Source organism: Myotis nattereri (assembly GCF_964212035.1).
Source record: "Myotis nattereri genome assembly, chromosome: 10".
Lineage (NCBI taxonomy): Eukaryota > Metazoa > Chordata > Mammalia > Chiroptera > Vespertilionidae > Myotis > Myotis nattereri.
In genome coordinates, this window is record NC_138085.1 from 28032395 (window position 1) to 28103540 (window position 71146).

At 49.5% G+C, this 71146-nt stretch overlaps 2 protein-coding genes across 2 annotated transcripts in view; both read left to right on the forward strand.

Moving 5' to 3' along the window:
- The window catches only part of IL1F10 (interleukin 1 family member 10), a gene marked incomplete at both ends in the record, with an annotated part of 2654 nt that extends 870 nt beyond the window's left edge, over positions 1-1784 (forward strand). Inside the window, 3 exons of the mRNA XM_081100503.1 lie at positions 851-936; positions 1180-1307; positions 1572-1784. Of these exons, the coding sequence (XP_080956629.1) occupies positions 851-936; positions 1180-1307; positions 1572-1784 (427 nt within the window). The remainder of the gene's footprint in view (positions 1-850; positions 937-1179; positions 1308-1571) is intronic.
- Positions 1785-36258: 34474 nt separating this feature from the next.
- On the forward strand, positions 36259-41323 carry IL1RN (interleukin 1 receptor antagonist). Its single transcript, XM_081101194.1, has 4 exons — positions 36259-36454; positions 38032-38120; positions 39083-39195; positions 40110-41323. The coding sequence occupies exons 1-4, from the start codon at positions 36339-36341 to the stop codon at positions 40320-40322; spliced, it is 531 nt and encodes a 176-aa protein (XP_080957320.1). The 5' UTR covers positions 36259-36338; the 3' UTR covers positions 40323-41323.
- Positions 41324-71146: the final 29823 nt, after the last annotated feature.

Genomic DNA, 71146 nt, shown 5'->3' on the forward strand with positions numbered 1-71146 from the left:
AGCTAAGGGTGTTGTGATGAGCTGTTATTGAGAAAGGAAGCTCTCCTGGAGGCAGGGGCGTTGGCCCTGAGCCTCTGCCCTGGAAAGTAAGGAGGTTGCTCCAGCCTGAGAATGGCTGACAAACGTCTCTGAAACCAGCCAGGCGACTGAGCTAATGGCCGCACGGCTTTGAGGTTGCACACACTCGCTCAGCGCAGTTTCTCAGCCCCAGGCACAGTCACCCGCCCAGGCCCAGCATCGCCACCACGGCCAAGCCCAGTGGCTGTCATCAGGCCGCTCCAGCTTTCTGCCGACCTCCTTACTTGGCCCCTGTAACATGGGTGCCCCAGAGTTCACCTGCTTGGTACAGGGTACCTTACTTACCAACACATAGAAAATTATTTCCCCAATTTATGGATTTTCTTCTATTAAAAAGTATTTAAATATTTGAAAAGCAAATCACACTTCAATATACACTCAATTGATTCCTTCAATAAGAGTATAAACCTCTGTGAAGAACTGGGGCAGGCCCAGAAAACCCAGGAGAAGACTCACTGTATCCCAGAGACACCTGAGGAGATTTCTCCAGAAGGCAGGGGAAAAGGGCTACATCGTCCAGAAACTTCTCTATCCCCACAGTGAGATGGCACCCGCCCCCCTCAATGCCCTGAAGGCCTGACAGAGCCCAAGCCTTGTAAAGGGAGGAGGTGCAGCCTCTTACGAGATCCAGAAGGCCTTTCTGCCTTAAGATGACCTGGTCCTTATCTGCCCCTTCTCACCTGTAGGAGGAGAAAAACCCCAGATACTTAGTATGTAATCAGATTGTAGGGTTGGGGCTCAGCGGTGCCATCAGCATTGCCATCTGTTCCAGAATTAAGGATGCCGACCAGAAGGCTCTGTACATAAGAGGCGACCAGCTCCTGGTGGGAGACCCTGATGCGGACAACTGCTGTGCAGGTGAGCCCTGAGCCTCCGCTGCTGGAACCCGCCCAGGCTCCATCTGCCACATGTTCTCCCTGCCCTCCTGCCTCTGGAGACAGTGAGAAGAGACAGGGAACAACTGAGACCCCTCCTAGTAAGAGGGCATAACCCTGAAGTCATCCTGCTGGGCCCTGGTCCAGTTCCTGCCCAAACGCAGCTCGTCCAAGCTTGTGATGTGGGTCTGCTCAAGCCCTGGCGCTCTCCTCTCTTCCTTCCCAGAGAAGATCTGCATACTTCCCAACAGAGGCCTGGACCGCACCCAACTTCCCATCTTCCTGGGGATCCAGGGAGGCAGGCGCTGCCTGGCCTGTGTGGAGACAGGGGAGGGGCCTGCCCTGAAGCTGGAGGTGAGACACGTCCTGTTCTAGGGGACCCTGCAGAGCCGCCTGTCCTCCAGGCCACTCTGGCATCTCTGCTCCCACCTGTGGGTGCCCTGCCAGGTCCACATGACCCTCTCCGGCAGGTTTCTGCCATCTCCCTCTGCACCCAGTGCCAAGACCCTTAACCCCCATAGCCCTCAGGAGGCCGTTCCCAGTAAAGACCCTCCCTGCCCAGTCCTGCCCTGGCCTCCTCCACAGCCTCACCCTGCAGCCGGCTGCTTTCCCCCACAGGATGTGAGCATCGAGGACCTGTACAAGGCCGGCGAGCAGGCCACACACTTCACCTTCTTCCAGAGAAGCCTGGGCTCCGCCTTCAGGCTCGAGGCTGCAGCCTGGCCGGGCTGGTTTCTCTGTGGCCCGGCTGAGCCCCAGCAGCCGGTTCGACTGGCCGAGGAGACTGAACCCTCCGCCCGCACTGAGTTCTACTTTGAACAGAGTCGGTAGGGAGGCAGCAGGCAGAGGTCCAGGCTCATCTGCTCGGGGCCAGTGGTAGGCAGAGCGATGCCCTTCAGCGATGTCACCTCCTGACCCCCAGCACCTGGGAATATGTTACCTTACAAGGCAAAGCGACTTGGAGTAAGTTAAAGGTCTTGAGATGGGGAGACCATCCTGGATTATGGGACGGGGGGGGATGGGCATTGTCTCACGGGGTCCTCATAAGAGGGAGACAGGAGGGCAAGAGTCAGAGAGAGATGGGAAGAGGCGGTGCTGCTAACTTTAAAGATGGAAAGGGGCTGTGGCAGGCGTGCAGGTGGTCCAGAAGCTGGACGAGGCAAGGGAACGATTCTCCCCTAAAACCTCCAGAAGGAGACAGCCCCATGACTACCTGATTTCAATCCCATGACACCATTTCCCGCACCTGCCATCCAGAGCTGCGAAATATTAAATGTGTGTTGTTTTCAGCACCACGTGTATGGCGGTTTGTTACAGCAGCCGCAGGAAACTGATACAGGGCCTCAGGCCCCGGTGCTGTGTCCAATGCCAGGGGAACCTTGAGGAGTCTCCAGAAGGCTGGCCACGGCTGCTCCTCTAGTCCCTCTGCTCCAGAGCTTCCAGAACAGCCAAGACGCTCCAGGGAGAACCCAGCTGTCCTCCTCTGTTCACGGACAACGCCTTGGGCAGCTAACGGTTTCAGCTTTAGTTCAAGTCTTACAACTTTCATATGAGATACTTCGCAATGTATCACTCCTTCAACCTCCGTCTGCTGGTTCTGATGAGCGAGGAGCAAGGAGGGGCAGCGAAGGATGGGCAGTGGGTTTCTACGGGATGGGATGAGTTTAAGGTTCCAGTGGAACTGATAGGTTGAGGTGACTTGTTACAGCTGGGATACAGGCTAGAGAGTTTGCAGCCAGAACTGACACTCATTCTCAGAGCTCGGTCTCTCTCCACTCATAGAGGATGTGTGGTAGGGCGCCAGCCAGAGCCCAGGGAGCCGGGCTCAGAGCAGGTGGGCTGCTGGCACCATTCCTCTCTTGTAAAACCTCTCCACATCTGTGCAACAGGTGCGGTGGGCCATAGTTTCAGAGCACTATGATTTCACCCAGAGAGACCCACAGGGGAGGCTCCTGACCTCCTTCTGACAGGCGAGGAGCCTGTACCGAGAGGAGTGAAATAACGTGCTGCACATGGAGCATCTGACACCAATGGCCGTCCACAGTGTATTCCACTCTTATTTCAGGAGCTGGGGTAGAATGGGGAACAGAGCCAAGGTCCTTGGAGCTGATAATTGAGTGTGAGAAACACTAAACAAACAAATAAACAAACAAATAAGAAAACAAACAAGGACAACTGATAGAGGGTAGTAACAGTGAGGTGGACAGGGAGGTGACTGACTTTTTTGAGAAGGTGACACATGAGCTGAGACTGAGGGACAGGAAGGAGTGGGAAAGGAGTGATCCCGGGGAGGAGGAGCCAACACAGAGGCCCTGGGACCCAGGGGGCGTGGTGTTCATTTAGCAGCAGAAGGCCAGGGGGCTGCAGCATGGAGAGCGATGCGGAGGGTCAGGAGGTGAGCAAGACCACAGGGCTGATCAGAGGGCCTCGAAGGCAGAGTAAGAGCTTTGGTTCATTTTCAGATGCAAAGGGAAGCCAGAGGATAGTCATGCCGGGCTCCATGGCTCTGACCAGTCTAGGTTCTTCCCTTGCCTCTCCATGGCCTGGTGTTTCTGGTTGGGACTACCCTGTGCCTTTTGAGGGCTTGTTCTGTTTAAGTTTGGTTCACCGGTGCCCAGAGCAGCTGCTGGTACAGTGGGAGGTGCTGAGCAAATGCAAAATCTCCAACAACTTGGTAGATGATCACTTGGTTCCTGTCGGGTCAGCCTGAGGAGCTGGGGCAGCAAGGGGATGGCGCCGCTGCAGCTGGAGCTGGAGCCGGAGCCGGAGCTGGAGCCGGAGCTGGAGCTGGAGCTGGAGCTGGTGGCGGTGGGGGCAGGCTTCGCGAGGGCAGGGCCTTTAACCTGCGCCTCTGAGAAAATGGACTTTTCCCAACAGGGAATGTGGGGAGGGGCACTGCAGGCTGAGAGAATGACTCAGGGAGGTGATGATGGAGCCCCCACCCCGTGCGTGGAGTCACCTGTGGGCTGGGGCTCAGGGCTTGTGGCTGAGGAGACAGGTGGGGCCTGACTGTGAGCGCCTTGGAGGGAGGTTAGACTTCATGTAGGAGGCCTGGAGAAGTAAGACCTGGGTCTTAAGCCTGGGCCCTGGAGGTCCACACCAAACCCACCTGCTGCTGCCCCTTCAGCTCAGCTCGGTTTCCTGCTCTCCCCTCTGCACCCACAGGCCTTCTGCTGGGCACTGCCCTGGGGTCAGTGTGGCACTCTGGCTTGACCCATCTCTGGCCACAGCCCCTCATCTCCTTCACTCACGGTAACTCACCTGACCCAACCTGAGCAGAGCCCACGCATGGCAGGGGACGTGGCATGCCTGGTGGCCGCGGGCACAGCCCAGAAGAGAAGGGCCAGCCAAGTGAATTGGATCAAGTTCTCTACTCACGTGAAACACCATTTGCGCACCTGACGTATGCTGGTTCTGTGTTCATGCTCAGGAGAGTGAGAGGCTCCGTGAGAGTTAGAAGACACAGTGCCAATGGGAGCCTGCAGGGCTCTGGGGAAACGATGGAGGCTCTGGTCCTGGGGGTTTCAGAGGGAGACCTGAAGTGCCTTCTGATAGGTGCAGTTCAGAGCTGCCACCTTCTGAGCTGTCCCTTAAACGCCTTCTCCTCCCCGGTGACCACACCAGAGGCTTCATCCCACAACCAGCCCTTCAGCACTATCCTCACAGACATTCCTGTGAAAGGCTCACTGGGGGTCTTACCCACTATTCACGTCTCAGAGTGAACCGGAGGGTCAGAGCTGAGACAATAAGCTGGTGCTCAGAGCGCATGGTGACCGCTCCTGAGGTTCTGGGAGGCGTGAGCAGGGCAGGATGGTCCTGGTGGAGGAGACGTCCCAAAACAGGCCTGAAGGAGGTGCTGTGTGTGGCTATGTGTGTGTTAGTGCATGCAGGTATGTGTGCACATGTGTGTATGGTGTGTGTGTGTGTATGCATGAACTTACCTGTGTGCAAGTGTACTGTGTGTGTGCATGAGTGTCTGGGTGTGGGTATATGTGTTCATGAACTTGTGTCCACTTGTGTGCACATGAACTGTGTGTGTGCATGAGTGTCTGGTGTGTGTGTACGTATTGTGGGTTCTGCACATGGGCAGTGGTTGATACATAAAAGCCCATGTTTTTATTCCAGGAAGCTCTGGAGCAACGTCATACAGAGGGTGATGTGTTCAGGGTCTCCTGTAACCCGGGTGTCACTCCAACCTTCCCTTTGAGCACATTTTTATCTCGTGATCCCTCCACCCGTACTGCAGGCCCTACATACAACTGCTCAAAACGTTGGCCACTGTCTGCACAACTTAGGGCAGCTCCAGGCAGGTCCACACTCAGATTTAGGGAGGAAAAGTGAAAGTGAGAAAGAAAACTTAATGGAACCCAACTTTTCCTGGATACCATTCTGCTAAAACATACAACCATTTCCAAAAGGAACATGACAGCAATGAACGAAATGGGCACCAACAGAGAAGTTTGTCTTGGTCAGAAGCACTGGTGTTTGAGTTACTTGAGCTCAATTCCTGTTGGATTTTACATTTGTGTAACTAAATAAAGGGTTTGCTAGTATTTGACCAAAACAGAGTCTATTTACCCCCAAGCAAATTCCACTCTCTGCCTCTAAAAGACTATTCTGAGGCCAGGAACCTGCAGCTCCGCTTCCAGTCTGCAGGTGGCGACAAAGATCAACTTCTGCAGCATTTTGGGGAGCAATTTCGATGAAGTCCTCTGTACTTAGTGTCACGGGGGTCAGCCCGTGCCCTATATCTCCACCTCACTCACAGTAGCAGCATCTATCTCACGCTGTGCGGATCCGAATCCCACGACAACTCCTCCCTTCCCACTGCAGCAGATTCCTAGCAACCCCTCACAGGAGGAGCAGACCTCCGAGCCTGGGAGGGAAGAGAAATGTAAACACACTCTCTTACATTCCTGCCTGTATGTGGAGGAGCAAACCTGCCTGACCCCTCCTCCTGTGACCGTGAGTCTGCAGTACATCCTCTGCAGTGAGTCCTCCCACCCTTGTCCCCTCCGACGCGTTTGGGACATGGGTCCAGGGCCTGTGATAGCAGGTGAGGGCAAGGAGGCTCTGCACTGGAACTCTCCCATGACGTTTTCTGGAGCTCCAGAGAGCAGTGCTGGTCACATGACCCATGTGCTCAGAGGACCCCAGACTCGGTTTCTCCTAATCAAGCACTTCCCACACTGACGCCAGGGAACAGGGTTCCAGGGAATGCTCCTGGGTTAATGGGGAAAATGAGTCATTGTGGTGGTTAATTTTTATGCAGCAACTTGACAGCTAAGTGATACCCAGGTGGCTGCCAGACACTGTCTCTAGGTGTGTCTGTCAGGGTGTCTCCGGAAGAGCTTACACTTGACTCAGTGACTGAGTGAAGCAGACACCTTTCCAGTGTGGGTGGGCACCATCCAGTCCATCGAGGGCCCCAGCAGAACAAAAAGCCAGAGAAAGGGCTAGGTTGGTCTCTTTTCTTGAGCTGGGATGTCCATTTGTTCCCGTCCTCAGACTTCAAAGCCCCTGGTTCCAGGGCGTTCAGACTCAGACTGAGTTCTACCACTGCTTTCCCGGCCCTTCAGCTTTGAGACAGCAGACCATGCGACTTCTGGCTTCCATAACCTTGTAACAGTGAGCAACTTCTTATACTCTATCTGTCCATCATCTATCTATCTATCTATCTATCTATCTATCTATCTATCTACCTACCTATCAATCTTAGCGCACACGCGCGCGCGCGCACACACACACACACACACACACACCTGTTGCTGATTCTTGGGGGGACCCTCATACCTGTTTACTTTGCTTCAGCCACACCAGGCTCCTAACTTTTCCCCAGAGATTGCAGGCATGGCGCTACCCAAGGCCTTTACATGAGCCTTCTGTCTGGAAGTCTCACTTCCTCCATGAGGCTGCTCTGATCACTTAACATGTCCCACACCCCCCCTCTCCGCGTCTCTGCACCCCTGGGTGCCCTATGGCACGATCACGTGCTAACACACTCTGACCGCAGTGTGCGCTGAGCTCCACCTCCTCCAGGTCAGCCGATGGCAAAGAGAGCCCAGTCAGTGTATGTGACGCTGGGATGCCTGTTTCCATGACACAAAGGGAATCACTAAAACAGGAAGCTGACAATCAAAACATAACCCTCCTACAGAAGGCATGTGCTGCAAATGTGACCAGCGTGTCACCTCTGCTGGGCCTGTTAGTCACCGAAGATCATGGAACATCACCCTCATTCACAGGCTGCTTGTCAGCGGTACCTCCCCACACCCTGAGGGGGCACAGGGGTCACTGCATGGAAAACCAGGGGCGCCGTTTTTGGAATCCCCTGGAGCAGACTCCAGTGGGCAGGAGGGCTTTGCCGGGGCTGGCTGGTGGGCAGCAGGGTCATGGCGTAGGTGAGGTGACCTCTGTCCTGTTCTGGAGGTTGGGTGTCTCTCTATGGTGTTGACCTTGTTTCGGGGGCACTTCCCAGGCTGGCCAGTCACTAAGCCAAAGGGATGGGAGCTCTAAAGGGACCCTGAGGAGAGAACATGGGGTGGCCAAGCCCCCATTCACACAGACTCTGCCGGCAGAGACGGCGCTGGCCTTTTATCAGCGTCCCATTCATGGCGTTATGAGGGGCAGACCGGCTGCTCACACATGAGCACAGCGCTGCCAGGATCCACGTGTGAACGTGCAGGTCCCACTGCCGGGTTCTGGGGCCACCATGTCTTGATTCAGACTTGAATGTGTATTATGGCAACATATGACAGGCAGCTGGCAACAAGGGCCCTGTGCTAACAAGCCAGTACGTCTAATGACTTTTGTGACTCACTCCCAGGGGCCACAGGTGGCTGGAGCAAAGTGAACAAGGAAAGGGGGTGAGGGAGAGACGTGGCTCCGAGGAAGATTCGAGCGTGTTAGCGGCCTGGTCCTTGGCAGGAGGGCAACGTGGGGGCCCTGGGTGATTTCAAGCAGGGCAGTGACAGGTCCAATAAGCCTCCTACCAGCGGCAACGGCTGCTGCCCAGAGAAGGCGTGTCAGCGCGGCCTCTGGCGGCTCCCTGCTCCCGGTCTGCTCGCCTCCAGCGCAGGTGGAACTGAGTGTCTAGTGGCCGCTGAAGGGGAGCTGGGAGAGGCAGGTGGACACGAGGCACAGGACGAAGACAGAGTTGGCAGATTTGGGTGATTATATGCAGAATGGGGTTGACGACCAGTGTTGGAGTTTTCAGCATGGGGCTTGTGGGGTGGATGAAATGGGGAGGCCGAGTTGTTTGAAAGAGCAGATGGCCCAGGATGGAGCGGTATTTGAGAGTCGGGCAGAGGATGCTGGGCCTTCAGTGGAGGCTGAAAGGCAGAGCCATAGAAGGACGACCAGCAGACGTGGAGTGTGGACGTCTAGGGAGGCAAGGGCTTCAAAGTGAGTCAGCGTGCGGACACCGCAGTGCCAGTCAGGCCAAGTTCAGAGTGTCCGTGGGATCCAGGAGCTGAGAGGCCCTGGAGCGTTTCCAGGGGAGCAGCTGGGCCAGATGAAGGGTGTTCAGGAGTGTGTGGAAGGCGAGGACATGGAACACTGAGTGCAGATCATTTTCCAATAAATTTGGTTGTAAGGTCGGGGGAGAGACATGGGTGTAGCTAGAGGGAGACACAAGGCTAGGGGAGAATTTTTCAATATGTAACCGGTTTAAACATGTGTAAAGTTGATGGGAAGGAAGCAGTGGAGGGAAGGTTGGGATAAAGGGGGGGTTCCCTAGGGGTCTGAAGTTAAGTGCATGGGCTGTGGAGAAAAGTTATCTGAGCTTAAGTTTCCACTCTGCCATTTCTTATTTGAGTAAATAGAATGAAATAGACACACTCTAGTTACCTTTAGAATTCTAGCTGGTTTGGCTCAGTGGATAGAGTGTCAGCCTGCGGACTGAAGGGTCCTGGGTTTATTCTGGTCAAGGGCTCATGCCTGGGTTGTGGGCTTGATACCCAGTGTGGGGAGTGCAGGAGGCAACCAATCAATGGTTCCCTCTCATCACTAATGTTTCTCTCCCTCTCTCCCCCTTCCTCTCTGAAATCAATTAATACTAATATATATATATATATTTAAAAATTAGCCCAGCCAGCTTGGCTCAGTGGCTGAGCATCAACTGACCTATGAACCAGGAGGTCATGGTTCCATCATTGATGTTTCTATCTCTCTCTCCCTCTCCCTCTCCTTTCCTCTTTGAAATCAATAATAATAAATAATAATAATACTAAAGAATTCTAGGTGTAGCAGAGTCTTAAGCTTTTATCTTTCCATGATGCACTTGGGGAAAAAGAGCCAATGGCCTTCTTTAGACTTAGTGCCAGTACCATGTAAGGATATGAAAGTGCTGGCTCAGCATTATTTCCAAGGAAATGGTTTCATTCATCTATTATTGTGAAGTAAACCATCCTGAAACCTCTCGGCTTTAAAAAGAAGACTATATTCTGTTTGTGAGTCTGCAGTTGACCGGGGCTCAGTGGGGTCACCTCATCTCTTAGCCACCCGTGTCTCACAGGCCTGCAGGTGACACTGGCTCTGCGCTGGGACCTCAAGGGGGCTGTCGGTCCCAACACCGTCGCTCGTCCTCTCCAGGAAGCTGGGCTTCCCCGCAGCGCAGGGGCTGGCTTCCCAGAGTGTGTGTCTGCAGGGAGAGAGCCAGTTGGATTTTGATGACCTGACTTGGGAAGTGATTCAGCATCGCCTTCTCCTCACTCCGTTCATTGGAAGCGCGTCACTAATTCAGTCACCTTCAAAAGGGGCGAAATCAGACTCCACCTCTCAGTGAGAAAGCCTCAAAGAATGTGTGGGCTTGTTTTAAAGCCACAATAGCAACATATTGCCAATGCAGACAAAAAAATCACAATGACAGGCTTCCTCAGGGTGTTCTCCCGAAGCCGTCAGTGTTCTATGACTTTCTTGTTTAAACAATACTTGCAAGGGCATGTTTATCTTATCTAAGAGCAGAAACGCTGGGGATAGAAATGAATATCCATACAGGTTTTCATAAGGCACAGGGGAAAAACGATAGTCTTGTGGTCGTTCTCAATTTATTGCTTCTCAAAACGTCTGTGTGAACTAGTGTCTGATCCAGTTTGTGAGGCAGGCCCGTATCTCTCCCGCTGGAGCGGAGAGGGGAGGGAACGGCTTCTGCATCGCCGAGACTGCTTGTCCCTCGTTATGAAGACTAGCACGACAGGCAATGGCATGCCTATGATAAGCAAACGGCTGGCCTTTACATGTAATGTTTCCCCCAGGAATGAGAAGAAGATGAAATTACATTTTATCTCAGGGGAGAGGGTAAGGCACATAGAGTGTACTTCTCCCACCGGGTATAAACTTGGGCCAGTGGAGGGGGTGTGCTGACAGCTATCATCACATCACAGCTTTATGGGGAGGACAGAGAAAGCTGAAGCTGGCAGAGTCCTGAGCGGGGCCCAGGCACAAAGGATGCTTACTAAGAACTGATAATGACCCAGGACGTGCGAACCTCAAAGAGGCTGAACAAGATGGGACCTTGGATAAGAGTGTGCTACTGCTTCTGCTGGGTGAGAGGGAAGAAGGAAAAAGTTTAAGAGGTTTCAGTGTGGGTTGATGAGGACTTGAGGATGTCTCCTTCTACTAGTTACGTTATTTTGCTGTAAGTGAGGGGAGAGGGGAGGGGACAGGAGACTGAACAAAGTTGGGAACATTTGAAATATTTTCTATGAAGATGGGACAGCCAGGAAATCAAAGATACATGGAAGAGCCCAGCCAGTGTGGCTCAGTGGTTGAGCATCAACCTATGAACCAAGGGGTCGTGGTTGTATTCCTGGTCAGGGCACATGCCTTGGTTTCAGACTCTATACCCAGTGTGGGGTGTGCAGGAGGTATTGATGTTTCTATCTCTCTCTCCCTCTCCCTTCCTCTCTGAAATCAATAAAAAGATATTTTTTAAAAAAGATACATGAAAGGATTGCTAAGCAATATCAAGGCCGGGTAGGACATTGGAAGAGCGGAGGGGCCAAGCAGTGGATACTGACCAAAGGATGGCCCCAGTGAGGGGATGGAAGGAAGTGAGACAGCGGGAGATGGTAGAGCAAAGTTGATTAAGTCAAAGGACTGGGTCCCTGGTGGTGCAGGACACAGCCACATGGGGAAATGCAGAAAGAGTGAGGAACGGAGGGAGGGAGGAGAGAGGGGGTGTGGGCCATAAAGATGGGCTGTTATGATCAGAGGGTAGGATTTTGAACTTTTAGAAAATGTTTCTTTCAATTCTTACCCGAGGATATATTTATTATTGAATTTTTTTTTTGAGAGAGAGATACATCCATGTGAGAGAGAAACATGGATCATTTGCCTCCAGCACATGACCCAACCTCCTGACCGGGGATGGAACCCGCAACCTGGGTATGTGGCCCACCTGGAATCAAACGTGCCATCTTTTGGTGTATGGGATGCTCCAACCAACTGAGCCACATGGGCCAGGCTAGGATTTTGAAATTTTTAGAGCAAAAGAAGTTCTGAGTGATGACAAAGTGCAGGGTGTGGCTGTGGGAGTGGATAGAAAAAAGCTGGTAGGAGTGGAAGTCCCTGGAGGTGAGAAAGACAAGCGACTGAGAGGTCCTTCAGGGTTTAGGACAAAGGAAGCCGTGGTTCCCGTTACCAAATACTAATTCATGGAGGGGGCGACAGAGGGCCGGGAGGCAAAAGCTTCAAAGAGAGGTGTAAACGTCAAAGGGCTGGGCCTCTGTTGGTTTGTTTTAATGGGCTGTTCATTTTTATGGGGGTCATAGTCTGATGCCAGGGGGCAGGTGACCCAGTGTTGGCCCCAGCTTCCTGTCCTGAAATGTCTGGGCAGGAGGTCTTTGTCCCTGAGGAAGCTGCAGGGAAAGCATATCCCCAGAGGAGGGCCCGGAGTCAGCCAGGGCAAGAACCTGAGAATCAGGGGTGGGGGGCGGGGGCATATTTGGGAAAGGGAATGGAAAGATAGATTCATTCATTTATGAAATAACCATTGTGCACTGCTGTGTGTATGATGCTGTTTTGTGCTTTGGGTATATTTGTAAATAAGAGTAAAGGAATTGATATTCTGGTGCAGGAGACAGAGCATAAACACCCAGGTAAATATACACACAACATAATTTTGGATAGTGATACAGCCTGGGAAGGAAAAGCAATGGGGCTCTCAGATGGAGAGCGATGGGTGTGAGGAGGAAGTGAGGATTCGTTTGTCACAAGGGTGTCCCCACAGGAGCGGGGGCGCAGTGGGAGGAAAGCACGTTGGGGGTTGCGAACCATTGCTGTGGGACAGGTGATTTTTTCAAAGTAACGGCCAGGGTTTTTAAAGCAGCCCTTGCCCAGCGTGGGCCCCAGGGAAGCTGCCCGTGCATGACCCCGCTTGACCCCAAGGGCAGTGACAGATGTTTGCCACCCCAGCCACTACTGTCCCACGCTGGAAAGCAGAGGAGACGCTGCTGCCTCGTGTAGGCAGCTTGCATGCAGTGCAGGAAGCAGTGGTTCTCGAAGTTGAGCAAAGGGAAGTGGCTAGCACTTCAGACATGACACTCCTTGAGGCTTAGAGGAGACCTTTTTAGGGCAAAGAAAAGGAAGTTTTACTTTACCAGATGTTGGTAAGCATAGGAAATTTACTTTCTTAGTAGAACTCGAGCTAAGGTTAGTGGGAGACCAGCAATAATACTGGGGACAGAGCTGTCACTGTCCGGTAATGAGAACTGGGGACTTTGGAGGGGTCCTCACCTTGGGTGACCCTGATAGCAGCAGCTTGGGCTCCTGTGATGCTGCCTGGTGCTGTGATGGCCAGGGCATCGGAGATGCCACTAAGGCAGGACCCAGGACCCCAGCCCAGTCCTCCTGCATCTTGCATTCTGCAGTCCTATTCCCTCATTCTCTCCTCACCTGTGCTACTCCCAGTGATCATGAGGAAGATACAGTTTTTTGGCTGCAGTGAAAGCCCTTTCCTTTTAAATGACTAAACTAAGTCATTATTGATTGATTTACTCCAACTTTCTGAGCTCTTACCTTTATTCATGATACTGTTGTAGAAAATAAACTCAAAGATTAAAATGTGATAGTTCATAGTCCAGCGGGGAGAACTGATGGTTTTTATAAATGACACTGGAGGCCTGGTGCACAAAATTTGTGCACTTGTGGGGGAAGTCTCTCAGCCCAGCCTGCACCATCTCACAGTCTGGAAGCCCTTGGGAGATGTCCGACTGATGGCTTATACTGGTTCTGCCACCACTGCTATACTCACCAGCCGTGAGCCTGGCTCAGGGCTTCTGATTGAGCAGCGCTCCCCCTGTGGGAGCACACTGACCACCAGGGCCCAGCTTCTGCATTGAGCATCTGCCCCTGGTGGTCAGTGCATGTCATAGCTACTGGTCTTTCTGCCATTCAGTCAATTTGCATATTAGCCTTTTATTATATAGGATTATAAAACAGCACAAACTAAAATGTCACCCATGCCCTCTCTCCCTCAGGCTTCACCCATCACATACAGAGCTTTCATCTTCTGAACCATGTTCTCTTCTAGATTCCAGGTGTGTAGGTTCAGCAGCCACCTGGACTGGGTATCCCATCCACACCTCAAGTAACACGTGACTTGAATTGAATGAACTGTCTTCCTCCACTGCCCTCAGAGCAACCTTGCCCTTCTGTGTCTTCTTTCTCAATAAATGCTGCCACCCCTCATTTATCTAAGCCATAAACAAGAATACCCTTGATCTCCACCTTCAGTCCTCACTAAGTCCTGTTGAATTTACCTCCTAAATACTTCTAGGGCCTCCTGTCCCTCCTGATGGTCATCTCCATAGTTCAGACCTTTTCTTCTCATCTGTGGGTTACCTAGGCAACCCCCAACTAGCCTCCTTACCGCATTTGCCTTGTTAAAAACCTTGGTCCACTGCTATCAGGGCGGTCCTCTACCTTTTCTTCTTCCATGGTTCCCACTTGCTTTTGGCAGACAAGATCTTTCATATTCTGGACCCTGTGGCTCCCTGTACCCACAACATGCCACAGTCACTGCCAGTCTCCTGCGGGTGCCTCAGGACGCTGTCCTCTCGCCCAAGCTCAGTGATGGCACGTGCTGTTCCTGGCAAGAAATCACTCTTCAGGGCTCAGCTCCTCAGGGAAACAACATGTGTCTGATTTTCACAGGAAAGCCACCCAGGTAAGTGGCCAGGGGTTAGGACATGTGCTCAAGCTTACTCAGCTAGCAACAGACAGAAGCGAGGTTCACATCTTGTCCAATCTGGTTTTAGACTGATTTTTTATCATTTCATGATGTTATCATTCCACTGCAGTTCTGAGGAAGGAAATCAACACAGTTCCTGACAGATGTCCTGATTCTTCTCAGGAACACAGATGAGGTCCCCCTGACACAGTTAATGTCAGGGTTAAGGGGTCACTTCGAGAAGTTAGAGGTGAGTAAAGCTCAGAGCAATGGCCGTAGGAGAGGAGACTAATCTTTGGTAATCCGGAGGAAATGCTTCTCAGAAGGAAAGTTTCTTCATGCTATGAGGTCATAGGCTCCCAGACCAGTGGGTGTCACAGTGATGATAGCAGTGACTCACCCACCTTCTGCTGTTTCAGAAGAGGGAGGGAGTGGGAGGCTGGGCAGTAGTTAGGGGACCTGACTCCTGCCCCTGCATGGATCTATTCCTGGGCCTCCTCAACGTGGGCACAGGAGGAAGTGTGTGAAGGGGTTTCCCCAACATCTGAGGGCTCCAAGGGGACAGGAGAAACAACTGCTAATTTCCAGACTCAGAGTTGGACACTTGTTGTCAGGGAGCTGGGGTGTCTGCACTTCATACACCTCCCCCAACACACTTGGTGTGGCACTGAGTTGGGAGCAAAGAACCTGGTCTTGGCCCTCTCCCCTGACCCATAGCCTGCATGCATAACTAACATTTATTGGGCACTTAGCATATGCTAATAGCTTTATGAAACAGGTTTTCCTTGACCTTTTTTGAACTAATAAAGAAACAGAAGTTCAAGGAAGCACAATAACTTGTCCAACGTCACAAAGAGAGTCAGTGGTGTGGCCCAAATTAAAACAACAACAACAACAACAAAAACCAGGTTTATCCAACTTGAGATCTCATATTTGATCAATTTTTCTATGAATTAAAGAAGGTTCTGATTTCAAGAAACTCATAGTAGCCGTGAGGAAACAGATGAAGCTCAAATGTATCCTAGCACATTCAGCCACGTGGAAAGAAGGGGAAGAGCATGGAAGCCCTGGGGAAGCTCTATCACTGATGGGGAATGTATGGGCATAACTCTCAGAGGAATTGGCCTTAGAGTTCAGGATAAATGGGTTTCTGGCTGGAAGTAAGGTCTTCTAAGTAAGGAGAAATGGGCAAAGGCATGAAGATAGTGGACGTGTTTGGGAAGAGTGAGTAGATTAGTGACCATCATGATGAGTCAAGAACTCGTGACTTCAGGGGACACTATTGGCATGATGATGACTGAAGATCCTGTGAAAAGAAAACCCTTAACTCTTTCAGATGAGCCCTCCTCAGAACCAAGAAGGCGAACATTTGGGGATTCTGCTTCGTGATCACTATGTTGTAGCATTTTTGGTGGGATTTGTTTGCCCAGAACTGTAAAGTCTATGCATGTAGCCACAGGCTTCTTGGTTTGTTACTCATACAATGTCAGTGATGAGGCACAGCCATTTGCTCAAAGTTTTTAAGTGGAGGAAAATTTGCATCCTCATTCCATCTCCTCTGAGAACTGTGCACCTCAGCGACCGCCTTCTCCTTCTGAGCCCCAGAGGATGACATGGCACAGTGCGTAATAAGCACTTCTCAAGTGGGCTACCCAGTCTTCACAATTAAACATTTTATATACCTGCCTAGTTTTCTAATACAACATTATTAATTAATATTCCTTTTCTTGAATGCTGAGGTTTCTCTTGGTCTTTTGTTGTTTTCATCTTTGCTGAAACAATGGTGTGCCTTTTATACTTTGTGTTATCTTCTGTTGAAAGGTTCTCTGAAGTGGGATGATTGGGTCAAAGATTCATCATATTTTTATGGGTTTGGATACATGTCACACAATCACCTTCTGAAAAGCTGGAACTGTAGCCTGTCGCTGGCATCAACTTTCACTGCAGCCTCACCAATGTTGGGAAATGTGCTTTTCCTCATTTTTGCTAATTTATTAGGCGCAAATGCTTATTCTAACTGTGATTTCCTTGTTAATTACAGAAGTTAAGCATTTTCTGTATTTGTTTTCCACCTGATTTCAACTTTTGGCAAATTTCCCTTTGCTCACTGATCTAATAGAATTTTAATATTTTTCTTTTCAAATTGTATGAGTTCAAAATCCCATGTGGGAAAATAGGCAAAAGGCCCTCATAGAAGCTACATAAAGATGGACCAGGAGCCAGAACAGCAAAGGGGTAGTGAAGAAACATACAAAGTAAGAGCTAAGAGTTTGTTTTCATTTTTGAAGTAGCTCCAGAGTAGTGATTCTGAACCTTTTATGAGTCTACACATCCTTTTTAGATATGGCTCCTTATCCCCAAAATGAACCTAACCTAGTGCATAGAATTTAAGTGAGTTCATGGACCCCCCCCCCCCACCTTCCCGAGGCCTGTCCACAGATCCCTTTCAGTCAAGGTCCTTTGTTCTATAACTGCTTTAATGAAAATGTTCATTTAATTATGCTTATTTTTTTAAAAAAATATTTTTATTGATTTCAGAGAGGAAGGGAGAGGGAGAGAGAGATAGAAAAATCAATGATGAGAGAGAATCATTGATCAGCTGCCTCCTGCAAACCACTGACTGGGGATCAAGCCCACAACCCAGGCATGTGCCCTGACCGGGAATGGAACCGTGACCTCCTCGTTCATGAGTTGATGCTCAACCACTGAGCCACATCAGCCAAGCTAATTATGCTTATTTTTTACAAGTCTGAGCAAAGATCTTAGTTGTTACGTTTTGTTAGAAGGTTAATGTTATAAATAATTCAATGTAGTCTTTATTTCTTTATACATGTGTATACACACACGCACATATATGATTGTGGTTTCTTTTTTTTTCATATCAGAGAGGAAGGATGAGGAAGAGAGAAATAGAAACATCAATGATGAGAGAGAATCATTGATTGGCTGCCTTCTTCAGGCCCCACACTAGGGGTTGAACCCAAAAGCCAGGCATGTACCCTTGACCGGTATCAAACCAGGAACCCTTTAGTCTACAGGCCGACGCTCTATCCATTGAACAAAACTGGCTAGGGCTAGTCTTTATTTCTTTTTCCTTTTTCTTTCTTTCTTTATTATTTTTTTTCCTGAGAGTTTTGAGGTTATTGCTGGGTGGACTTCAATGTCCCAGATGGGAACTTGCCTCACCACTCAGACTTTCAACTCCAGGTGTGATAAGGTCTCAATGATGTGGAATCCAAGTCCCTCCAACTCCTGTTGTGACAAGGGCTCAGTGATATGGGAACCTCTGAGTCTGAAACAAAAATAACAGATTGAGGCCCCAAAGACCTAAGATTTACCAGATTCAAAATTTTAAATTACTGTGTTTGAAAAACTAAAAGTGGGGGAAAAAAAACAATAAAAAAGTAAGCAAGAGAAAAGTATAACAAATGAGCAGGCAGTTTTGAGGAAGAATTAAACTGAGCTTTTATAAATAATAAATACAGTTTCTGAAATAAAAAGCTCAGTGGATGGGTTTCAACAGTAGAGGGAATGCATTGCTACAAAAGGAATTATTGCCCTGGGAGAGTCCAAAAACATTACTCAGCATGAAGAACAAAGAAACAGGGCAAGTCAGTATGGGGCAGACGTGTTAAGACACTGTGAGGACAGAGTGAGAAGGTCTAGCATAATCTAGTCACAGCCTCTTTAGCGGGAAGAAGAGAGCAGAGAGAAAACAATGTTCGAAGAGTTAGCATCTTAGGATATTCCAGAACTGGCAAATAAATGAATCCACAGCTCCAGGAAACGTAGCTCATCCCCAGAAAGATAAAGAGAAATCTGTGCACAGATGGACTGCAATGAATGTGTAAGTGAAGTTGAAGAGATTATTTTGGAAGTGACTGATGGCTGACGTCACGATAGAAATGGAAGCCACCTTCAAAGTGCTGAGAAAATTAACTGTTGATACAGAATTGTGAACCTACCAAAACTATCTGTCTAGAGAAGGGACATAATAAAGATGTTTCCAGATAAATTATAAATGACTTTGCTATCAACAAGCCTTTCTTAAAAGAATGTCTAAAGGGTTTTTTAGCCAAAACCTGTTTGGCTCAGTGGATAGAGCGTCAGCCTGCGGACTGAGGGGTCCTGGGTTCTATTCCAGTCAAGGGCATATACCTGGGTTGCGGGCACATCCCCAGTGGGAGATGTGCAGGAGGCAGCTGATCGATGTTTCTCTCTCATCGATGTTTCTAGCTCTCTGTCTCTCTCCCTTCCTCTCTGTAAAAAATCAATAAAATATATTTAAAAAATAAAAAATAAAAAAATAAAGGGTTTTTTAAAAAGAAGAAAATTATCCTAGAATGAAAGTATATTCCTTTTTTATTAGCTGCTATAACATACTGCCACAAGCTTAGTGGCTCAGAATAAGACAAAATTATCATCTTTCCTTTCTGCAGGTCAGATTCTGACACAAGGCTCACAGACTGGAATGGGGTGCCAACGGGGCTGCCGGGGGCTCTGGGGAGAAGCTTTTTCTACCATCTGGCGGCTCCCTCCTGTCATCACTGGGCCTTCGTCTTCAGAGTCAGCAGCTGGGGTAGGTCCTCCTCCACGCACATCACTCTGACTCCTCTCCTGTCCTCCTCCACTTTGAAGGGTCCTGTGATTCCACTGGGCCCATCTGATGACACAGAACAACACCACTGTTTTAAGTCATCTGATTAGCAAAGTCATTCCATCTGTAACCTTAATTGCCCCTTTCCCATGTAACCTGACACATTAACAGATCTGGGGATTAGGAAGTAGATGGGTTTGGGAGCTATTCTTCGGCCTATCACACACGATCTGGGATGAAAGCAAGAACGGTGAGCCAAGAAATCAGTAAACATGTAGGAAAATCTAAACAAACCCCGTAAAAATAAAAATCTAAATGTGGAATCAGCAAAAGGACAGACCTAAAATGCCATCAACAAGCCTTACAGGTTAAGCGGGAGATGATTGAGGTTAAAAATGCAAATAGATCCATGAATCTTTGGGGAAAGAAAGTTAAATATTTATTACCTTTAGTAATATGAAAAGTAAAATATTCCTGGTAAAATTTCAATAGTAACCACTAAAAAAGCAGAAACAGATTATGTAACTTCTAAACCAGTAGGGGAAATAAAAAGACAATAACATCTGCCCCCCTCCCCACCAAATGAGGCAAGAAAGGAGAAATAGAAACATCGAAAAGGGTTAAAAAAAAATGTAAGTAGTATAGCAAGTCCAAATATAGTAAAGATTATAACAGGTGGACGTGAACTAAGCTTCCTACTTAGGGGTCAGAGTATCAGGTTGGATTTTAAAATCCAGCTCAATGCTGTTTACAAGAGACATGCCCAAAATATTAAACAGGAAAGTTGAAAGTGTAAGGATGAAAGAACACAGTCAAGCACTGATTAGCAGGGGGCGGGGCCTATCCATTCCTTCAGAGCAGAATTTCTTTGAGAACAGGAAGGAGATGGCCACCTCGTAGTGACCAAGTATTTAACTCACCACAATAGATGGCACTGAACTTGTACAACTGTGAACAAAACAAAACATCCCAAAACTTCAACATATATAGACTTTGGAAAAGCCATAGCCACCAGGGGGCACGTGCTTACTATGTTCACGTGACTCTACTAAAAGCTTTGCGGGTTCATCAAAGTGCTAGCATCATTCCCACTTTACAGATGGGAAGCCTTCCCCACAGAGGATGGGGTTAGACCTGGGCCATGGTTTCTTCTGGGCTCTGTTCCCTCCTCACTGAGCCCACAGCTCTCTTGAAGAACTTGGCACTGTCCATAGGGCCGCAGTCACCGTGGAACAGGTTTAGATAGATCTGGGTGGACCTTCCCTGGTTGCAAATGAATAAAGAGGCTCCGGGGTACACCTACCCAGGTCAGTCACGGCATGCACACGGTACACGCACACGGGCATACCCAGCCTTCTCCAGGCCTGACGGTGGTCCTCCTCGGAATCTCTTTAAGGAACCACTGCCATGCTGGGGCCATAGGAAAGCCTCCTCTCTGTGCCCTTGCCCTGGCCCAGAGCTTTCTTCCTGAGCGTGGGGGCTCCAGACCTCACCTCAGCAGCCTGCTACTTGCTCTATCACCCACATCAGGCCCCTGCATATTAACCCCAGAACGGGCCTCAGACCAATCCCCAAATTAAAGAACAGGTCTTCCTGCAAGAGCTGAAGGCTCTCTCTCTCTCCCACAGCTTGATCTTGTATAGAAACAGTTCACACGCCGGCCAGCCCACGAAGCTCCTAACATCCCCTCAACTGCAGCACTGAAGCTAGCATCTCGCCTGGCAGGTGGCAGCCAGGGGTGCTGCAGAAGGCCAAGGCCCTGCCCCTTCCCGGCTCTGGGCCCTTAGTAAGTCACCTCCACGTCCAAACCTCTGATTGCTGGTCCACAGTGCCTTTGGCTGTTGAAGAGGGGCAAACATCACACACATAAAGCACCTGGCAGGGTGCCGAGCACAGGTAGGCATCAACAAAGGCTGCCTCTTTCCCACCTTGCGCAGGAGGTCCGCGTGCTCTGGGATGGGCTAGCCCTTATTTCCATAGTGGCTTCGGAGCCATAGCAAGGCCATGTTGGACATGGAATCTGGAAAGAGATTCTTAGCCTAAGTTCTGTCCACAGGCTTCCCTGTCTCTTGCCTCCATGTCTCCATTTGCCAAGTGGAAGCATTTGCATTTGGCCTCTGCCACTTGGCGTTTCCAGAAGGTCTAGGCCCAGGACCATCCTCAGAGGTCTGGGGTGGGCTTATGCTGCCACCTTTTAGGTCACGTGTTGCCCTTCTTGTGGAATAAGGATTCCATCTTGTACGTGTATAGGGTTAGCCATTCACCAAGCACTCCCACCTCATGGCCCTGTTTTAATTGGTCCTGGCAATGATGCTGCAAGGGAGATAAAAGGCAGGTGAGGTGTTCTGTTCCCCATTTCAGAGCTTGGGGGGCTGAATGTCAGAGAGGAATAGGGCTTTTCTGAGACACTGTTGGTGAGTAACTGGAAAAGCTAGGTGTCCTGACTGCTAGCGCTTCATTCTGAAGGAGTCGACATGGTGGTGACAAGGGCTCTGAGTCAAACAGCCCCGTGCCTCGGTTTCCCCAACTGTAAAAGGGAGATAATAAAAATACATCTGAAGGTTGTTGTGAGATTCAGTGAGTGTGTGCATGACAGCATGACGGCTGCTGTGGTCATTGTTACTGTGGATGCTGAGCGTGCCGCCCGGACCTCCTCCCTGGCCATGGGCACGGGCCACTGCTGGGAACGTGCCTCCAAGGGAATCTGCATCCAATGACCAGTCAGTGTGGGGATGGAAAGGCCTGACCCCCTCGCCAGGGCCACCCTTCCTCCAGATGGACGGAGGTCTATGTCTGGGCTGCATCACAGCTCAACCTCACTATCTGCTCTGTCCTTCCTTCTTCACATCCCAAAATAGCCCCCCGAGTAAGTGCCCGGCATGCTAATCTCCACGGCATGGTAGGCTTGCGCTCCTATTGAAAGCATCCTCTGCCGGTCAGGCAGGAACCACAAAGCAGGTGAGTTTGCATAGAACCATCACACAGAGTCCCGTCCTGTGAAAAGCATCTATGTTCTTGCAACAGACCAAGATGGGAAGGCCCTCCCCCATCTAAGTCCATGACCCCGCACCGCCCTGGGACCCAGCAGCTGGGGCAGCCTCCTGGCCTGGGCAAGCCCGACCCAGGCTGTTCTGTTCCGGACACAGCCTCCTATCCCCAGTGATGCAACCCTGCCACCCAGCACAGAGTGTTCCTGTCACCCGGCACAGACAGGCTTGTAGCTAGCCATCTGCCCAGGAATCTGAAGCACCGCAAGGCCCTGTGGTGGGAACGTTTCGACGTTCCCCTTGAAAGCCCCTGGCCTCAGAAAAGGAAGCATTCCCAGGTGACCGACATCTGGGGCAGGGCTTCCCACGCGCATCCCCCTGTGACACGAAACAGCCAACAGAGACACCTGATGGCTCCAGTTGCTCTTGGGGGGATAAGACGCCATAATCATGACCAGCTCCCCAGAGCAGCGTACGACGTAAGCAGGAAAACGCAAACTGAAGAGCTGCTAAACTTGTTCCTACACCTTCCCTGTAGGAAGTCCTGGTACCCCTATTCTGCCCCAAGTCCAGGGCTCTTGAAGGGGTAACTGGATAAGGGTGAGCAGGCCAGGCCCCTCACCCCGTGGGCTCCTCAAGTTGCCTTCCGCTCTGACCACTGCCCTTGGTGCTGAGGACTCAGGCCTGCCTGAACCCCAGGCATGCTTCCTCTCACTTCCTCTTGCCAGGCTTGTCCCATCTCCTTCTGAGACCCCACCCCAAGCCTTGTAGGTTGGGGGTTCCTGCTCTGTGCGCCCTGTATCCACGTCCAGCTCACCCTGTGATGAGGTGTCTGGAGGTGTGAACCCTGAGTCCCAGAGGACAAGGACACGCCCACCATGCTCACCTCTGTCCCCTCAGGGTCTCATGTCGCACCTGGCAGGTGTGTGGGGACCAGCGCACATCGATTTTGTGGCGACTCCTGCTTATCCTGCAGCTGACAGCTCTGCCATCGGCTGCTGCGAAAGCCAGAGGCACCACACCTTTTCCTTCAGCCTCAACTCCCAAGACACTGGGAGGGTCGATGGTTCTGACCTCGCTCTGTGTTCTGTTCTGCACTGTCTGAGGATGGGGGGTGGGGGGGTGGGCAGGGGGAGTGAGAAAAGGAGGAGCGGGTCTCCAGAGCAAGGCAGGTGCAGGCAGACCGATGGGGTCCTGCGGGGAGCTGGGGGTGGCCTGTGCACTCAGATGCGGGAGCTGCTGTGCCCGCCTGGAGCCCACCCTCTGCATTTTCATTTTCATTTACCAGACGTCTCAGTCCTGCTTGCGCCACTCGTTGGCTTTTACAGGATTATCTCATGCATGGCTCTGGTTGCAGGAAACAGACTTGCTTGGGCTTCTACTGTAAAGGGGAGTTTATGAAACAGGACATGGTGACAGGAAGCACAGCGGATCTCAGGATAGACTGTAACGGGGAACAGGAAGGTCATGGGCCACAAAGCGGCCATGATGGTCTGCCCACCGCCCCTCATGTCTGCGTCTGGATTTCATTCTGGACCACGTCTGTGTGACCCTGAGGACATCTGTGAAACCAGGTTCAGACAGTGCCCACCTCGTGGGGTGGCTTGGGACTGAGATGGCCAACGGACGATGCTTGGAAGACAGGAGGCATTAAGTGTGAACCTCTGGGCGTCAGACCCGCCTCCCAGAGTGGCCCTCCCGACTGATAACAGATACAGACACCATGGTGTCTCGCTACTAGGCGCCCTGGCTGCTCCAATGCCCAACTTTCCAGGTTTACAAAATCTAGTTCCTGATTGGAACAGGCATTTCTCTACAGAAGCTGCCTCAGAAGTCCCCGGCCTGGCTCAGAGGCCTGCGTGCTGCTGAAGAGCAGGAAGTGAAGGCGTGGGAAGTCCCTGCGGTCGGTCGGAACACCCAGGACGGGGTTCCACCCGCTCCCTGCACCTCCCAGCCAGACCTCAGGCCTGTGGGCTGAGCACAGGGACTCAGGGCTTGAGTCCAGGCCTCAGAGACAGGGTTAGGGGACCGAGAAGGGCTCAGCAGACCCCTCCGGACATGTTTAAGGGTGAGGAGTGAGCGCGTCCATCCTTCTCCACAGGAGAGACAGGCTTGACGGCCGCCTTCGAAGGCAGCACCAGGCGTGCCTGCCTCTCCCCTAGCTTCCTTATGCCCTAAGGCAGTGCCCACGCAGGGCCTTCTTTCCATGCACTCAGGGCAGGAAGCGTTTTATAGCTGGCTCATCATTTCTTGTTGGCCTGCCTCTAATCTAAGGTGGGGCAGGGAGTGTCGGCCCTTTTACAACTATTGGACTGAGGCCTAGAGAGCAGAGGGGATGTGTCAAGAGTGCAGACATAGGGACAACAGCCAGGACTTCCATTCTCCCAAAAGAGCCCTGGGCTCTATTTCCCCAGGTGTCAACCCAGATGGCTTTAAGGATTCTGGGTTGTCTTCCCCTGATGGCAGGGTCCAGGGGCATGAAGCCAGAGAGCAGGTTCTGAATGGCCAAAAGGAGAAGGTTCAGAACACAGGGTCTTCCCGCAGAGGTGGGGACAGTATCTGGCCTTGAGGACAGCGTCGCGCAGGTTCCGGGGTGCAGAGTCCGAGGTAACTGGAAAGCGCACGGATGCCCTTTGCTCTCTAAGCCATGCTCCAACCACGTGACCCTCAGACCACGTGACCTCCTCACGCACCCAGGAGCCTTCGAGATTGCTGTTCCCTCCACCTGGAACACGTTCCTCTTCTTCTCAGCTCCACGACACCTTCTCTGAGAGGCCTACCCTGGTCACCTTCCCTACAACACGCACCCACCTGGGTGTTCCTCAGAAACATCGGGTTTTGATTTCCCCCGTAGTACTTACCGTCATATAACGTTGGTTTATTTATTTCTTTCCTGTCTGCCTTCCTCCATTAGAATATCAGAGGACTTGCCCAGCTAGCGTGGCTCAGTGGTGGAGCATCCACCTATGAACCAGGAGGTCATGGTTTGATTACTGGTCAGAGCACATACTTGGGTTATGGACTCGATCCCCAGTAGAGGGTGTACAGGAGGCCGCCGATCTCATCATTGATGTTTCTATCTCTCTCTCCCTCTCCTTCTTCTCTGAAATCAATAAAAATATATTAAAATGTAAAGATAATAATAAAGAAAGGAATATTGGAGACCTTGTCCGGCTGTTCCCATGTCTGGAGGAGTGGCTGGCACACAGGATCAAGTCGGTCCATATTGTCTGCATGTATGGACCGACGCATGAACTGGTGGCAGTCGGGTGGGGTGGGCACACAGGGCCAGCCCCACTGGTCCAGCTCAGGTCCTCACGTGGCCTCCCGTCTTACGCAGATAAGAACCAGTTTGGCTTCTGCTAGGCTGAGTCACCGCTCTGGCAGCAGGGCCTGGCCAGCCTGCGTGGGTGTGTGGAAGGCAGCTGCTCTCCTGCCTCTCCCCAGGTCTCAGGAGGAAGAAGCAGCTCCCAGGAGGTGCACAGGTACAACTCTGCGTCTTTTCTGCACCGCAGCCCGGGCTGGAGCCAGGGACTGGAAAACCTCAGAAGACCTCATATTCTCTCAGGTCCTCCCATGGCTTCAGGTAAGCTCTTTCCACTCTTGTATTCTTCATCTGAAAAATGGGGAGGAAAATGTCCACCATCGGTGTTTTCCAAATGCTTTCAGGCTCTGGGAAGCAAGCTTCCAGGGAAATGGCAGGGGCAGGGAGCTCCAGGCCTGCCTGGACAGCCTGGCCACTGCGGAGGCCACAGCGCCACGGGGAGACCACGCGGTCGTGGTGCCGCCAGCAGGTGAACAGGAGGCTGGCCCGATGGGAGGAACACCTTGGTGCTCTGAGAGTCTATTGTGCATTTCCCCCTGTTGATGGAGACATGGCAATTGGGGAGGCATTTCTGTAAAATGAGAGGAAGGACAGGGTAAGCTCAGAAGACATGGAGGGAAGCTGGGATTGGCCACAAGATCTGAGGGGTAGCAGAGAGGATGGCGGCTGTCACCAGTTAATTCCAGCAGATCTTGTCCCATGAGAATTAGGGCCCAGGTAGACAGAACTTCTTATTTTTCAAGAGTCAGAGATCCTGATTTTGGTATGTGTAGTATTTTGATTAAATAAAGTGATCAAATAAAATAGTCTATGGGCTACCGGTTGGCAAGCTCTGGTTAAGATCTGTGTGGGAAAAGAAGTGCTGACTTCAAACTGAACTATGGGTGACAGAAACGAAACCACTTATAATTTGTTTTATATTAGAATAAATATTGATTAAATTATGGGTTTCTTAAAGGCAAGTATTATAGGTTCATGCATTTCATTTTACTTCTGTTGTTTCTCTGTCATGTTAGTCTTTTAAGCTATTTATCCTGTTAATGATAACTCATGAGCTAGAAGAACAATAATAAAACAGCTAAAATATATTTTTAAAAAAGATCTGTGTGGGGTACAGAAAATATCTTAGGATTGGTGGTCTGAGGACACAGGTTCCAATTCTAAGTTGGCTTCTAATGGATAAACTCTTTTTCCTTCTGGTTCTCACTTGCCTCAATGTCAAGAGGAGGTTGGACAACCCTCAAGGTTTCACGAACACAGTGCAGGTGTACCTCGGTGTATGGTGCATCACTTTGTTGCACTTGGCAGATGCTGCATTTTTTACAAATCGAAGGTTTGTGGCAATCCTGCATCCAGCCAGTCTGTCGGTGCCATTTTCCCAACAGCTTTGCTTGCTTCATGTCTCTGTGTCACGTTTTGGCGTTGCAATAGTTCAGACTCTTTATTTTCATATGTGTTATGGTGATCTGTGACCAACGATGTTTGATGTCACCATGGTCATTGCTTTGGCACCACATATAAGACATCGGCATTGATAAATGTTGTGAGTGTTCCCACTGCTCCATCAACCGTCTGTTCCCCTATCTCTCTCGCTCTCCTCGGGCCTTTCTAGTCCCTGAGACACAATAATATCATAATCAGGCCAATTAATAACCTTACCAGTGCCTCCAAGTTCAAGTCGAAGGAAGAGTCGCACACCTCCCCCTGGTGACGATGCTGCGAAGACTGTTGAAATGACAACAAAGGATTTAGAATATCACATGTGCTCGGTTGGCAAATCGGCAGCAGGGTTTGAAGGACTAACTCCAATCCTGAAAGAAGCTCTGCTGTGGGTACTATGCTATCAGGCAGCTCTGCATGCTCCCAAGAAGCTTTTGTGAAAGGAGGAGTCGGTCGAAGTGGCAAACCTCACTGCTGTCTTATTTTAAGAAACTGGACAGCCACCCACCTTCAGCAACCACCACTGATCTGTCAGCGGCCATCAACATCAAAGCAAGACTCTCCACCTGCAAAAAATCTTTGACTTGCTGAAGACTCAGATGATGGTTAGCGTTTTTAGCAGTAAACTGTTTTTAATTGAGGTGTTTTTTAGAGATAATACTATTGCACCCTTAATAGACTATAGTAGATACATAATGTTCATATGCACAAAAGAAGAGAAAAGTTTGTGTGTCTCACTTTATTGTGGTGTGCGCTTTATCACTGTGGTCTGGGACCAAACCTGCAAGATCTCCGAGGTGTGTCTGTTGTCGCAAAAGTTTCCACTGGGCTCCCTGCAAACCAGGGGCTCTGCTGAGCTCCTCACGTGGTTTATCTTATTTAATCCTGATAACAACCGTGTGGGAAGGACGATCATTGTTCACATTCCATAAGAGGAAACTGGGGCATTGAGAGGTTAAGCAATTTGCTCAAGACCAGGCATGGCTGTAAGGGAAGAGTCTGGCCTGACGGCAGACAGTTTGTTTCCCCACTGTGCTACGCTGCAGGGGCCTGAGACCAAAGGAGACCATGGAAGGAGAAGTGCTTTGTAAACCACAAGGGACTATTCCACAGGAAGCAAGTCCCCACCTTCCCCCAGGGGGCGGAACAGTCTCTAGTCCAGTGGTTCTCAACCTTCTGGCCCTTTAAATACAGTTCCTCATGTTGTGACCCAATCATAAAATTATTTTCGTTGCTACTTCATAACGGTAATGTTGCTACTGTTATGAATCATAATGTAAATATCTGATACACAGGATGGTCTTAGGCGACCCCTGTGAAAGGGTCGTTCGACTGCCAAAGGGGTCGCGACCCACAGGTTGAGAACCAAAGCTCTAGAGTGTCGTGTTACTATGTTAGGCCATGGGCCTGTGCATATTTCCAATGTGTAAAGGAGGATGCTGGAACCACTCCCAGACTGAAAAGTCACTATACTGTGAAAAAATCACTGCACCTAAAAATGGTTCCTTCCAAAATATTTTAAACATAGGTGCTAACTAAATGTATTTGTACTTGATCTGAATCGAATTCAGGAAACAGTGCATGAAAGCCCAGTGAGAACACCATTTCCTGGGAAGAGGAATCCCTTCTCCATCTAAGGCCAGGGGCCTGGGTGGCACCTCTGTGGCCAAGCAGAGGACAGGGCTCTGAGGAGAGAGAACACGGAGAGATGCTTGGTTTGACTAAAGAGCCGGGAGAGCGAGTACAGAGGAGCAGGATGCAGATGGGCCACCTAGTACATAACTTGGGCAAGTCACCTACCTTACTGCGCCTCCGGGCCTCCCTGTACCACTGACCCGCGATAAGTCCTTTATAGGACCCAAGTTTGAAAACAATTTTAAGCTGCTAGATGTTGACTATATAGTGGTTACATAGTTGGAGGCAATTAGATATGAATTGATAAATTAAAAATTAATTGATCACTATTATATCTACTATGCTCTCTTTTCTTGAGTGGAAAATTTAAATTTGGGGGGCACTCTTATGTGCTTTATCTATATGTCTATTTATCTAGTAAAATGGACCACATCTCTGCTGCTCAAAACACGCTAAACAGCCCTAGCCAGTGTGGCTCAGTGGTTGGAATGTTGTTCAGTGCACCAAAGGGTTGCAGGTTCAATTCCTAATCAGGGCACATACCCAGGTTGGGGGTCTGATTCCAAGTCAGGTGCATAAGGGAGACAACTAATCTATGTTTCTCTCTCTCTCTCTCTCTCTCTCTCTCTCTCTCTCTCTCTTCCTCTCCCTTCCTCTCTCTATAAAAAATCAATAAAAACATATCCTCTGGTGAGGATTAAAACAAAAACAAAACAAATAAAAAAACCCACGCTGAACAGGCAAGATACAATGCTTGTGAATTGTACCTACAATTTGGGGCATCAGCCACCAGATGGCGATAGCACTTTTTAAGGGCTCGTGTAATATGGTGACCCTGTCAGTTTTCCAAGGACTGAGGAGTTCCCAAGATGTGGGACTTTCAGTACCAATACTGGGGAAGTCCTGGAAAGACCAGGGCAAGTGGCCACCCTACTCTGTAAGCAGATAAAGAACTTTCTCTTTAGCACATGTAAGGTTTTAGAACCATCGTTTCCTTACCAAAACAAAACAAAACACTAACATTTCAAAGTAATTATGGAGTAAACTGTTGGTCTGTAAGATATGAGTTGAAACTGAAAGGAACACCGTAAGAACAAATGTAATTCTTGCTTTTGTGAACTGTGATATGAAGCAGAGAAGAAAAGCCAGCTGCCACACTGGCAGGACAGCGGTGTCCGGGTGAGTATAGGAACTGGGTTCAAATCCTGCCTCCGCCAGGACCTGGGCAAGTGATTTAATCTTTCTGAGCATTGATTTCTTTTTCTTTTTCTTTTAAAAAAATACATTTTATTGATTTTTTACAGAGAAGAAGGGAGAGGGATAGAGAGTTAGAAACATCAATGAGAGAGAAACATCGATCAGCTGCCTCCTGCACACCTCCTACTGGAGATGTGCCCGCAACCAAGGTACATGCCCTTGACCGGAATCGAACCTGGGACCTCACAGTTCGCAGGCCAATACTCTATCCACTGAGCAAACTGGTCAGGGCTGAGAGTTGATTTCTTATCCTACAGACTGAGTGTATGTATTTGCCACTCTCAAAGGTGTGTGTAAACGTGCCCACCTTGCACAGCTTGTTGTTGTCATGTTGTGAGGACCACATGAGATCTGTATGAGAAAGGAGCCTGAGCACAGCAGGCAGGGATGGCTCTCCTTCCCCAAGTGCCCATCCCTCTCCTTCTGCCTGGGAGAAGCTGCCTCATAAAGCTTCTCATCAGAACCAAGACGGCAAGAGCAAACATGTCCCTCTGGAAACCCAAGATAACTAGGCTTAACAAAGAACAGCTTGCAGTGCAGATCCACATCAAACCCAGAAGCTGCTGGCCCAAACCCATCGTGGAAGAAGCTGAGCAAGGACTCCTTGTCCATTGAGCACTTAGGCCTGGAAGGAGAGCAGCGATTGTAACAGTTGGCTTCACACACACACACACACACACACACACACACGCTCCCAATTGCCCTTCACCAGCTGGACAGCAGATATGACTACCCTGATGCTGCAGTTTGGGGGGCAGAGATGCCCAGGAGAATCTGACTGGCTACTGTAGGGAGATTCCAATAAGCTGCTGATTTGGTTAAAATGGACTTGGCTACACGGCAGGGCTGGGGTGTTGAGGACTGATGGAGGGACACCTCTCCCACCTGGCAACTGTCAAAATGTTCTCTGTATCTATGTCTGTTTCTGCTTGTTCATTTGTTTTTATTTTTCAGACTCAATTGTTGATAGATATGCATTTATTGCCCTTTTATTGTTCATCTTTTTTATCTTTTCTTCTTATTACTTTTAAAGAAGACCCTTTAATAGTTCATGTAATATTGGTTTGGTGGTGATGAACCAACTACTTTAGCTATTTCCTGTCTGGGAAACTCTGTATCTGCCCTTAGATTCTAAATGATAGCTTTGCTGTGTGGAGTAATCTTGGGTGTAGATCCATGCTTTTCATCATTTTGAATAATTTCTTTCCAATCCCTTCTGGCCTGCAAAATTTCTGCTGATAGTTTTATGGGAGCTCTCTCATAGATCAGTGGTTGCCAACCTTCGGACTTCACGGACCACCAGTGGTCCACATGTTGGCGACTGCTGTCGTAGATAGCTGTCTTTCTCTTGCCGCTTTTAAGATTCTCTCTTTGGCATCAACCCTCACACTGAAGGGTCTTGGGTTAGATTCCCAGTTAAGGGCACACACCTGGGTTGCAGGTTTGATCTCTGGCCCCTATCTGGGTGTGTGCAGAAAGCAACAAATTGATATGTCTCTCTCACATTGATGTTTCTCTCTCTCTCTCTTCCCCTCCTTCCCTCTCACTAAGTTTCTTAATGTTCTCACTAAGTTCCTTGAGCATCCTTATAGCCATTGTTTCGTACTCTGTATCTGGTGGTTTGTTTGCCTCCATTTCACTTAGTTCTTTTTCTAGAAATTTCTCCTGTTCTTTCATCTGGGACCTGTTTCTTTGTCTCCGCATTTTGTCTACTTCCCAATGTCTGTTTCTATGCATTAGGTAGAGCTGCTACGTCTCCCAGATTTGGTAGAGTGGCCTTGTAAGGTAGGTGTCCTGTAAGGCACAGCCTTCCCAGTCACCTGAGCTGGGTGCTCCAGGTGTGTCCCTGTGTGAGCAGTGTGCACTGTCCAGTTGTAGTTGAGCCTTGATTGCTGTTTGAGACACTGGGAGGGATTGACACCCAGGCCAACTGTCTGCAAGGATCAGCTGCGACGATAGTGGAGTTGCCGCTGTTCAGGCATTGACTGTATGAAGCAGGACCTGCTTCAATGGGGCTTTGGTGCCCACTAAGTGTACCCCTTGATGAGTCACTCATGGCGGCGGTAGGGTTATAATCCAGTGTGGTCAGAGGTTGTCCACCAGGCGCACTGGCTTTGGGGTTCCTGGGAGGTGCAAGGTCAGCCATCACTTGTGCACTACCCAGGCCACCCAACACGAGCTACAGAGCGATCTGTAGATGGCTACCATTTACGCTGGGCTTGAAGGTACCCAGAGAGGTCAAGTTACGAACCAAGGCTACTACTGCCAGTGCCAGGCCTGGGGCCGCTTAGCAAGAGGTACGGGGCATGTCAAGGCCAGATGCTGCTTCTTAGAAAGATGTTAGGAGAGTCCAAAGCATCAGGCGGAAGAGGCCATTTGCATGGAAAGCCACTGGAAACCGCGTCGGTGGGCCCACAGGTTAGGTGGGGCAAACAGTCTGAGCCAGGTAGGTGAAACTCAGATATTGTGCCTACCTGTTGGCTCTGGGGTGGTGATGGGGGCCAGAAAAGGAGAAATGGCCTCATCCAGGACTTTTGTCTGACAGAAACTGACCCCCTTTCATCCTGATGCCAGACAATTCAGTTTCTGAATATGTCCTTGTTTCCGTTCAAATTGCTGACCCAGTGCTGGAGCTCAGAGGGAGTGGGTCCAAGTAAATCCATATGTGGGCCTTTGAGAGGAACTGCCTGGTACTCCAGCAGCCTCCACCTCAGCCACAATTCCCACTGGTTTTTACAGCCAGAAGTTATGGGACTTCTCTTCCTGGCTCTGGAACCCTGGGCTGGTAGGCCTGGTGTGAGGTTGGGACACCTCGCTTCTCAGGAGGGACCTTCGCAGCCAAGACATGGCTTCCTATTTTATTTTATTTTTCCTCTTTTACTTTTAAAAATATATTTTTTTAATTGATTTCAGAGAGGAAGGAAGAGAGAGAGATAGAAGCATCAATGATGAGAGAGAATCATTGATTGGCTGCCTCTGGCATGCCCCACACTGGGGATCCAGCCCACAACTCCGGCATGTGCTCTGATCAGGAATTGAACTGTGACCTCCTGGTTCATAGTTTGACATTTGACCAATGAGCCATACCGGCCAGGCTGTGGCTTCTCCTTTAAATCCTTAGTTGTAGGACATCTATTCAGCTAGATTTCAGGCGGTTCTGAATGATGGTTGTTCTGTAGTTGAGTTGTAATGTTGATGTGGTTGTGGGAGGATTGGAGGATTGCATTTACCTGAACTACCATCTTGACCAGAAATATTCTGGCCAAAGCTTTGAGGAACTGTAAAGGCCCAGTGAGTTGGAGCTCAGCACCTGGGCCTTTACCCGTTTACTGCACTGAAAGCATCTGCTGGTTTCAAAAGCTGTGGCTGGTCTTTGAACAGACTCGTGGGGCTTGGGGATGAGGAAGATAACATTTGCCTTTATCTCCCACTGGGGAGGAGGGGCCTGGATAAACGCTGCAGGTTTGGGCTGGGACCCTGGAGGATGAGGAGTGGATGGAAGTGGAGCAGTCTGCACAGTGACTGCGTCATCTCCAGCCCTGCCTGGGGGAAGGGCACCTGGGCTGCAGCGCCCTGGCCTCGCTGCCCAGTGGAACCAAAGTGAATCGTCTCTGGATAAAGACAACTTCATCCAGAGCCTCATTGATCCCAACAGCGTTTGCTATACGGTGTCCAGCAGTCAGCAGCCAGTTGTCAGGCACAGACAAGGCAACTTGCGCAGGAATGAAACAGACAATAGGAAAAGGCCCAGTGGAGCTCCAACAAGGGAGTTATCAGGAGCAGCCTTTACACGAACCACAAATAAAATGTTGAAAATGTAAAAGACAAGATGGAAAATTTGGGCAGAGAACTAGAAACTACAAGAAAGGAACCAAATGTAAACTGTAGAACGGAAAGACGCAATGAACTGAAACTGAGAAAGAGATGGCGTTCATGTGAATGTCGCCGTGCTGAACACTGTATGGGCATCGACACCCAGGGCTCACCCTGGAGACCTGCCTACTGCCACTCCTGGGACGTGGACAGCCTGGTGTTCCTGTCTCTCTGTAAGTGGGACTTGGTCGGTTCTGCTGTCATAAGTGTCCAGTCGGGGAGGGCTCAGCATGGAAGACACTCAACATACCTGTGATGCCTGCAGCTCAGAGAGAGGGACAAGAGGCAGCTGGGAGGGCCAAGTCCACTGTGTGATGTGGTCATTGATCTTAATTCAGGAAGCAGCGTGAGGGACTGAGCACTAGAACTGAGAATAAGTTTAGTCAGAGGTTTCCTGTGGGCAGAAATCATAGGGACATCAACTGTCTTAAGACGGAACCAAGAGTGGAACTGTGGCCAGAAGCGTGAGTAGAGGAGGGAGCTGCCCCTCGCCCTGCTTCCTCCCACACCAGGGAGTGAGGGCCGGAGTGCAGGGCAGTGTAGACGGTCAGGGGCATTGTAATTGCCCTCACCCACTTTACCTGGGATGGAAAGCACACTCAATAACAATTTATTGTTTGAGTGTTTCCTCTGTGACCAGGTCAGGGCTAAGTACACCAAGTGCAGCACCTCAGTCTACATAGCGACCCATGACAAGGCATCTGTTAGTAGCCCAGCTAATGGATTATGAAACTTGGACCAGGAGAGCTTGGGCACATACATGTCCCGGCGGCCCAGCTCAGGAATGACGAAGGAGGACGCAGCCCAGGTTGCCTGACTTCAAGTTGGGCCCAAAGGCTTGTGGGTCACTTCTCGGGTGCAGTGGGCCAAGGGCACACACATGGGAAAGGTGGCAACCCAGGCTTCAGCTCTCCGGGAGAGATCTGTCTCTGAATTTGGGTTGGGGGCCGAGGAACATACCCAGGAACCAAACTGTGGGCAGGACCTTGACTGTGGGTTCATGCAGCCCTCCCTAAAACTAACAAAAACCAATCGCTCCCTGGCCCTCAAAGACAGATACCATCTCTCAAACGTGGGTCAACGACTCCCACCAACTCAAAGGCTGTGGCAACAGAGCAGGGCAGGTATGAGCCATCTGCCTCCCCAAGCAAACGCTCAGGGAGGTGATACAGTTTTTTCAGAAATATTCCATTTGTTCTCATGAGGAGCTCTTTAAAGATTTGGGAAGTTCTTTTGTAGCCTTCCTCTTTATTTATTTTATTGATGCATAATTGACATATACTGATTTCGCATGTAGGACACAATGATTTGCCTGTCACCACACATGGTTTTACTATATAATTTTTTTCTTGTGATAAGAACTTTTAAGATTTATTCTCTTAGCAACTTTCAAATATATGGAGTGACCTCCCCTTTGAAGGGTTTACCCTCATTTGGACAGAGACTCTGATTTGTTGATTAAAAATAAAGTCAGACCTATCCCATGGACGGCTGCAGGAGGCTGGCCCTGGCTGGGCGTCCTGTCAGTGCCACTGACGAGCTGTGTGACTTGGGCAGGTCCCCTTCCTTCGTGGGCCTTCTTGGTCTTCTTCCAAACAGTGGCTGGGAGATGGGGGGACTGCCGCGCTCCCCGCAGTCCTGAGATGCTGAGACCTGTTTCTGCACCAACATGTACTCCCATCACTCAGGCCACAGAGAACCCTTCTTGCCTTTGTTCTTTCCGTAAATACCAGTGTGCTTACCTTTCCCCTAAGTCTCTAGAATGCAAGAATGCAATAAGGAAGGGAATTTCTATTTATTACTGCCCACTCTGGACCGGAACTCTCCCTTCCCTACTGCCTTCCCTCCCCTCCCCTCCCTTCCCTTTGCTTCCTTCCTTCCCTCCCTCCTCACACTGTGGGGAAGACATGATAGGCCTCATTCTGAATGTGAGGAGGCAGAGGCTGCAATCAGTGAAGTGACTTGTTCCAGGCCACACAGGTGGCTGTGGGCGAGGGGCAGGGGGAATTTGGACCCACTTCTGACCTGGGGCTGAGTTCACCCAGTGTCCCAGGACCATAACCTCAGAGAGTGGACAGGAGGAGCAGAGCTGGTGTCAAAGCCCCTTCCAGGCAGCTGGCTCTGGAGCAGGAGTGGCAACCTGCAGGCAAAGCCGCCACGCGGTTCTGTACATAAAGTCACAGGGAGCTCACCCAGCTTGTTCAGTTACGGACTGTTCACTGCCTTTGAACTACAACTCCGAGTTGAGAAATCCCAAGACTGCGTGGCCCACAAACCCTAAAATGTTTACTATTTGGTCCTTTTTACAGGAGGTTCACAGCCCTGGTCCAGAGTCCAGCTAGGTCGTCCCTCCTTCTGTGGACACCACGTGACAGGAGATGGTCCCTGTGCTCAGCCCTGGCACTCGGCATTAGGAAAGGGGACATTTTTACTCGGATTCATGGTTTTTTAAAAATTGAATTTATTGGGGTGACGTTGGGGTGAAACCTATACAGGTTTCAAGTGTACAAGTCAACGAAACCTCCTCTGCACACTGCATCCTGCACACATCCCCCCAAGCAATGTCTCTTTTCCTCCCCAACCCACCCCTTTGCCCCCCTCCTCCCAGCCTCCAACCCCCCTTCCCTCTGGCCATCACCACACTGTTGTGTGTGTCCTTGGGCTGTGCATATACGCTCTTCGGCTAATTCCCATCACCTTCCTTCATGCAGTCCCGCCCCCTCCCCTCTGACAGCTGTCTGTCAGTCTTCCATGCAGCCATGCCTCAAGTTCTTCACATTTGCTTCAGGTTGGCCAACAGTCCCTGGTCACCTGTCAGGCAGATGACGGTGTTTGGTGATGGTTGTGCTTTTCTTCCCGGGAACTCAGTGAAGGGAAATGGAGATCTCCATTTTGGGGAAATTACACCGGGGAAAAGGGGAGGGATGGTTACAACACTGTGTTGCGACACCCAGCAGGCCTGACCGTGACAACAGCAAGGTTTCTCTTTTTGGAAATGTGAGGGCATTTCCGTTTCTGCTGGTGTGGTGAGTGGCTACCTTCTTTATAAGCAGCTCCTCCGGCCCAGAATGGCAGTCCTTGTTGCACGAGGCGCCCCGGGATGGCAATCTGCAGGTGCCCCCTCAGTCACCTAATCTCTCTCCTCCTCTTCCTGTTCCCTTCAGAGACAGCCTGCCGCCCCTCAGGCAGGAGGCCCAGCAAGATGCAAGCCTTCAGGTAAGGCCGGCAGAGGAGGCGGGGGACGTGCTACAGCCCTCGCGTTTCTGTCGGGCGGGAAAGGGACGTCCATTATTGCACAAAGCGGCTGCCACGTGTGAAGCCTGCAGGACTTGTGTTTCAAAATGTCCCAGATGTGCAAGCGTGGCTGGCTCTGAGGCCTGCCTGGTTTTCCCAGACACCCTGGCAACTCAGCAGGTGACAGACACGTGCCCAAGAGCCTGGCTGGGGTGTGGGCTGGGTGTGCTGGGCAAAGAAGCAGAGAGGGCGCCGGGGCAGGGTGGCCCTTGGTTCTAGATGGTGGTTAGCAGTGTCTGTCTGTGCTCACGGTGGCAGATCCTGACCCCCGGGCCTCAGTTTCCCCACCTGTGACAGGGGGTTTCCAGTGACTCCTGCCTGCCTGACAGAGAGGTTGTGAAGGTCACAGTGTGACTGTGCTCTGTGAACTATAACGTGCCCCCAAGGTGTTCTGATCTTTAGCGATTGGGTCAGGAGCTTTGTGAGACATCACCATCACTGCTGTGAAGATGACAGGCTACGACGCATCTGCACACGCCCACTGCCCTGCTACTCAGGACTGAGCTGGGCTGGGTGACTTCACCCCCAGCGCTGGGTGTCTCTGGCGGGGGCTGCAGGTCAGACTGTGTGCGTGCGCATCCAGAGGGGGAGGTTGGCTCTGCCTCCTCCTATGGCAGGGAGCTCCAGGAGATGCCCCCGGAGGCTCCAGTCGGGGCTGTTAGTCCCTTCAGATGGACACTCCTCCAGAGCTAGAATAATTACGAAAGGTTAAATGCATCCACGTGCAAAGAACTTTTGTTTGCCTGACCGCCCACCCAGCGCGTGGGCTCCTCAAAGCCCCCTGGGGAGGTGGCGGTGTCAGCTGCCTTTCGTAGGACACAGGACACAGTCGGGCTGGTGGGCAGCAGGGAGTGGAGGGCCCTCCAGTGGACGGGCCCTTCACCAAGCAGGAAGGACCAGGAGCCAGAAACAGGCACCTGGGTGAGCTGGCCGGGAAGCTGACCCCTTCCAGGGACGCTGCCCCTGCCAGACCCAGCACAGGCCCTGGTGGTGGAGGACAGGCTCTGGGACAGACCCCTGCGGTTGCTACAAGGTCCTCTGTGCCTTAAAATGCAGCGTTCTGCGGTGGCCACTGGTCTCAGATGACTCTAAGTGTACATTTAATAGTTAATAAAATTAAATTAATAAAAGTAAAATCAAACTTAAAAATGCAGATCCTCAGGCGCACCACCTTCCAGGAGCTCAGTAGCCATGGTGGCTGGTGGCCCATGTGGGGCAGGGGACGGACTCTGTGCCCCCGGCAGGCCTATTGGCAGGGGCCGCCCCAGGGCTGAGGTCCAGGCGCTGGTCCAGGGAACCCGTGGAGGGGAGCAGGGCGAGGAGAGGGCCTGTCTCCTGTCCAGGGCCACCTCAGTTGCCTCCTCATGCCCTGGGTGTGGGAAACACCACTCCCCCGCAGAAAGTTGGGTGCAGACTCAGTGAGCTCTGGGAGACACAAGAAGGGGCTGAGCCCAGGGCCGGGCACAACCTTGTCCAGTACAGCGGGCCCTTTTTTTCAGAATCTGGGATGTTAACCAGAAGACCTTCTACCTGAGGAACAACCAACTAGTTGCCGGATACTTGCAAGGACCAAATACGAAACTAGAAGGTGAGTGGCTGCCAGGAACGCCGATGTGCGGGCGCTGGGTCACGGCCTGGGTCTGCCGCGCTGTGGCCTCTGTGACATCCTGATCCCACTGGGGAGGCCGGGCCACTGGAGGGCACAGTTGAGGGCAGGGAGGGGAGATATAGCTGGGGAGCCTCCACCTTCAGGCACCGTGGTCCCAGGGCCACAGCTCCGGGGCAGTGGGGGTGGGGTGGGGGGGGGTGGCACAGGGCAGAAGGCTAGGCCAAGACCTTGCCTTCCTCCTGTGCCCAGTCAGCCCCGCGTCCCTGAGGTTTATATTCTCACTCGCTCCCACAGTGAACACAGCACACAGGCTGGGCTGTGTGCCTTCCTTGTGCACACATCAGCAAGCTCCGGGCCAGGTCCTAATTAAGCCAGATGGACTCGGGCAGCCGCCCCAGTCTATTCCTCAGTTTCCCTTTAGTACGATGAGGGCGGGCCGATGACGTGGTGAGAGAGCTTCACCGCTGGCCTTCTGGGAAGCTCCCACATCCTGTCGGCTGGCTTGGCATCCCCTCCATCTCCTCACCCTGCCTCCCCTGCTCTCCATGCTCCTTACCGCCCCTCCACCCCCAGAGCAAGACCCGCCTTTCCAGTCCTGGTATTGCTCCTAATAAACACGCTGAAGCAGAAAGGCGTGGCGTTTACTGCGACATGGCCCAGGAGCAGCACACCGTTGACCTGGTGCGCAGGTCTCCGGGGATCGAGGGAAGATAGGAATCAGGTGGAGCAGAACCCAGGCGACTTGGCCCAGAGGAGCAGCTAGGTGGCTGCTCTTGGTTGGATCTTCTGCTTGGATGCAGACCAGAACGATGGGGCCCCACTGTCCTTAGGACCTTGGGTTTAGTCAGGAGGACAGAGGAGCCCCGGGAAGCATCCAGGCTCTTCTCCATCGGGCGCCTCCTCTTCTCTACAAGCTGACCCTGCCCTCTGCTCTTCCCCAGAGAAGATAGACGTGGTGCCCGTCGAGCCCCACACTGTGCTCCTGGGCATCCATGGCGGGAAGCTGTGCCTGGCCTGCGTCAAGGCTGGCGATGAGACCAGGCTCCAGCTGGAGGTAAGCACCCGCCTGCTAACAGCCACCCCAACCATGAGCGACTGCATGTGCTCTTCCTGTGGGCTGTCTGGGGTCCCCCGGGCTGTTCTGCTTCACGTGGGCTGGCTGGGCCGGTCCTGCAGGTGCATCCAGCAAGGAGCTCGGCTGCTGGCTTCTCACAGGGATTATTCCAAAATCACAGCACTTACTAAATGTCTGCTTGCATCACACTGCTCATCCCCTTGGCCAAAGCCCGTCACGTGGCTGAGTCTGCCTCAGTGGGGGAGGGAGCGACACAGGGGTGGGCACCAGGAGGAGGCTCATTTGGGGACCTCGCTCCCTGGGTGCTGCTCTCTTGTCCAAGGGCCTCCAACCCACAGAGACTTGGCCTCTTTCAGTGAAACTCCACGCAGACTTCTCTCTCCCAGTCCTGACATGCCGTCTGGGCCCTGCACGCCTTAGTCCCATGCAGTGTTCATGGGCTGCCCTCAGAAAAGATGGCTCTGTCTCGGGAGAGTGCTGGGACACATCTTAACCCAATGTAACCTTAGCCCAGTGGCTGTAACCGTGACACCATCGCCCCACTCGCGGCAGGGCGACTGCCTGCTGGGTGGGGCAGAGATGGCAGCGTCGAATGGAGTATGATGCTCTGACCACCTCTGCACTGGCCCCTCCTTGGAGGCACAGACCCAACTGAGCTCAGCCTCCACAGACCTGGGCCCCTGCTGATGGGGCCATGTGTTCATTAAACTCTCTGAGCCCTGGCCAGAGCGGCCAGATTTTCCCAAGCCAAGTTGTGTCCGTGGGCCATCTGGTCCCCTGCAGGCTCTGCAGTCAGCGTCCCCCTGGAATGTCCTGGGAGTCCCGGGGCCCCTGTGGTGGGTGGAGGGGCAGGTGGCACAGGAGCGATCACCTGCTCACCTCTTGGCTTCTAGGAGGTCAACATCACTGATCTGAGCAAGACCACGGAGCAGAACAAGCGCTTCACCTTCATCCGTTCGGACAGTGGCCCCACCACCACCTTCGAGTCAGCCGCCTGCCCCGGCTGGTTCCTCTGCACAGCTCTGGAGGCCGACCAGCCCGTCAGCCTCACCAATGAGCCCCGGGAGGCGGTCAGGGTCACCAAGTTCTACTTCCAGCAGGACTAGTGGTGCTGTCACTCCGCCCTAGGCCAGCACATCCAAGCTCCGGACACCCCTCTGCCCTGCCCGGGGTCCCAGCCTGGGGGGGTCCGGGGAGCAGCAGTGGCAGGTGGGCCCCCCGAAGGAACTGAGGAGCCTGGTGTCCAACTCCGTCTTCAGCCCCTTAGCTGCCGCAACCTTCATGCGCCCCTAGTGGTCTCTCTGAAGGGCAACTGGGACCACAATGTGGCTTCACGCCCTTCCTGCAGCATCACCTGTGCCTTCCGGATAGCAGCCAGGACACCTGCCAGACTGGACACCCCCTGCTCCCCCCTCCCAGCTCCCTGCCTGCCCACTGTCCACGCCCAGGTCCCAGAAGCCACTCACTCACCTCCCACCAAGTGGCTCTCAAACCTTGTTTGCAAACCTTGGCATAGCAGCGCTTTTAGAGTCTGTGGCCAAATGAAAAAATAAGGATTTCACGGTATTTTAAAGGACCACTGTATCCAATTGTAAGATGCTTTATTTGGGGATTGTGCCCTTCCTGGAAGGGGGTGGGAGAGCAAAACATCCATGTGTTTGTGAAAAACTATGATGAAAGCAAGTCTCCTTTTTTTTTTTTTTTTTCGTTCTTATTGTTGTAATGCCCTAACCGGTAAAATGAGAAGTTAATGCACCAGGGTGCCTAATGTTTTTCTTTCTGAAACGTTCCTGTAAGTCTGGACCCCACTGCCCGGGCCCGAGCACCATCTGTACTCTAGGCCTCCCCCAGCGGCTGGCAGTGCTCCCAGCACAGCTGACCCGGGTCCTCCTCCCTCCGAAGTGAGAGGCTCCTGATCATCTCAGCACTCCCACGCGGAGGCTGGTCTGAGACGCCTGGTGTCTGGGTGCCGCCAGCCTGGAGCAGGGACGGGGGCTTGAGTATGTCAGCTCCTCGCAGGGCTGAGTGTGTGCTGTCTGTGTTCAGTGGAAAGTTCCCTGTACCCTGCCCCTTAAGCTCTGTTTTACAATAAAACCTTAAAAATGCGTCTACTTTGCTGGCTGTGTCCATGGCCCCTGGCTCGGGGCAGAGAGTGCCGGGAAACAGGATCTCCCAGGGGAACATTGCATTGGGCTCAGGAGGTGGGTGCGCTAGACCCTAGGCAGGACTGCTCATCAGATGTCCCTCAGCTAATAGTCAGGAGAGCAGGGAGAGCGTCCCGCTCCTGCTGGGAGTCCTGGACTCAGGCCCAAGCGGGGCCTGGCTGCTTGCTTGGTCCAGGAGAGTGGTGGCTTTGATCTGGTTCTAAAGAGGGCTACTTGGGTCCTTCTCCCAGGTGCCTGGGAAGGAGCCCCACCTCACTCTGCTCATAAACCCAACTTCCTGCCCAGCTTTATTTGAGGAGGAGCTCTCATTGCTAAGAGCAAACTGCATTCAGCAGATTGAAAGGCCACCAATTGGAGAAAATCGTCACGATATTATCTAGGTCTCAGATCCTGTGTGTGACGACAATGCGGCCCAGGAGGTTGGCCATCTCAGTTTCTCTTCCTTGTGTGAAAGGAGGACTATACACGGGTGAACCGAGATGATGCGGGTGAAATGCCGTGTGTGATAAAAGGGCGTGGGAGGTTGATATGTCTTCAGTCCTGATGAAAGGAGGAAGTTCAAGGCAGAAACCCTTCAAGGCTGAACGGTCACAGCAGCAGCGAACACGTGACGCTGCAGCCATCCTGCCCTTCAGAGGCTTATGTGGTGAGGGTAGTTCAAGGCAAGACAGGGCACAGCCATGCACGCAAGCCCTGGGACTCTGGAGCCATTTGCTGTCTGCATGTGTGCCCTGGATGAGATAAGCAGTGGTTCTCAACCTTCCTAATGCCGTGACCCTTTAATACAATTCCTCATGTTGTGGTGACCCCCAACCATAAAATTATTTTCGTTGCTACTTCATAACTGTAATTTTGCTACTGTTATGAATCGTAATGTAAATATCTGATATGCAGGATGTATTTTCATTGTTACAAATTTAACATAATTAAAGCACCGTGATTAATCACAAAAAATAATATGTAATTATATATGTGTTTTCCGATGGTCTTAGGCGACCCCTGTGAAAGGGTCGCTCGACCCCCAAAGGGGTCGTGACCCACAGGTTGAGAACCGCTGAGATAAGGTCTTGGAGTTTCAGTTTCCTCATTGCCAAAAGCAGATCATCTATAGCAGATGCAAAGGGCTGCATTACCTCATTCCACCTTTGCAACTGCCTTCTGTGATAGGCACTAACATGATTTTTACTAGTATTGATGCTGGAAGAGTCAGCTCGAAAGCAATCCGCTTTAAAGCCTTGTAGCTCAAAGTGTGGTCCTCAGACCAGCAGCAGCAGCAGCAGCAGCATATGGGGAGCTAAAATGCAGCACCTCCCCAGACCTCACACCAGACTCACCGACAGGACCTAATCCTAATCAGTCTCCAGGTGATTCTAGGTGGGCTAAAGTGTGAGAAGCTCAGCTCTAAAGCGCAGCACCTCTCACCAGCTCACTGCCGACACCAAGACCTCCCCCTTAGCACCTCCTGGCCCCGGCACAGTGTTCTCACGGCAGGAGAAGCTGTGAGCTGTTGTCATCCTCAGACATCCATCCACACAGGCAGGGGTTTCCACGTTTTCTTCTGTGATGCATCTTAAGTACCCAGATCAGTATGCGGTAAGGCCTGGGTGCTCAATAAATATTTGGTGAATAAATGAATTGGCCACTGATAAGTCCCTAGAAATGAATGTATTACTTGGGTCAGAAAATTTGAGAAGACAGGGGACTTGGGCTAGCAGTTTTGAAGGAAGACTGGAAAAAGGGCAAAGCCCAGATGTAGGAGGTTCCCAGGACTTGGGGCCATCAAGGAATGAAGTGTGAGCATACGGGGGCAGTGGCACACTCCAGCTTACTGGGTGATACTTTCACAGGCTACTTTGGGGGGGCCTCACAGTAGGAATCTGGCCATTCAATGGTGGTTGCTGCTTAGAGGAGAGGAGGGCACAGGGCTGGGGAGGGGGGTGGGAAAGGGGGCTCGTGTGTCTGGGTGATGCACTTAGCAGCACAGTGGGAATCTCGGGGACATGGGGTGCCAAAGGACAGCAGAGCTTGGGGGCTTTGTGGCCTGGGGTATCCTTGGCTGGCAGATGTTGGGTACAGTTTCGTGGGGAATGTAAAACCGGCAGGCTCTAAGTGGCTAAAAATCTGCTTGTTTGGATGATGTTTAAAACCATTGGATGTGGACAGATTTGAGTTTGGCATCGGATAGGCTACTGAGCCTGAATTAACCACCCAGGGCTGGTACGCAGTGGCATCTCTTTGCTCATTGGCATGACTCAGGGCCTGGGACGTGGCCGGGATCCCAGGCTTGGGGGTGGGGGGGGGGCATGCTACAGCGGGGTTTCTGTACAATTAGGAGGGGGTGTGCCAGGGTGACAGGAGGTGGGGGTCTCAGGTGGGAGAGAAAGCACAGGAGGGAAGGCAGACAAGCATCTCAGAGGAAGGTGGCCTTCCTGTCACTTCTAGGCCTGACCACACAATAAGGCCACAGAATCAGAGAACAGCCCAAACGACAGTTCGAAACTGGATACACAGCAGTCCAGTCTTCAAGGCGTTCCAGCCCAGTCAGGCTTCCCCACTAACCAGTGAGATGACCTTGGTCAGGCAACCTCCTCTGCCTAGACCTCTACTGTCCCACTCAAAAAGTAGAGGATTCGACTAGACCTGTGTTCTCATTAAGCTCACCTGCAGAGTTTTTAAAAATGATGCCAGTGCCCAAGCCCCCACCCCAGGGCTGGCTTGTGGGTGTCTGGGGGATAAAGCCAGGACGTCAGCATGCCAGTGCCCATACCCCTAGACCAGGTGGCTCCGGACTCAAGGACCCTGAGGTCAAGTCCTCCCAGCTGCTCTCTCGGGGCCCCGCCTGGAGCTTCTGCAAATGCAAAGGAGGGAGACGGCCCTTCACTACATAGAAAGGTTCCGCCAAGTCACGGTGTATTCTGACTACCCTTTAATTTGGGCTGAAGGCAGAAGATTTTCCACTTTCTCAGTCACAAGACTGGTTTAGACGTACTTGGAGCTTCACTTTTTCTTTTTTGGCATAAATTGTGCTATAATAACCGGTATTTAAGTTGTGGTTAAAATCTTGCTAATCTGGGAAAACCAAATAATTTTGTGTTTTCTCTTCACATAATGATGAAATTTCTAAGTCCTGGTGGCAAATCGCAGCATGCTTGATAATAAGCCCAGTGCTCAGAAAAGACAGGAGAGAGAGTGAAAGACGTCTGGGGGTTTCTTAGCCTCAAACTGAAAAAGCTTGACTAGAAGGATGGTCAACTTCCAGAGGAATGTGTGGCCTCTGGGTCTTCTGCAGCATCATGTGTGGGGGTAAAAGGCAGTTCAAGAATTGGCCAGAGTGGGCCAGATGGCAGCAGAGCAGGTGAAGTTACACTTGCCTCCTCTCAGGGCCAATCAATTTGAGTAACCATCTGAAGACTAGTTGAACAGAGGCCTTATAAGTAAGGATTTACAGAGGAACCTGCATGGAGACTGGCCCTGCACCCATAGGCGGCAGTGAGAATCCAGAGGGCTATCTCACCTGAAGAGGACTCCGCTGAAGGAGCGAAGGGCCTCAGCCCCATGCCAGGGTCCCTAATGGAGAGCACTAGAGCTGGGAAGAGGAGCCCACACAGCATCTGGCTGTGAAAATCCGAGGCGAGTCCACCAGTCCTGGTGAGAAGGGGGTGGCTCTCTTGAAGGGCCAGTGCACAGAATCTCAGTTGAGACACTCACCCTGGGAATGGCCACTCAGAGTGAACTGGTGTCATAAAGAGAGAAGTTGAGGCCTTGGTGGGGCACAGTGATTAGAGCGTCAGCCTGTGTACCAGAGGGTGTCAGGTTCAACTCCTAGTCAAGGGCACATACCTAGGTTGCAGGTTTGATTCTCAGCCCCTGGTTGGGGCACCTGTGGGAAGCAACTAATCGATGTGTCTCTCTTCATTGATGTTTTTTTCTCTTTCTCTATTTCCCTCTCTTCCACTGTTTCAAAAAAAAAAAAAAAAAAAAAGAAGAAAGAAAAGAACAAGAAAAAAAATAATTGAGTGAGGATTAACCAAAAAAACAAAAACAAAAAAACGGAGAAGTGAGTGGTGTGGCTGTGGGGAGAGGGCTGGTGTGAAAGCAGCAAGTGTCCCTGCGCTGTGTCTCTCTCCCACACCACCCACAGATGTCATCTTTCCTGGGTCAAGCATCTTCTCCATACAACATCAGCCTGGGGAGTGGCAACAGCACCTCCCTGCTGACTCCTGGAGGATCTACCCTGTAGTGATCACTCCCAGTGGAGAGGCCTTTGGAGGACTCCAGCATGAGCCTCATGCAGACCTTGTTGAGGAACTCTTGAGGAGGACTGGGCAGGCTTAACAGTGCCAGAATCACATGAAAAGATGTTGAAGGTGGGGTGAGGGCCTTTTTTTCACTGTGCCTGAGCAGTGCCTTCATTTCTGTAAGAAGCTCTAGTCTATTTTAGCCTGTTGAACTCTGCTGGTCTCATTCTGATGACTCCCTGAGACCCTGCCCCATCACAAAGGTCCGCAGGTCCCAGGTGGGAGAGGGTTGGCTTTGGTGTACACTGACTCTTGTGCTGAGTGGCCTCAGACACAGCACTGGCACTGAGTTTGAATCTTTATCAACCTGATGAACACAACTTACCCACACCTGACGACTCACTGAGAACCTATCTCATGTAACTCACACACCATCAGAGGCTCTTCCAGTGACTGAGCCTAACAGGCAGCAGGCAGGCAAAGGCAGATCTCTGGGTGCCTTGAGCCTTTTGCTGACCTGCTCTTGAGCTTGGAGCTGGTGGAAACCAGCCTTGGTATGCAGCTTGGTCCCTCCCACGTGCACCCAGCCCCAGCAGAGACAGCCACAAACAGTGGATTGTTTGATAGCTCCAGACGGGTAGCCCAAGGCAGGTTACAGGCAGTATCTGTCATTGACCTGCACTGGAGTCCCTTTCAAGAGTCCCCAGAACCAACATACACAGTGGTGAACTTCAGACCACACCAGACTCACTAAGCTCCACAAGTGGCACAGCCAAAGGGAGAGCTTGGCATGCATCAAACTCGACTGGGGCAAATTCTGCCTCATAGGGTCAGCTCCACCAGCAGCTCATACACTATGGTTGGGATCAATTCTCATAGTCAGCCAGCCTGAGGGTCAACCCCATCCACAGACAGGACAACAGTAATCAATACTCATCTACAACAGCAGAACTCACATAACCTACAAGAGACTTTCCTGGAGCACTTAGCTCAGGTGATCAGGGAGGTTGCACCACCAAGCCCCACAAGACACCTACTACGTAAGGCCACCATACAAAGACTGGGAGACATAGCAGATCTACCTAGTACATAGAAACAAATACAGAATGGCAGCCAAAATGGGGAGATAAAGAAACATGCCTCAAATGAAAAAAAAACAGGAGAAATTCACAGAAAAAGAACTAAATGAAATGGAGGCAAGCAAGCTACCAAATATAGAGTTCAAAAAAATGGTTATAAAGATGCTCAAGTAATTTAGGGGAAGAATGGACTAAGTCAGTGAGAACTTAAAGAGATAGTAAACATAAAAAAGGACATAGAAACCATAAAAAATAACCAGTCAGAAATGAAGAATACATTAACTGAGATGAAAAATACACCAGAAGGAATCAATAGCAGGTTAGACAAAGTAGAGGATTAAATCAGCAATTTGGAAGACAAGGTAGCAGAAAATACCTACACAGAGCAGCAAAAAGAAAAAAGAGTTTTAAAAAATGAGTATGCTAATCCTGTCCAGGTAGTTGGTTTGAGAGTCATCCCAATATGCCAAGGTTGTGGGTTCTATCCATGGGTGAGGGTGCATACAAGAATCAACTAATGAATAAATAAATAAATGGAACAATAAATCAATGTTTCTCTCTCTCTCTCTCATCAATCAATCAATCAATTTAAAAAATGAGGATACTCTAAGGAACCTCTGGGATAACATCAAGCATAAGGACATCTGCATCATAGGGGTACCAGAAGGAGAAGAGCGGTATCAAGGGACTGAAAACCTATTTGAAGAAATAATGACTTCTTCTTTTTTTTTTTTTGCAAAGTTACGAATTTATTGGTCTGGAAATAAATACAAATATCTCATTAAGAAACTCCTCTGGAGAGACGTGTACACAGCAGTTTTCTGTCTGGATCCAGCCACTCCTGCTCTGACCCCTGAACCTCTGCTCGAGGTCAGGGGACACCTCCCATAGAAGGTGGCAGGTGGATGGACTTGTTCATGACCCCTAATGCTGCCTGCAAGGCCTGATTACTCCCTTCCACCAACTCCAGGGTCCGGGAGACCACGGGGTCCCATCGGCTGATTCACAACGTCCCAGTCCCTCTGATCAAACTCCCTAGCAGATGCATGGTTAGCCGGGATGAAAATCGAAAGGCAGTAGTATGGGAACGTGACCCAAACATGTCAGTGGTGCCGCCCCATTCAGAGAGAGGAGGTTAGGGGTGCAGTCCATCCAGCCCTCAGCACAGGGGTTCATGTTGATGAGCACCAGGCCCTCCACCGTCTCGGGGTTGTTCAGAGCAAATCGAGTGAGGATGTAGGCACCAGCCCCAGTCCCCATGCCAGTGACGCTCTTCACCCCAAACTGGTGGAGGACTCCTGGCAGCATCTCGGCCAGCTGGTCCATGGACGGATACATGTACCTTGGGAGACGCCACACAGAGGAGTTAGCGAGAGCCCAAGGAAATTAACAATGTCCAAACAATCCCATTTTCAATTACATAAAAAACCCCAAGAAATAAATTTAACCAAGGAGGTAAAAGACCTGTACTCAAAAAATTATAACACATTGAGGAAAGAAATCAAAGAAGGTACTAATAATTGGAAGCATTACTATGCTCATAGAAAGAATGAATACCGTTAAAATGGCCATACTACCCAAAGCAATCTATAGATTCAACACAATTCCTATAAAAAATACCAGTGGCATTTTTCATAGAACTAGAAAAAATACCCCAAATTTATATGGAAACACAAAAGACCCCAATAGCGACAGCAATCTTTAAAAAGATCAAAGCAGGAAGTGTCAAACTACATGATAATAAACTATACTATAAGGCTTCAGTAATCAAAACTGGCACTGGCATAAAAACAGTCACATAGATCAATAGAACAGAATAGAAAGCCCAGCCTTATCTGCTTTGGCTCAGTGGATGGAGTGTCAGCCTGTGGACTGAAGGGTTCGGGTTTGATTCTAGTCACGGGCATATGCCTGAGGTTGTAGGCTCGATCCCCAGTAGGGGGCATGTAGAAGACAGCCGAGCAATGATTCTCTCTCATCATTGATGTTTCTATCTCTCTCTCCCTCTCCCTTCCTATCTGAAATCAATAAAAATACACTTTTTAAAAAAATAATAGAAAGCCCAGAAGTAAACCCACACCTATATGATCAATTAATCTATGACAAAGGAGGCAAGAACATACAAAGGGGTTAAGATAGTCTATTCAAGAAATGATGTTGGGAAAATTAGACAGATACATGCAAAGAAATGAAACTAGACCACCTCCTTACACCTTCTACAAGAATAAACTCAAAATGGATTAAAGACTTGAATGTAAGAACTGAAACCATAAAACTTCTAGAAGAAAATATAGTCAGTAAAATCTCAGACATTTCTCATAGCAATATTTTTTCTAACATATCTCCTCAGTCGAAGGAAACAAAAGAAAAAATAAACTAATGGACTACATCAAATGAAAAGATTTTGCACAGCAAGGAAAACCATCAACAAAAGGAAAAGACAACCTACTAAATGGGAGAACATATTCACCAATGATACATTCGATAGGCGGTTAATATCTAAAATTGATAAAGAAATCTGAAAACTCAGCACCAGAAAAACAAACAATCCAATTAAAAAGTGGGCAGAAGACCTGAATAGACACTTTTCCAAAGAGGACATACAGCTTGCCAACGGACATATGAAAAGATGCCCAGTATCACTAATCATAAGAGAAATGCAAATCAAAACCACAATGAGATACCACCTCACACCTGTCAGAGAAACTATCACTAAAAAACCAACACACAACAAGTGTTGGTGCGGATGTGGAGAAAAGGGAGTCCTGGTGCGTTGTTGGTGGGAACGGCGACTGGTGCGGCCACTATGGAATAAAGTGTGGAGGTTCCTAAAAAAATTAAAAATAGAACTAGTATAGAAATTCCTACTTCTGGGTGTATATCTGAAAAAAAAAAAAACTAAAACAGTAATTCAAAATTATATATATAATTTTAACCTTATTTACAATAGCCAAGATTTGGAGAGAGGAAGGGAGAGAGAAATATCAATAAGAGAGCAAAATACCAATTGGCTGCTCCAGCATGCCCCCACAGGGAATCAAACCCACAACTCAGGCATGTGCCCCAACTGGGAATCGAACCAGCAACCTTTTGATAACCAACTGAGCCAAGATATGGAAGCAACCCAAGTGCCCATCAGTAGAGGACTGGAGAAAGACGATGTGGTACATACATACAATGGAATATTATTCATCATAAAAAAAAGAATGAAATCTTACCATTTGCAGCAGCATGAATGGCTAAGTGAAATAAGCCAGAGAAAGACAAATGCAATATGATTTCACTTATATATGGTATACAAAGAACAAAGCAAATGGACAAACAAAATAGAAACAGACTTATAGATATAGAGAACACACTGATAGAGGCCAGAGGGGAGGGGCTTGGGGAAACAGGGTAAAAAAATAAAAAGGTGATAAGATTAAGAAGTACTAATTGGTAGTTACAAAGTAGGCTGGGGATTGTAAGTTATAGAATAGGGAATACAGTTAACAATATTGTAAATGTATGGTGCGAGGTGGGCACTTTAATTATCTGAGGAAACACTTTGTAACCTACATGATTGTCTACCTGCTGTATTGTATACCTCAAACTAATTCAAAAAAGTGTTGCATGCAAACCGTAATCCAAACATAAAATTATAAAATAATGTCCACCAGGGGTCAGCATTTTCCTGGTGATAACCCACTTGCAGGCCTTTCCTCTCTGCTCCATGGGACCTCCTGCCTGGATGGTTGAAATGTGGAATTACCTCACACACACACCTGGGACGATACATGCCCACCTCTCCCGAGCTCAGCACCGGAACCCCGGGTCCACGCCTGCCCCGGAAACACGCACTTTGTCCTGCTGGCTGTTGGTGGATGGAGCTCACAAAAGACAAACAGGTTCATTGGTTGATCTCTTCACACCCACCCTCCCCTGCCTTCCCTCTTAGGTTCGACAGTCTGTTCCACGCTTCTGTGTCTCTGGATCTATTTTTGTTCGTCAGTTTCTTTTGTTCATCAGGTTCCACATAAGAGTTAGATCATGTGATACTTGTCTTTCTCTGACTGGTTATATGCATAACCCACGGACGCAGACAATGGGATGGTGAGGCCCTGGGGTGGGGAGCGGGGGCAGGCTGGAAGAAGTCACTGGGGGAAAGGGGGATTTATGTAATACTTTCAACAATAAAGATTTTTTTTTTTAAAAAAAGTCAAACACAAAGGCCAAGACACTCAATGCAGTGAGGACTGGATCTAAGGGAACAGCATGCCTGACGTGTCCTGTGGAGTCAGAGCAGAGGATGACCTGGATGGCAGTGCCCGCAGGCTGCAGTCCCTGTGATTACACCTCCCCTCTGAGGGTCTCCCTGTCAGGGGACGGGACTCTCCATGTCCAATGCCAAGGCACCCTTTCCTGAGCCGTGAGGGGGTCACTCTGGCGCCTTCTCTTCCTGGTTAGTCGTGAACGTTTCTGTCCCTCCCGGCCTGTGGCTGGAGCACAGGAACAGGGCGAGTCAGCAGGAGTAAACCTGCTGGGCCCGGGGTGATGGTCAGGGCTACAGCTGTGCGTGGAGCATGGACAGGCCTCGGACACTGAAGCCTGAACCATCACCGCCCTGCCCACTGCGGAGTGCATGCTCTCCTAGGCACCACCTTTCCCTACTCAACCTTCAAACTCAAGCTCCTGGGAATCTTTTCCCGTGAAGACGCTGAGACGGGCGGCCCATGCCAGCCCACAGTAACCCAGCCTGGAAACCTCCGCCACTCCCTTGGCCCAGACCCTGGTTTGCATGACACGGCGAGGCCTTTCCAGGGCTTCATATTTGAACCCTTACGGTAGGGACTAAGCCTTCTGCATTTTGCAACCTCCAGAGCAGCTGACCACTTACATGAACCTGATTAACACTCATTCCTGCACATTCTGACGTTTGTTAACTTCATGTACATTTCCCATTCTCTTCCCCCTGCTTAGAATTCTCCACCTCGGAGACCCAGGGGACTCACTTCCTCCCCTTCACCGAGTTGCTGCACATACAGGGCCTCATCAGAGACGCATTTTTTGACCACACCGTCTAAGATAGCATCTACCCCCAAAGCCACCGGAGCCTCCTTTACCTGCTGTCTCTGTATCTTGCTTTATTTTTATCCCTCGCAATACCACCTCTGGTGTGTCATATATTTGCTTGTTTGCTTTTTGACGTCTATAGCGGCAGGAACGCTCCCCCACATCAGTGCCCATCACTAATCCCGCAGCCTTCCTCATGGAGCCCCTGCCCTGTCTCAGGCCCAGCTGTGGAGACGATTCACAGAGAGCCCCTGAGCAGCCTAGCCAGGAGTGGGACTGGTTCACATTCACAGCGTACTTTGTAGTGTTTTCACATAGTTTCTGTTTCTGGTTTTTGCTTTTTTTAGGTCTTTGTGGGTTGAATTAGGAAAACGATGATTTCTTCTCTAGGGGTGAACATGGGAACTAACGGAGTGTCACTGTATCCTTGTCCTGAAAGCACAAACATCTCATCGACGGGGTGTGGAGGGATGAGTGAAAAGGAAAGGGAAGGTTGCTCATGGCAAAAACACCACGAGCTCCAATTAGAACTGAGTAGGAGACCCCACTGCCCTAAACACTGGCACCCTGCCACCCACAGGGCAGGGCCCCAAGGCCTGGCCTCGTGTCTTGTTCTCGGCCTCTCTGTTTCCCTGAAGACCATCCGCGGCTCTCCAGCCACCAGCCCCCGAAGCCCACATGTTTGTTGTGTCTCCAGGAAGGAGCTCCCCTCTCCGACGTCCCCCGCCAGCAGGTCCAGGCCCACCTCTGCAAATGCAAAGGGACAAGGGCCTGTGAGCTTCTGGAAAGAAGAGTTCTCAAGTTCACGGTCATCCTGAACATCACATTCTTGGGCTCCCCCTGCAAACCAGACCAAAACCCCTGGAAAAAGTATGTTTTTACCCCCATCTGAGGCATGCAGTCAGAGGTGTGTGCTGCCCAAAGCAGGGATGACAAGAGTCAGCAGCAAAGACAGCTGCTGTCCAGATGGGCCACCTTCAGGTAGAGGGGATGGCATAAAAACACAAGTCTCTGGCCCTGACAGGTGTGGTTCAGTGGTTAGACCACCCACCAAAGGGTCTCAGGCTTGGCTCCCAGGCAAAGGCAGGTACCTGGATTGCAGGTTCAATCCCTGTCCCCAGATGGGGCACGTGTGGGAGGCAACCAATTGATGTGTCTCTCTCACATTGATGTTTCTTTCCCTTTCTCTCTCTCTCTCTCTCTCTCTCTCTCTCTCTCTCTCTCTCTCTTGCTTGTTCCCACCCTCCCTCCCTTCCACTCTCTCTAAAATCAATGGGAAAAATATCGTCAGATGAGGATTAACAACAACAACAACAAACCAAGTCTCCGATTTGAAGTCAGAAAGTCCAGAAATAAGGGCCAGCTCCACCATTAATAGTTGGGTAATTTTGAATGAGCTGCTCCAATTTCCTGAAGCTCCCTTGGAAAATCAAGATCATCATACGTGCGGGTCGTTTGGAGAGCTGACGTGTGAACATGCTCTGCACAAAGGCACTTTATAACACTGTCTTAATGCCATCACCCACTGTCTCCAGAGGCCTCCCTGCAGAAGCAAAGCACATCACACCATCCAAGCGAGTCTCCTGGTCCTGACGTGATGCCATCCCTACCTGTATTTTGGGGGTGACCCAGTGAGAGGTGCTCACACATGTCTGTCAGAACCTTCACTCGAAACCTTCCACCACGTCCCTCCTTTCCTTATTGATCAGTCTCTGTATCAAGGGTGGTCTCTCCAGATAATCCCAGAGCCTCCAGTTCTCAAGGTGCCCAAGTGTCTCCCCAGCTCTGTACCACTAGTATCCCCAAATAGCACCCCATGCTGCCCCAGACTCCAATTTAGAGAAGAAGCTGTGTGTGGAGATTTGGCCTCTCGCCTCCTGCCCACACTGTCCAAACTGTCCAGAGCACTAATCTCTGAAGCCTATTTTTGGGGGCGATTGTTTTTATTTTGCAAATGCATAATTACAGGTCCCCATTCTGTGCCCAGAACAAGGGGCCCACCTGCTTCAGATGCCTTTCCACACAGTATAGCAGTCCAGGCTGAGAAGCTGTTTCTCCTCCTCCATCCCCATCATACTTCTCCACCCTCTTCCCCCAGTTATCTCAGGAGCAAGAGAATAACATTATATTTATGACCTTCCCACTGGATGGTTTCAGATGCAGCCTGTGGCATTAAAATCAGGCGATAGTGCCTTTTTATTTCTTTTAACACAAATTCATTTAGTTATCACCATCAAGTTATCACCATCAAATCACGCATGGCCTCGTCAGTATAAGAGGAAGTTAGGTTCTGAACCATCAAGAGCCTTTAAAGGATTTTAAGCTAAAAGATGAAAGGATTTGATTAGCACTTTCAGTTGAGGTATAATTTACACACAATACCATACATGACTTTTAAATATTCAGCCCATGAGTTTTGGCAAATGCAGACATTTGTGCAGCTACCACCTCACCAAAAATTCGGCATGTGTCAAATTTGTTATGTCTCTTTCTAATCACTCCCCCTCCCCCAGAGGTAACCACTGCTCTGATTTCTATCCCCACAGCTGTGCCCGCTCTACAACTTCCTGTAGGAGGACTTGTCCAGCACATGTCCCTTTCATTTGGCTTCTTCCTCGCAATATAATGTTTGTGGGAGTCACACATGTTGTTATGGGAAGTCAGATTGCTTCTTTCTCTTGCTGAGCAGTGTTCCCGTTTCTGAATGCATCATAACCGTATCCATGGACGTGCGGGTTCTTTCCAGTTTTTGTACATGATAAATAAAGCAGCTCTGAATACATATCCCTTAGGGCAGGCCTTCTCAGGGACATTTATTTCCAGTTCTCCTGGGCAAATAGCAAGGAAAGGGATGTCTGGGTTAAATGGTAGATGTAAGGTTCACGTGACAAGAAAGTGCCAAATTACTTTCCCAAGTGGTCACACAGTTTTACATCAGCAAAGTGTGAGAGTTACAGTTGTTCCATTTCCTTGTCAATGTTGGGTCTCAGCAGTATTTAAATTTCAGCCTTCCTGTGGCAACGCACTGCTGTTTTATTTTGCACTGATGACACTGAGCATCTGTCACATGCTTACTGGCCATTTGTTTATACACTTTTGTAAAGGGTCTGTTCAAATCTTGGGGCCATTATTTTAACTGAGTGATTTGTCCTTTTGTTTTGATTTCTAGTGGCTGCATACAATGCTTCTGTCAGCTATGTGTGCTGTGACTATTTTGTCCGGATCTGAGCTTGCCTATTCATTTCCTAATGGGATATTTTGGTGGACATAATTAAAAGTTTTAAATTAAACCCAGTTTATCAATTGTTTTCATCAAGTTGTATGAAATCTTTGCCTTCCTCAAAGCAGTAAAGATTTTGCTCTATTTTCTTCCAGGTATTTTATAGTTCTCGTTTTTATATTTAGGTAGATTTTTAAGTGTGACACAAGGCTTATTTTCTTTTGTAACAGCTTTATTGAGATATTAGTGTCATGCCACACAGATCAGCCATTTAAAGTGTACCAGCCCATGATTTTTAGTATTGTGATGGTTAATTCCAAGTGTCACTCAACTGGGCTAAGGGATACCCAGAGAGCTGACAAACACTATTCAGGGTGTGTCTATGAGGGTGTTTCTGGAAGAGCTTATACTTGAATCAGTAACTGAATAAAGCAAACCCCCTCCCGCAATGTGGGTGGGCGTCATCCAGTCCACGGAGGGCTGGAATAAAACCAAAGGGGGAAGAAGGGTAAATTTGCTTCTTTGCTGGAGCCATCAAAAGCCATTAAAGGATTTGGGATGTCCACATTCTCCTGCTGTTAGCCAACAGCTTCTCTGGTTCTCGGGCCTTTGGACTCAGTCTGGGACTTACACCACCAGCCCTTCTGGTTCTCCAGCTTGCAGGCGGCATATCGTGAACCTGCGCCTATAATAACCTCCTTTTGTATATTTCTCCACATATCCTCTTGGTTCTAATCCTCTGGAGAACCCTGACCAACACAAGCATATTCAAAGAGTTGTGCAATGCGAACCACAATCAATTTCATCATTTTTATCACCCAATAAAGAAACCCCATATCTTTTAGCCATCCCCACGTTTCCCCTTTGCCCCAGCCTTAGGCAGCCATTAATCTACTTTCTGTCTCTATAGATTTGCCTATTCTAGACAGCCTATATAATAAAAGCCTAATATGCAAATTATCCCCTCAACCGGGAGTTCAACCACTCGCTATGATGTGCGCTGACCGCCAGGGGGTGGTGCAGAACATGGCGGGCATTGGCGACAAGATGCTGGCAGTGGGTGGCAGTGGATGTGCTGCCAGCCACAATGGGCTTCCAGGTGAGCCAGGCCACAGCTGCTGGGACTCCAGGGGCTGGTTGGGCTCCCCATGAGTTCTCACAGGAGCCAGTCTACAAGGCCGGCCAGGAGAGAGCACGCTGCCCATCTGGCTTCCTTGTGGCACTGCTGGGTGGCCCAGAGGCCCACGCTGCTCGCCGGCCCGTGGCATCTGGCCGCGCTCACTGCATCTCCGCGTGGGGACTCGGGCACCAAGACTCAGGTGGAGGGGGGTGTGTGGGGGCCTGGGGGCGCCAGGTGCTGCCCAGGGCCCAGAGGTCATCTGGGACCTGCCCTTCCATGCCAGACGCTTGCACTTCGATCATCTGCCAGGCCTAGGGACCACACTTGTGCACGAATTTCGTGTACCGGGCCTCTAGTTTTATAAAAATGGATGCATGCAACATGTGATCTTTTGTGACTGAGTCCTTTCACTTAGCATAATGGTTTTGAAGTTAATCCATATTGTAGTATCATCTCGGGATGGTGGAGTAACATTCCATTGTATGGATATACCACATGTTTAATCATTCAGCAAGTAATGAACATTTTGGTTGTATCCATTTTGGGCTATTATGAATAATGCTGCTATGAAAATTCATGTACAATTTTTATGTGGATATGTATTTTTATTTCTCTTAGGTACACATCAAAAAGTGGACTGCTGGGCCATATACTTTTATGCTTAACCCTTGAGGAACTGCCAAACTGTATTCCAAAGCTTCTGGATAACTTTATAATCCCACCACAATGTATGAGGGTTTCAATTTCTCCATACTCTTCCCAACACTTGCTATTATCTTTTTTATTATGGCCAGTCTAAGGCATTTCTCTGATGGTTAATGATATTGAGTATCTTTTCATATGTTTATTTGTGTCTCTTGTTGGGAGAAATATCTATTAAGATCTTTTGCCCATTTTTAGTTGGGTTGTCTTTTGTTATTGCATTGAAACATTTCTTTATATATCTAGATAAAAGTCCCAGGTTCATTTTTTTTTATCATACAACTTTCTAGATGTTACAGAACCATTCATGGAAAAACTTCCCTTTCTCCACTGAGTTACCTTCACACCTTTATCAAGAGACACCAATTGACCATAGATGTGTGAATCTGCATGTGGGCACTAATTCTGTTACATTTTATCTATCAGATTGAAGAATTTCCTAATTTTCCCTGTGATTTCTTTTTTTGACCCATGGGTTATTTAGAAACGTATTGCTTAATTTCCAAATGTTTGGCATTTCTAGGTAAAATTCTATTGTTGACTTCTAATTTAATTTCATTGTGTCAAAAAGATATTATCTACATGATTTCAACACTAACATTTACCGATTGTTTTCAGTCAGTCTGTATGGATGGTCTTGGTTAATGGTCCATGTCTACTTGAAAAGGATATATATTGAGTGGCCAGGTTATTATGACCACCAGACGTTTGTTGGCAAGTTAGCTATAATTTCGATCTGAAGTTGCTAGAGGGCCAGACCATTATAAATAGGGAAGCAGGTTGTTTACTACAACAGTAGAAGTGATTTTTTTTCTGAAGATATGGGTAAACAATGCGATTTAACAGCATTTGAATGTGGGCGATATATATATATATATATATATATATATATATATATATATATATTTACATACACACACACATATACACACACACACACTGAGTGGCCAGATTATTATGACCACTTGATGTTTGTAGGCAAATTAGCCACACACTGCATCGTATGGGATATAGAAACCAAAGGCCTGTTTGAACACCTTTGCTGTCTGCAGTTACCAAGATAAAACATCTCCAATTCGTATAGGAACACAAGGATTGGACAGTCAAGCATTAGAAAAAAGTCATGTGGTCCTATGAATCACGTTTTCAGTTGCATTATGCAGATGGCAGAGTGAGAATTTGGCGGAAACAGCATGAAAGCATGCATCCCACATGCATGAGTACAACCTTTCAAGCTGGTGGGGGCAGAGTTACGGTTTGCAGTGGTCGGCAAACTGCGGCTCGTGAGCCACATGCAGCTCTTTGGTCCCTTGAGTGTGGCTCTTCCACAAAATACTGACTTCTACGCATGGGCCATGAAGCTTCAATTGCACTGTACATGCGCGCCTGCATGTGGTATTTTGTGGAAGAGCCACACTCAAGGGGCCAAAGAGCTGCATGTGGCTTGCGAGCCGCAGTTTGCCGACCACTGGTATAGGGCATGTTTTCCTGGCATGATTTGGGCCCTTTAATTTGTGTGGAACAATGTCTGAATTGCACAACATACCTAAGTATCTTGCTGATCAAGTTCATCCTATCATGTTGATGGCGTATCCCAATAGAGATGGCTTCTTCCAACAAGACAATGCGCCATGTCACGGTGCTCGTATTGTGCAGGAGTGGTTTCAAGAACATGAAGGAGACTTTACCTTGCTTAGGTGGCCCCCATAATCACCAGATCTCAATCCAATTGAGCATTTGTGGAATGAAGTTAAAAGAACCATCAGGCAGCTGGTTCCACAACCATCAAATCTCACAGAACTGGATAGTGCTATTCATCAGGCATGGTGTCAGATTCCTCGCATCACCTTTCAACATCTAGTGGAGTCAATGCCAAGAAGAATCTTGTTGCAGTATTGAAGGCAAAAGGTGGCCCAATGAAGTACTGATGGGGTGGTCATAATAATCTGGTCACTCATGTTCAAATATAACCCACGTTCAAAGGCTGATAAATCACATTATTTACCCATATCCTCAGAAAAAAATCACTTGTTCTGTCGTGGTAAACAACCTGCTTCCTTATTTATAATGGTCTGGCCCTCTAGCAACTTCAGAGCGAAAATATAGCTAATTTGCCTACAAACATCAGATAGTAATAATAATCTGGGAACTCAGTGTATATATAAATATATATAAATATATAAATATGTATAAATATTTATATATACTAGAAGCCCGTTGCATGAAGAGATTCGTTCAATAGGCCTTCCCTTCCCCTGGCTGCCGGCACTGGTTTTCCTCCGGCACCTGGGACCCAGGCCTTCGCTCCTCCAGCCGGAGCCTTCAATCTTCCCTCTGCCACTTCACACCTACATATGCAAATTTGCATACTCTCCTGATTGGCTGGTGAGAGTAGTGGAAGGATGGTCAATTTACATATATGTCTATTATTAGATAAGATATATATATATCTTGGCATTGACTCCACGAGATGTTAAAAGGTGATGTGAGGAAAGAGAGAGAGAAACATCCACTTGTTGTTCCACTTATTTATGCATTTAAGTGCCCTGACCAGGGATCAAACCCACAACCTTGGTGTATCAGGATGACTCTAACCAACTGAGCTATCAGGCCAGGGCAGGAATTTTATGGTTTCTTGATGAACTGATCTATATTTTATAAAATGAAGCTTCTTATTTCTGGGAATACTCCTCATAATGAAGTCTACTTTGTGCAAAATTAATGTAACCACACCAAGCTTTCTCAGGTTCACTGTTTACAAGGTATATTTTTTTTCATCATTTTCATCCTGTCTGTCTTTTTATGTTTAAAGTGTATCTCTTCAAAACATATGGCTGGGTCTTCTTTTCTCAGCCATTTTGAAAAGCTCTGCCTTTTAATTGGCTTGTTAATTACTTATAATTTTTCAATTTTCCTATGTGTTTTAAATGTCCTTTCTGTTTTGTTTTTTTCTTACTTTCCTGACCCTCCCCCAACCTCCCCCCCCCCCCAGTAATTATTTTTGTATCTCCTATTGGTCATACTCTGAGCCTCACAACAATGTACTTCCCCTCCTGTGCTGTGTGCGTTTCTTATCATACTAGAAGCCAGATGCATGAAATTCATGCAAGAGTAGGCCGTCCTTCTCCCGGCTGCCAGCACCGGCTTCCCTCTGGCACCTGGGACCTGGGCTTCCCTCACAGCCCAGCTTTGTCTGGAAGGTCTGGTCTAATTAGCATATTATGCTTTTATTATTATAGATACCTTCCTTACACATGTTATAAACCCCCAGTACATTATTGTTTTTTTATTTAAATTATCAGTTGACTTTTAAATCATTTAACACAAGAATGAAGACAGTCCTTTTTTTAAAAAAAATGATCTTTATTGTTAAAAGTTATACAGATGTACCCTTTTTTTTTCCCATAGACCCCTTCTAACACCCCCCCACTTTCTCTACCCCAAGCCTTCACCACACTATTGTCTTTGTACATGGGTTATGCATATAAGTTCTTTAGTTAATTTTTTCCCACCCACCCACCCCTGCCTTCCCTCTGAGATTCGACAGTCTGTTCCATGTTTCTATGCCTCTGGATATATTTTGTTTATCAGTTTATTTTGTTCTTTAGATTCCACAAATGAATAAGATCATATGATACTTGTCTTTCTCTGACTGGCTTATTTTGCTTGGCATAATACTCTCTAGATCCCTCCATGCTTTCTCAAAGGCTAAAAGGTCCTTCTTTTTTACTGCTGCATAGTATTCCATGTTGTAAATGTGCCACAGCTTTTTTATCCACTCATCTACTGATGGGCACTTGGGCTGTTTCCAGATCTTAGCTATTGTAAATAACACTGCTATGAACATAGGGGTGCGTGCATTCTTTCTGATTGGTGCTCTGAATCTCTTAGGATATATTCCTAGAAGTAGGATCCCTGGGTCAAATGGGAGTTCCATATTTAATTTTTTGAGGAAACTCCCTACTGTTCTCCACAGTGGCTGTACCACTCTGCATTCCTACCAGCAGTGCATTAGCGTTCCCTTTTCTCCACATCCTCGCCAGCACTTGTCATTTGTTGATTTGCCAATGGAAGCCGTTCTGACAGGTGTGAGTTGATTTAAGACAGTCTTTTATATCAACCCCTATAGTTATTATTTCCGTTTTCTTTGCTCCTTTCTGTAGATTCTAATTTTTATCTTGTATCTTCCCTTCACTCCGAGACATTACTTCACTTTTCTTGTAGTCTGGGTCTGCCGGTGGCAAATCTCAGGTTTTGTTTATTTGGAAATGTTCACATTTGGCTTTCCATTTAAAAAATATTTAAAAGAGGACACAGAACTATGAATTGATAGCTTTTTTTTTCTTCCTGTCAGCACTTTACGTAGATGTTGCATTGACCTCTGGCCTATGTTGTTTGTGATGAGAAGTTAGCCATTTTTCCTATCACTGGGTCCCTGTATGCAGTGCACATCTTCTCCTCTGTTTTCTTGTAAGAGTTTTCTCTTATCTCTGTTAAGTCAGGAACTGTGAAAGGATCTGAGATTTGAGTTTTCTCTGCTAGTAAGTCAGTGAGTTGGCATGTCACAGTTTTTAGTTACTGGCAGAAGATGAGGTAGTTTATGACTCACAGCAAAGCAGAGTAACCTGCATATAGGTTCCTGCCTCCAATCCCCACAGGGTAATATGACTGGGGCCAGATGTTACCTGCACAGGTAGTGAGCCATGTTACAACAGAGGAACCCCAATATTGGGAGGCCCTGATCTTACATAGGAAAATCTAAGAAACTCATCCATCTCTTGTCTAGCAGGAAAAGACTGAGGTATCTCTTCATTCCAGGGCCATAAAGACAGTGTTGGGGGGTTGGGGGGGGGATACAGGTGTGGCCTAGAAAGGGTCAATGGGGGGAAAAGAGGACATATGTATTACTTTCAACAATAAAGATTAAAAAATATATTTAAAAAGAAGACAGATATTTGCCTCCCTGGAGCAAATTTATCTATATTCCCCTTATTTGTTTATTTTAAAAATAATGGTGATCATATTTCTACTGACATTTCCTATCTCTTCACCCCATTATATTCATCTTTTGCTGTAGGTTTTTTAACATTCTTATACTTTTCATGTTTAATTCTTTATCCTCTGATTCCAACATCTTGTCTACAGGTGTGATATTGTGATATAAGAAATATATATTTGGTATTTGCCCCTGGTCCTGACACGGAGCTCCTGAAAACCCTTGTAAGTTCCTGAGTGATAGGGTGATAGGATCATCTTTGGTCATAATATTTGGTTTTGGCCGTACAGTGGACGTAGTGGATAAATACACTGTAGATGTGCTGGGTTCTGTTATTTTCCTCTGGGGCGTGTCCATGTGCTCCAGCAGGAAGTGAAATGACTGGGAGCCCGCCCTTGGCGTTGCAGAGGTATCGTTTTAGGTTTGGGATAGATTGCTTTTGGTTTTGTCCCTGAGTCTAGGGACAGCCTTTAATTCTGAGATGTAGTCTTAACTCTTTAAGTGTGACCATTCTGAAGTTTCAGCGAACAACCCAGAGAGTTTACCAAGCTCCTCTAAAACAGCAGGACTTGAACCCCAATCTCCCCAGCAGCAGGCAATTCACTGCTCAAATGCCTGCTCAGCTACTGTTTTCCTTTGGGTTGTTTAGACTCTCACCCTCTGTGTGTTCACTCAGGAGGGAGGTGAGGCTCTGAGGTCGGTGTGGGTGCAGATGGAGGGCTTGCTCTGTGCGTGGCTCCCTCCTTCCCAGGGTTTTCCCTCAGGGAACCCCTACCCCTTGGCATCCCACTGCTGCTCACCTCCCTGCCAGGATGCAATCTTTTGGAATATTTGACTCATCCTACCCCACAATGTCCTGCCAGTGCCTCACATGCATACAGTAGGTGCACAATCAATGCTGGAAGAGTGAACAAATGAATTACTAGTAAGTAATAGGGTTTCTGACCCTGCACCAGGGCCCCATCTAACAAAGACAGAACAGCAGAGCTTCATGGTGACAGAGCAAGGCCTTTGAGTACTGACTGTCCCACTGCGCCCTTTGGGGGCGCATGGTGGGGCTCGGGAGGTGTGGGGGAGCGCGCAGGGCGGGGGCAGGAGCCCGCCAGGACCGGCCCAGCCAAAGCCAGCCCCGCTCTGCTGCGGTCAGACCAGTCCGACGGCTACGCCCCTGGCTGCCCTCCCCGCCCCTTGCCCCGCCCTATCTCATGTCCTGCCTTCCCCTCCTTTCCCCTCCCCGCCCCAGCCGCCCCGGCTGCCCAGCCGCCCCCGCCGCTGCGCCGGGAAACCTGTCCCTCCCTCCTCGAGTGCACCCTTGGAGCTGGACCGCCCAGCCCACGAGGCCTCCGCCCCCCAAACCCTGGCTGCCTCCGTACTTGGACACCTGGGCACCTGGGCACCTGGGCACCTGGCCATGGGACGCCCGGGCCGGCGGGCGGGCGGAGCAGCAGCCCGGCGGGAGATGGGTAAGGGCCTTGGGGAGGCAGGCTGGGGGTCCCGCCGCCCCCGATGGGGACTGTGTGCGCTGCACAGAGCGCCAGGCGGGAGCATCTGTTGGGTCGGCAGGACGCTGAGGGAGGGCATGGGCTGGAGCCAGGAAGAGCCGGAAGAGGCTGCAGGAGTGTGGAAAGCGAGTGGACACCTTCAGAGTCTAACCTGGTCGGGTGGCCGAGACAGGGACAGCAAGGGGACAAGGCTGAGCGCCACTGGGAAAGCCTGCGGGCCTGGGTGCGGCCACCGGCTCCTCCAGCTGGGCCCGGTGGGTCCGGCTGAGCCGCCCTGGGCTGCTGTTAGATAGAACTACGAGACCCTGAGGGTTTTCCTCCATCTCCGTTGCCTCTATTGCCTCTATTCTGCTGTTGCGGTGCCTCGGTGGCCCCTGGCGCCCATGACCAGGCCAACCCTCCCCTCGGAGGCCCCTGCCTGGTGGGGCCCTGTCCCTGCAGGCAGCCCCCAGAAGAGTGCTGGGTCGAGGATAAGCCAGCCCTCCCTTAGCTCTTCTGGGTGCATCTGCCAGAGACATTGGAGAGATTCCTGGGAAGGTAAACAGTATCTGCTTTGCTGACAAACTCACATCCCCTCCAGGGTTCCTTCCTGGCCTTAGAGCTGAGTCTAGCTGTCCTTGTTTCTCCAGGTGCACGATGGATTTTGCTGCTCTAGTCAGTGAACTCACCCACACCCCTGTGCCAGGACCTGATGTCTAGGTCAAGAGGCTAGCGTCAGCTGCCCTTGAACCTCATTAGCCTGGCCCTTCCCCAACCCCAGAGCTGACTGAATGTAATTAGCAACTAATTGGGTGTCTGGTAGCCCCTCTACATAAGAAACGCCAAGATCAAGTGTAGGCAGTGGATGTGTGGATTCATTTTTTTCTACCAGACATGGCACTTCTTCTGTGTGGAGGGTATGAAGAAGAGCCATTCATTCATTCATTCATTCAGTCAACAAATATTGACTGCAAAAATGCAGATGACCCATGATTTCAGAGTGATAAGTGCTGTAAAAACAAAACAGAGTGGTGGTGGGCAGAGAACTTGGCTCTCAGCTGGAAAAGGCAGCAGGCAGACCTGAGGGAGGAGGGAAGATGGCACCGTTTCAGGCCCAAAGTTCTGGGCACAGGGTGGGATGTCCTTGTTACTGTGAGCAGGACTTAGGGGCTTCGTAACGGATCAGTGAGCTATGGAGGGCGGATGAATGGTGAGCTGTCCCTCTCTGAGTCCTGAGAGTGCATTTCTTGCTGGGAGGCTTAGTCTGAGATTTAAGCTTCCCAGAAGACATGCTCTGTGTCTCCTTGTTCATTCGTTCATTCATTCATTCATTCATTCATTCATTCAACAAGTACTCCTGAAGGCCTGTATGTTCCAGGCACTGTTCCAGGTGTTAAGGATGCAGCAGTGAAGCGTGAAGCGGACAGCACTTTCCCTCACAGAGCTTATTTTCTGGTGGGAAAAATGGCAACAAATAAGAACAGCAATTTTAATGTCAACTCAGATGAATCCTATGGAGCAAAGCAGAGCAGCATAAGGGTGGCGGGGGCTGCTGAGTTTAGTAGAGATGCTCAGACAGGCAGTACCGAGGGGATGAAATTTGAACGGAGACCTGAGTGTAGACAAGACACAGTCACGTGACTCTCGGGGGGAAGAACATTCCAGGCAGAGAGAACGGCACATGCTAAGGCCCTGAGGTGTGAAGGAGGTTGAGCCTGCTGGCATGCTGGCCGTGCTGAGGAGCAGGACAGAGGCCAGTAGGCCTCTCAGAGCCTTTCCTTCAAGGTCGGGGTGCAGACGGGTCAGCCTGATGACCAGAGGCACCCGAGAAAGCAGATGTTGTTCTCAAACAAACCCAGGGTGAGGCTTGGGGCAGGAGGTCACTAGAGATGGAGGGTGTGTATCTGGGCAGGAGGCGGATCACTTGCTTTTCCCACCCCCAGCTTTCACCCAAACATCACGGGCCACACAGACAACTAAACTGGGGAGCAGACCGAGTTTTTCAAATCAGTAAGGACTCTGGAAACTGGAAATGGGGGGTGGGGTGGAGAACTGTTGCCTTCTAGGAAAATTCCAATAACCTTTCATTGTTGAACTAACTAGGTGATCTCATTAGTTGGCTTAAAAAGGCAAACAGGAGAGTATATAACAATGGACGTTTATTGAGCATGCACTGTGTGCCAGACACGCATCCCCCTCACAGCGAGTCTGTGCAGGGGTACTCCCACTGCCCCTGTTTCACAGATGAGAAAATTGAGGCCCAGAGAGTAAGACAGCTGCCCGTCTGGAGACAGCTGGTGAGTGTGGAGGTCTGGGTTACCGTCGAGTGGTGCAGTTTTAGAGCCCTGTGCTTTGAGAGAGATGTTTGGCTGCCCAGATGCTTGTCATAGTGGAGATGCTTGTCTTACCAGCAGGGTGGTTAGAGCAAGCATGTCGAACTCGCGGCCTCAGGGCCGCATGCGGCCCACAACGAATATTTTTGTGGCCCAGCCAATATAACGGTGTGAGTCGTTATTTACATTTATGAAAGGAAAGAAGTCTCCTGTCAGATCCAGAATTACTGACACTCACCTTGGGTCAGCTTTGAAAGTAATCACTGTGAACACGATTTCCCCTGAAATAGGAAAGACAGTAGCAGAGAAGAGATGCCAAGTGTCAGGAAGAAAACATTAACTTTATCATTGCTCTTGTTGTTGTTTTTTTTTATACTCTACTTTTCTAAATAAACCTGCGTTTCTATGAAAATGGAACATTTTGTTTTTTGCGGCCCACATAAACTTCAGCCTTGTTTATTTGGGCCGTGTTAGCCTTTGAGTTTGACATGCTATGAGCCCACTCCACCGCTTTCCTTCTTTTTAAGGCAATGTTTGCATGGGTTAAATTTTTTTAAAAAAAATATTTTTAAAGGTAATACTCACAGGTGTTGAAAATGTTTTTCAACTGTTAGTCCAAACAGCCCTTCAAGCAGCAGTGAAACACCTCCCTCCCTCTCCTGCCCTCCTGCCAGTTCTCTTCAGTTTCTTGAGGCTACGTCTGGAGAGAGAGGTTCTGCTCATGAACAAGCATATGCAGTGTGTGTATGCCTCCTCTTTCTCTCTCTCTCTCTTTTTTTTTTTTTTTTTTTTACCAAATTGTAATAATGTCAGGTCTGTACTTTTAAAAACTTTAGTATACTTACTGTTCTGCGTCAGGACATACAAAGGTCCTCCATCCTGGTTGAATATCTCACACAGGGGAGGTCCCACGTGTACCTAGTGGTCTTTCCTGGCTTTCTGGGTTGTTTTACCTGTTTTTGTTTGTTAGTTTGCAGTGACAGTCACATATGAACATACTTGTGCCTACATATTTACTTACTTCTGCGTCTGTTTCAGTAGAAGAAATTCCTAAACGTGGACTCACTGGTTGAAAATCCCCATGTGTTTAGATTTCGGCCAATGCTGCCGGCCTGTGAGACTTAGCTCTGAGACTGTGTCTTCGCAGCTCCATCAGTCGGTGTGTTAGCAACTTTCTTTCTTGCTAATTTTACAGGAAAAGAAGTGGCATCACGCTGTGGTTTCATAGGGGTTTCCTGGTGAGTTGTGTTGCGAGTCTCTCATATGGTTTAAGCTGTTTGTCTTTCTCTTTCTGTGGACTGTTCATGTCCTGGCCTGTGGTCTAAATTGGATTGTTGTCTTGTTTTTTTGTTATTGAATTATAATCTCTCATCTCTAGTTCCACTGACTGCCCTCACCACCTTCCCCTACCGCCGAGAGCAGCTGCCACTGTGATGTATTTATGATATGTTTATCCTTAGATCTAGGTGTATTTTAGAGAAAATATGATGTTGATTTGTATGTACATGCATTTTAAACTACATATACTGCATTGTGCCACAAATCATGATCCTTTTACTTCTTAAACCTGATCCTGTGTTTTTAGGAAGATCGCTGACCACCATGTGAACTCGGTGGCTACAGAGTTCCATGACGGGAATTACTGTGGAATCATCGTCAGCGCTGGTTCTTCTTGGCTGTGTGTAGGAAGGTTGTTCGGAGAAATGGCATTTTGGGTGTGTGCCTTGGGGGATGAAGAGGAGTTGATAGATGAGCAGGAGGATGGGGAGGGGAACAGCCCTGAGCAAGAGGCAGCAGAGGACACGCTGACATGTGAAAGTACTGGGAACATTCAGGGAAGCCCCAGGCTACTGGGGTGGAGTTCAGGGGGCGGGTGTGTAGTCCCAGGAGAGGCTGGGGGTTTCAAACACCAGGGCTGGGCTTTCCCTACAGGCCACAGGGTGAGGCAGTGGAGTGGGAGTCAGTTGGTAAGGTTTTCAAGAGCAGAGGTGATCTCTGGAACCGGAGTGGGCTGTGGACATCGACGTGAGAGGCAGGAGGCCTCTGCAGTGCTGCAGACAGGAGAGGACCGGGGTCTGTGTGAGAGTGGAGCAGCTGCGGAAGGAGAAACAGAGGCCTGGGCACCAGAGGGGGCATGAGGGCCTAGGCTGGTGTCAAGGCTGCTAACTTAGGAAACCAGGAGGATATGGTGTCACAAGCAGGGCCCAGGAGGGGTAGGCTGGGCCCAGGGTTCACTCCTGGGCATATGGCTGTGCTGTCAGCCACGCTGTCAAATTTAAAGGCCAGCTCCTCCAAGCTGGGGAGGGGTTTGTGATAGCTCAGTGAGTGAGTAGGTGGGAGGTGAAGGTGTGGGAGTGGGTGAGGTCGCCAGGGAGAGTGAGGAAGGCAGGCGAGAGCCTGGGGCAGGCAGGCAGGCAGGCAGGCAGGCAGGGAGAAGTATGCAGGGAGAAGTGGACAGACAGGCCCAGCCAGCCGGGAGCTGGGTGCACTTTCGAACTCTGTCCTTTGCTGGCCAGACGAGCTTGGGAAGGCATCCTTCCAGAAGGGAGCGTGGGCAGGGGTCGGGGGTCGGGGACGGTCATAAACAAGGAGCCCAAGAAGTGGTCCCTGCTCTCCTGGCATCTCTCAGTGGGGCTTTGGGGGGGTGCATAGGAGTGCGGAGACAGACAGGAGGGACTGGGCCCCTGAAGCACAGGTAAGTGTAAGGGGCTTTCTTCGCCGGGAGCTGGGCCTCCCCACCCGTTCAGCCTGTGGGTGACTGTAGAGGATAGCTATGGATGGGCTCCTGTGGCACAGACAAGGCCCTGGGCCCAGGGCTTTGTTGCTACAGGCAGGGTGCGTGTGGGCACCCCCCAGGGGAATACGCAGCCTGTCAGGTGACCCAGGAAATGCCCTGCTCTGAGCCTGGTCTTCCTCCTTCGCTGTCGCTGTGCCGGCCAGCGTACCCGTTCTGTTGCCATAGCACCCGAGCCTCCCTTGCCTGTGTAGTGGGAGCCTGACGTCTCGCCCTGCACCTCCTGGCAGGTCTCGGCTCATGAGCATTGTTAGGAAGCGTTCATCCTCCAAAGGAATAAATGCTTGTCACTGTTTGTGACTACGTTTCCACCTGTACTACTGCATGTGTTTATTTTTAGAAAAGTAAGCAAGAATCTGCTAGTATTGACCGCAGCAAAAATATACTTAGGAGAGTGAAACAAGGAAGGGCATAGAAGCAGCAGCAGAAGAGCCCAGGCTGGGCTGCCGGGCTCACTGGGAAGTCAGAGAAAAGGGGGCCTGGGAGACAGGTTCAGGGGTGAGCCTGGGGTGAGCTGCCACTGCCCACTGCTCCCCTGGCTGTAACTCTCCTGGGGTCCCTTAGAGGTTAGGGGATACATGCCAGGGAGTGGGAGCAGGGAATGGCACCGGTGTGCTCCCTGGAGGGAGAGCACCTATATTATTTTATTACATTGTTTTTTTCCTTGAAAAAACAATGTAAAGCAGGTATTACCTACTTTAGTGTGATTCTAAGCAATAACATCTGTGAAATCCTAGGTTTGCTGTATCAATTATTTTTAATGCAATTCAGGTAAATGCTTAACTATTTAAAATGTTAATTCTGTGTCCGCTTATCTGCTTACGCAAACCTCGTCTTAGATCTGAGGAGGCGGGAGGAGATACTCGGTACTATGTAGGAGAGGGAAAAAACTACCTCTTGCCCTCTTTGATTCAGTGATGGGGCCTGACCAAGGACAGACGAACAGTAGAAAAGACTTACTGGCATGCACACGGGACCAATCAAAGACACAGCTGGCTTGTTAAAGTTAAAGGCTTCTACAGTAAACCCTCATTTTGCAGACAACGATTTGATGGACTTCAGATTGAACGGACAGAATTCCCAGTCCATATATCATATGTGAAAATTAACACCCTGTTAATTTTAAAATGCCTTTAACCAAGATTTGCTTATAATCCAATTAACACGTTGTTTTTGTTATTAATTCACTATTATTTTTAACAAATTTTACTGAATAGGCCATATGTTGGAAAAGACACTACAGTAATTTCGCCGACATAAGTGATTATTACATATCCACAACTATGTCTACATATTTAAAATCCCAGAGTCACCGTCCGTAAATAGCGTTTGGTGAATGATCAGCACGTGGTCCCACGGAGTGCGTGTGACCTGCTGCAGCGGTTTCATCTGCGCAGGAGGTTCCCACGTGCACTGAGCCACGCCCAGCACTCCAGTCGCCTGCGCTGTTTATTCGGGCGACCCGTGAATGCACGCATTTACTAGGCCTGTTCAGTATAAATTTAAAACGACAGTAATACATATAGAAAACTTCTCTGTGAAATTGAACTTTTCATACATACTGAATTTTAACCACACAAACGTGTCTACATGAGTAAAACACAGGCAAACTAATTTGATGACTTTTTAGCATATGCCTTTGGCAAACCTACTTCATTGGGCTTTCGGCTTTAAGGGACATCCGTAGGCTGAGTTAGGCCAGTAGAGTGAGGTTTTACTGTTTATGTAGTAGGGGAAATGGAGGGGAGAGAAGGCTCCTACGGGAAGGCAAATAGGTTTCTGTAGGACACACAACTGGGCGTTAGAACAAATGGAAGGTGAGAAAGCCTGTGGTAAAGTTTGGGTTTAGGAGCTGAGTGGTCTGGCTGTTCTGGGGGCCGTAATCCCTCCCAGAGAAGGGTGGGTGGGTCTCACTGAGACCCACGGGAGCCGAGCTCCTGCAGGAGGAATTACGAAGTCGAAGCCGCTGTTTCCATCAGATAAGGGAAGCTCTGAGGAGGCTGCTTGCTGCATCTGTGAAACCTCAAATGTCTTTACCTTAAACAATAATCTTCATACCCACTGTGGAGGCCAGGAGGGTCCCACTCCAGCAGGAAAGAGGCCCCATGGCAGCCACCTGAGAGGTGGTCACCCCAGGTGCAGACCCTCCTCCCCGCCCCCGCCCCACGGAGCTCCGCCTTCACAGGCAAGGACAGAGGTCGGCAAAGAACCTTCCAGCCGTTAAAGCGAACAGAAATATTCAATGGTGATGTCACTCAACAAATTTAATTTTCTAATACCTTTATTATTTCTGCTGCTGATCAACAGGATCCATACTTACTTTAAGAAATTAGATACGTGCCAAAAAGCATAAAGAACTTAACCATGTGCACCATACCACACGGACAGAGAGCCACCATCGACCAATGTGTTAGCATTTTCTTGTCTAAACACACAAACAAGTTTTTAAATATTGAGCTTATAGTGAGTATATAAACAGTTTTCTTACTTGATGATATACTGTGAACATCTTCCCACTTCATTAAACACTCTACAGAAACGAGAGAGTCACAGGCTGCCGAGGTTCACCATCTGGCCCGATGGCTTTGCCACCATCTACTTATCCAGGCCCCGATTGGGGATGTTGACGGGGGAGCGTTCTTGCTGTATAAGTAACTGCATGCACATGTGCTTCAGCAGATGTTTTGCAAGTGTCTTCTGGGTGCCCAGGGGGCTTGGGGACAGAGGTGAGTGACTGTGGAGTCCTAGTC

What these genes read in the sequence shown, in the direction of transcription:
- IL1RN (XM_081101194.1), top strand. Translation starts at nt 36,339, where the DNA reads ATGGCAATCTGCAGGTGCCCCCTCAGTCACCTAATCTCTCTCCTCCTC. An exon ending in AGCAAGATGCAAGCCTTCAG is followed by an intron (nt 36,455 to 38,031) that starts GTAAGGCCGGCA and finishes CCTTTTTTTCAG; the next exon opens with AATCTGGGATGTTAACCAGA. An exon ending in AGACCAGGCTCCAGCTGGAG is followed by an intron (nt 39,196 to 40,109) that starts GTAAGCACCCGC and finishes CTTGGCTTCTAG; the next exon opens with GAGGTCAACATCACTGATCT.